Source organism: Myotis myotis, unplaced genomic scaffold (assembly GCF_014108235.1).
Source record: "Myotis myotis isolate mMyoMyo1 unplaced genomic scaffold, mMyoMyo1.p scaffold_m19_p_5, whole genome shotgun sequence".
Lineage (NCBI taxonomy): Eukaryota > Metazoa > Chordata > Mammalia > Chiroptera > Vespertilionidae > Myotis > Myotis myotis.
In genome coordinates this window covers 38159681-38231769 of record NW_023416357.1, presented here as the reverse complement: position 1 = coordinate 38231769, position 72089 = coordinate 38159681, and the positions used below count along the sequence as shown (strand labels likewise).

General features: G+C 43.8%; 1 protein-coding gene across 1 annotated transcript; it reads left to right on the top strand.

The window, feature by feature from the left end:
- The first annotated feature begins 12206 nt into the window (after positions 1-12206).
- On the top strand, positions 12207-71095 carry ZNF366 (zinc finger protein 366). Its single transcript, XM_036310699.1, has 5 exons — positions 12207-12325; positions 54194-55539; positions 58856-59047; positions 67429-67603; positions 70473-71095. The coding sequence occupies exons 2-5, from the start codon at positions 54208-54210 to the stop codon at positions 71093-71095; spliced, it is 2322 nt and encodes a 773-aa protein (XP_036166592.1). The 5' UTR covers positions 12207-12325; positions 54194-54207.
- The last annotated feature ends 994 nt before the right edge of the window (positions 71096-72089 follow it).

The window sequence follows — 72089 nt, the reverse complement described above, 5'->3', positions numbered from 1 at the left end:
GAATAGTACTTCACCTTCCTCCTCCAATGGAGCCTCTTCTCTTTGGTTTCATTCTTTCATTCGTTCACTCACTCATTCATTCATTCAACCATGTCTATTGAGCAACTTCCATGTGCTAAGTGACTTTCAGATACTGGAGATACAGCAATGAATCAGCTAAGTCTAGCTTCCTGTGCAACTTACGTTCTATTGTCTGTAGTAGTTTCTAAGTAGGATTATTTTTTTTGGTAAAAGGTTTCTGTTATTTTTTTTTCCCTTTTAACTAAAATCCAATATTTAGCTTTCAGAGGATTAACTGGTATTTATCACTCACAACACTAAGTGGAGATTTTATCACCGCATTAAGCAGTTTAGCTGCTGATCTTACAATCCTTGGCAATTTAAAATCTATCAAGTAAAGCTACCTAAAAAGAGAACTTGCCCCAGACAGCATCACCTTCACTCACTGACAAATATGGGAGAGAAATAAGAAATTGATGGTATAGGCGGTGAGCTGAACTCTGGTATATATGTGCCAGGGGTCACTAATGCATTTTCCTCACACACAGGTGTTCCAGGTAAGAGAGGCTAGGTTTGGGAATACTCTAAAGTTGACCCCCTTTGTTTGATGGTGGTGTGAAGGTGGGTATAGCAGTTAACAGCCTTGTTGAGTTTCAGGGTCAAACTGTGATGGCTACCAGCAAATATTCCCACCTGGGATTTTTCGTTTGAAAAATTAAGATCAAAAGTTGTGGATTAGCCTCCCCAGTGCTAATGTATTCATAATCTTTTGGGGCATAACAAACTACCCCCAAACCTAGTGGCTTAAAAAATTATTATCTCGGAGAAACTAAGATGGCGGCATAGATAAACACCGGGAAATTTCTGCTTCCCACAACAATCGATAAATGCATCAAAAACACAAGGTGGACATCATCCAGAGCTACAGGAGGGCTGGCTGAGTGTAAATTCTACAACTAGAAGGAGAGAAAAGCACACTGCGAGCGGGAGGAGCTGCGGAGGTGGCGTGCAGAGGTACGGGGGCTCGCGCGCGCGCGGAAAGGGTCTGGCACCTGAGGACGCGGCTGTCTTTTTGAATCCGGAGGGAGACACAAGCTCCCGACGGCTCTGAAATCCGGTTCCGGGAAGTCTCTGGGGACCCAGGGCTCATACGGGGAAATATTGGACTGTCTGGCAGCGGGTGAGCTTGAGAGCAGCTTTCCCTCAGAGGTGCTTGCAGCCGTTGCCGGGACACTGGGACTCGCGACTCCTTAGGGCAGGGCTGAGGCTCCGCCATAGCTGCTTTCTCAGCCCTTTGATTCCTTGAGACCCCGCCCCACCCAGGCTGCGGCAGAGGCTTTTGCATATGAATGCCCCGGCCATTTGCAACCTGTAATTACCTAACCGCAGCCGGGCCAGATAGACTCAGAGCTTCCAAGAGAAGGCCCAGGCCCCACAGCGGCTTGCATTGCTACACAGCTGAGCATCATCAGGGCAGCTGATTCTCGCTGCCAATTGCCCTGGAGGTCAATTCCTCCCAGTGATCCTACAACAACCAAGGCATAGCTACAACAAGACTGTGCACAAAACCCACGAGGGGGTGCACCAAGAGTGTCCACCTCAGGTAACTGGGGAGGCTGAGCTACTGGGCCCTACAGGACACCTAGCACACAAAGCCACTCTATCAACACAGGGAAGCAACCAAAATGCGGAGACAAAGAAACAGGTCACAAATGGCAGAAATGGAGGAAAGCAAACGATTGGATATAGAGTTTAAGGCCACGGTTATAAGGTTTTTCAAGAATTTTATGGAAACCGCCGATAAATTTAATGAATCCCTCAATAAGTATAGGGAGACCATGGAGGACATGAAAAAGGACCAACTAGAAATTAAGCATACACTGACTGAAATAAAGAATAATTTACAGAGATCCAGCAGCAGAAAAGAGGATCCCAAGAATCAAGTCAAAGATTTGAAATACAAAGAAACAAAAAATACCCAACCGAAAAAGAAAAAAGAAAAGAGATTCCAAAAATATGAAGATAGTGTAAGGAACCTCTGGGACAACTTCAAGCGTACCAACATCAGAATTATAGGGGTACCAGAAGGAGAGAGAGGGCAAGATATTGAAAACCTTTTTGAAGAAATAATGACAGAAAACTTCCCCTACCTGGTCAAAGAAATGGACTTACAAGTCCAGGAAGCGCAGAGAACCCCAAACAAAAGGAATCCAAGGAGGACCACACCAAGACACATCATAATTAAAATGCCAAGAGCAAAAGATAAAGAGAGAATCTTAAAAGCAGCAAGAGAAAGACAGTCAGTTATCTACAAGGGAGTACCCATACGACTGTCAGCTGATTTCTCAACAGAAACCATGCAGGCCAGAAGAGAGTGGCAAGAAATATTCAAAGTGATGAATAGCAAGAACCTGCAACCAAGATTACTTTATCCAGCAAAGCTATCATTCAGAATAGAAGGTCAGATAAAGAGCTTCATGGATAAGAAAAAGCTAAAGGAGTTCATCACCACCAAACCAGCATTATATGAAATGCTGAAAGGTATTCTTTAAGAAGAGGAAGAAGAAAAAGGAACTCTTACCATTTGCCACAGCATGGATGGAACTTGAGAGCGGATAAATACCACAGGATCTCACTCATTTGTGGAATATAATGAACAACATAAGCTGATGAACAAGGACTGATCCAGAGACGGAGAGGCATTGATTGGACTGTCGGGACTTGGAGGGAAGGTAGGGGAGGGTGGGGGTAAGGGGGAAAGATCAACCAAAGGTCTTATATGCAAGCATATAGGCCTAACCAATGGACATGGACAACGGGGGGGTGAGGGCATGAGCGGGGGTGGGGGGCGTGGGGGGTAGAGGGTAACGTGGGGACAAGGACACATATGTAATATCTTAATCAATAAAAATATATTAAAAAAAAAAATTATTATCTCACCGTTTCTATGGTTCAGAAGGTCAGGAACAGCTTACCTGGGTGGTTTGGCTCAGGGTCTCTCATGAGGTTACCTTCAGGATGTGGCAGGGGCTGCAGTCATCTGAAGGCTTGACTGGGCTGGATGATCCATTACCAGGATGCACTGACAGGGCTGTTACAGGAACGCTCAGTTTTCCACAGGTTGCTGAAGTGTTCTCATGACATGGCAGCTAATGTCCCCCAGAGCAAGCCATCTGAGAGAGTGAATGAGGAGGAACCCTATGACCTGGTCTCCTCAGTCACTCCCCATTACTCCTACCTTATTCTAGTTTTAGGAATAAATCACTAAGTCTAAGTCATTAGATCTCAAGGGATGGGGAATTGGGGAGGAATACCAAAGAATTTAAAATATGTACATGTATTTTTAAACCATCAAATTTAGATTCTCTTTGCATATAAAATTTATTTTTTTTCCTGTAGAACTGTAAAACAAATCACATTTCAGCTGGTAATACTCCCCTATGTATTTTTAGAGCAAAGCCATCACACCATTATCATGCCTCTTCAAATTAATAATTCCTTAATATCTTTTAAAAACAGTCTTTTTTAATTCTAAAATTTTAAAATCAAGAGATTTCATATAAAAATCAAGATTTCTGCCTTTTTAAAAAATAAGATAATCTGGTCACTCTCGACCTATGTTCTCACATGGTCACAAGCCACTTCAGATGAGACATGGACTCTGATTTGCCATGTTCCCCACCATACCCTCTTTATTAAACATGGGGAGCTGAGTTCTACTTCATTTAATATTTAATTTTACCACTGGTCGAGGTACAAAGAAACTGAAAGTTGTGGCAATGGGGTTGAAGAAGGGAAAACCTAACCCCCTGTGTGGGCTGGATCCTAAAACATTGGGAAATGAGACAAATTGTGGTTTTTTCATAGAGTAGCAGTAACCTTGAGTCTCACCAATATAAGGCTGTAGAGATGACAAGGATAAGGGTAGAGGTCTGGGCACTAGTCAACATGGTCTTAGAAGATTTGGTGGATGCTCCTAAGACAGAAGCTGGCACTGAGGGTGAGCCGTGAGCAGAACCAGCCACCTCTGAGGAGACCATGAATCAGCCAACCTTGGTCAATGCTCAGGGCTAATGTCTAGGACTGTGAAAAGAACCAGTGAGAGCCATGAAAAATAATAATATATACTAGTAACTGTTAGCTAACTTTACCAAGGAGCGAGAACTCTAATCATATAGAATTTAATGATATAAAATAGAATTTAATCATATAAAATAAAGTTATTTCCTGTCCTTTTTCTTTGCCACAGACACATGCGATCTTAGGATGCTTGGAGAGAACCTGTAAGAAAAAGCCACTCTGGAGGAAGAGTGGAAACGATGAGCTCTACTGAATTATGAAAGTGAATACCGGGGGAGAATGCTCGCTCACCTCTGACCTGGCAATAAACATACAGCTGCTTTTTTTTTTTTATATATATTTTTTATTGATTAAGATATTACATATGTGTCCTTGTCCCCACGTTACCCTCTACCCCCCACCCTCCCCACCCCCGCTCATGCCCTCACCCCCCCGTTGTCCATGTCCATTGGTTAGGCCTATATGCTTGCATATAAGTCCTTTGGTTGATCTTTCCCCCTTACCCCCACCCTCCCCTACCTTCCTTCCAAGTCCCGACAGTCCAATCAATGCCTCTCCGTCTCTGGATCAGTCCTTGTTCATCAGCTTATGTTGTTCATTATATTCCACAAATGAGTGAGATCCTGTGGTATTTATCCGCTCTCAAGTTCCATCCATGCTGTGGCAAATGGTAAGAGTTCCTTTTTCTTCTTCCTCTTCTTAAAGAATACCTTTCAGCATTTCATATAATGCTGGTTTGGTGGTGATGAACTCCTTTAGCTTTTTCTTATCCGTGAAGCTCTTTATCTGACCTTCTATTCTGAATGATAGCTTTGCTGGATAAAGTAATCTTGGTTGCAGGTTCTTGCTATTCATCACTTTGAATATTTCTTGCCAGTCTCTTCTGGCCTGCATGGTTTCTGTTGAGAAATCAGCTGACAGTCGTATGGGTACTCCCTTGTAGGTAACTGACCGTCTTTCTCTTGCTGCTTTTAAGATTCTCTCTTTATCTTTTGCTCTTGGCATTTTAATTATGATGTGTCTTGGTGTGGTCCTCCTTGGATTCCTTTTGTTTGGGGTTCTCTGCGCTTCCTGGACTTGTAAGTCCATTTCTTTGACCAGGTAGGGGAAGTTTTCTGTCATTATTTCTTCAAAAAGGTTTTCAATATCTTGCCCTCTCTCTCCTTCTGGTACCCCTATAATTCTGATGTTGGTACGCTTGAAGTTGTCCCAGAGGTTCCTTACACTATCTTCATATTTTTGGAATCTCTTTTCTTTTTTCTTTTTCGGTTGGGTATTTTTTGTTTCTTTGTATTTCAAATCTTTGACTTGATTCTTGGGATCCTCTTTTCTGCTGCTGGATCTCTGTAAATTATTCTTTATTTCAGTCAGTGTATGCTTAATTTCTAGTTGGTCCTTTTTCATGTCCTCCATGGTCTCCCTATACTTATTGAGGGATTCATTAAATTTATCGGCGGTTTCCATAAAATTCTTGAAAAACCTTATAACCGTGGCCTTAAACTCTATATCCAATCGTTTGCTTTCCTCCATTTCTGCCATTTGTGACCTGTTTCTTTGTCTCCGTATTTTGGCAGCTTCCCTGTGTTGATAGAGTAGCCCTGTGAGCCAGGTGACCTGTAGGGCCCAGTAGCTCAGCCTCCCCAGTTACCTGGGGTGGACACTCTTGGTGCACTCTTGGTGCCTTGGTTGTTGTAGAATCACTGGGAGGAATTGACCTCCAGGCCAATTGGCTGTGAGAATCAGCTGTGTCTAAAGTGGGAGAACTTCTGTGCTGAAGACACCCTTCTGGGGCAAGACTTGCTTCAGTGGGGCTTTGGTGCTCACTGAGTCTGCTCCCTGAGTGCGTCCCTTATGGATCTGAGGAGTTGCAGTCTGGATGGACCCCCTCTGACCACTGGGTACAGTGGCTCCTGGATCTAAGGAGGTGCTAATTCAGCCTCTGCCTGAGGCCACACAGCAGGAGCCACGAAGAGGCTCAGCTGTGAAGCAATGCAAGCTGCTGCGGGGCCTTGGGCCTTCTCTTGGAAGTTCCAGGTCTGCCTGGTTCGGCTGCAGTTAGGTACATTCACATGCAAAAGCCTCTGCGGCAGCCTGGGTGGGGCGGGGTCTCAGGGAGTCAGAGGGCGGAGAAAGCGGCCATGGCCGATTCTCCGCCCGGAGTCGCGCGTCTCAGTGTCCCGGTAACGGCTGCAAGCACCTCTGAGGGAAAGCCGCCCTCAAGTTCGCTCGCTGCCGGACAGACCAGCTTCTCCCCGTATGAGACCTGGGTCCCCAGAGACTTCCCGGAACCGGAGTTCAGAGCCGTCGGGAGTTTGTGATTCAAAAAGACAGCCGCGTCCTCAGGCGCCACCCCCTTTCCTCGCGCGCACGCGTGCGCACGTGCACGCCGCCATACCTCTGCACTTCACCTCCGCAGCTCCTCTGGCTCTCAGCGTGCTTTTCTTTCCTTCTAGTTGTGGAATTTACACTCAGCCAGCCTTCCTGTTGTTCTGGATGATGTTTGCTCAGTCCTTTGCGGTAATTTTCAATTGTTGTGTGAGGCGATAATTTCCCGGTGTTTACCTATGCCGCCATCTTCACACACACACAGCTGCTTTTTAATGCAACTACTGCCATTCCCCAACTTAAAAATACTCATTTGCTTCTATGAGATATTTGGAGCTTAGAAAGCATTTTCTTGTAGAAATTACACAATCCTTGGTGATTAAGTCCACAGGCCAGTCCTTAAGACCCATAATATGCTATAACTAAATTGTAACACTACCAGTTCACCACGGTTAAGAGACTTTCCTTAGAAAATCTCTGCCTGCCTGGCTTCTAACGTGGAATGCCGAGGGTACATTTCCTTCAAGCTCTACTCCATCCCGCAAATTCTTCACTCTTGGGCCAGCTTTGAGGATGCCATCAGCTTTTCGGTAATAGCACTGGGTATGGGATAGAGGGAAGCAAACTCTGTTGGGTGACTGTTAAGAAGTGTAGGCATGGGGATACATCTTAGGAGAGTAATAGCAGGGCAAGTAGACCAGGAGGTTGGGATGGGGTGAAGGGAGATAGGTACTCAGCTTTGGAGACTCTGGGACTTGGGGATGGGGTGGGGGCATGGTAGAGATGCTGCCATTCAAAAGTATGAACTTTCATAAGCTAGCTGTTTGTGTACCAGGCACTGCCTATATTCATTCTTCATCAGATTCTTGTCGTACAACATATCCGCGTAGCTCGCAAACTGTATCATTCCATGATCTCTCTAGGCAACTAACATGTCCACCTGCATCTCCCAAGAGTCCTTACTTGCATGATCAAACTTAGACTAGACTTTACAACTCTTCATCTGGTTCTACTCTTGCCTTCCACAATACATTTTTTACATAATGATCAAAATCAACTTTTTGAAATACATATCTGATCATATCCTATTCATGTGTAAAATATTGAATGATTTCTCATGCATCTTAAGATCAAGTTCAGAATCTGAACTTGGACTCACCAGGCTGCCCCTTGTGTAAACTGCTGCCTCCCCTTCGTTGCCGGGAGCATGCCTACTCATTCTTCAGGTTCCAGTTTGCATGTCCTTTACTTAGAAAGATATTTTCTGATCGTTTGTCCAGATCCTGTACCTGACTATAAGCTTTCTCAACTCCAAGATTTCCTCTTCAGAGCACTGGCCACATTGCTTAGATATCCAGGTGTGATTTGTTTAGTGTGTCTCTCCACTACCTGGCAATCAAATCCAGAAGCACGTTGACCACACCTAGATGTGTGCACTGAATGGTTGCAGAATGAGCCTCTGTGCCATACATTTTTCTCTTTTGTTTTATAGAGGATGTTGTTCTTCAATTTGAAGGACAATTTATTGAGTTTTTACTGTGTGACAGGCAGTGTTTGTTTAGAGCGCAGGGCAAATTAGCTTCACTGTTAAAAATTAGGGCTCCAAGCCAGAATACAGTGGGTTTGAAATTTTACTAAATTGTATGATATTGGGAAAGTATTATAGCTTCTCCATGCTCAGGTTCCTCATCTATAAAGAAGGGGAGGTAAAGGACAATAATCACAGCTGCTTCGTAGGGCCGTTGTGATGATTAAAGAAGGTATGACATGTAGAGTGTTTAGTACAGTGCCTGGCCCATGGTAAGTATGTGAAATGTTAGCTATTCTTCTTACTCTTTACTCCTAATACTGTATAGGTGTTATGTTATCCCCATTTGCCAAATGAGGAAATTAGATGCAGAAAACAGACTTTCTTCAACAACTTGTCTAAGTAAATTCTTCATATCATCTTTTCATGCTAAAAAAAAAAAAGCTACATAGGAAGAAAGAAATGAATGTTCTCACGTTTTGAGGGTTGGGACTTGGAAAATATTGGGGTTTGGCAAAGTGAAGAGAATAAATCAAAGAAACAAAGGAAATGTCAAAGCAGTTTCAGGCCTGAGACTTGGCCATCTTTTCTGCACATTAATGTAATGAAACTTAGCCTGTCCGTGAGAAGCCTAGAGGAGGGGGAGAAACCCCTCCCCCCAGAATTGGGAGGGAGCTGGAGAGTCGGTGGAGGGTGACTCGAAGCAGCATCTCCAGGTTGCAGCTGGAGGTGAGAGCAGTAGCTCCCAACTCCTTCCAAAGCTCCACAGGAACTCTGCCGACATCGCCATGTCCTCAAACCAAAGCCATTTGAATTAAAAAGAAAAAAATCCATGTATGCCACGCATCAATGTGAGAGGAAATATGTGCCAAAGGAAATCAAACAAAAGGTTTGAACCACTGGAGTGGGCATCTTCCTGGAGAGAGGTGAGCCCTGCATCAGACTTAAAAAAGACATCTGGCAGGAACAAGAATATTCCTGGCAGCCCATTAGAAACAGCCTTGAACTAGAAACAACCCAAATGCCCATCTTCAGTAGAGCAGATGCATAAACTGTGATATTGCCACAAAATGCAGTATTCTCCAGCCACAGGAGTGAATGCACTCCCACTATACTCAACAAGAGGGGTGACTCTCACAAATATAACACTGAGGCAGAGACCCGGAACACAAAGTACAGTCCGATGTCATTTGTATGTGAATTTAATACTAGGCAATCCACATCTAGGTCAGGTGTAGGAGTTAGGACTCCTGTGACCCCGAGGGGAGGTAGTGGCTAGAGGGCTGCAGGGGATATTCTGTTCTGTTTCTGTTACACAGACATGGCCATTTTGTGACAGGTCACTGACATGTACACTGTTCAGAACAGATGTTATATTTCAATCCACCCTCGCTCCACCACCTGCCATGGTCAGGGTCAACCTAGTCCTAGCTAGACAGGTAGGGTTCTGGTTAGTCAGAAGCTGGACCAGTACCAATTAGGATGCTTCGGAAGCGAGGAGCCATGTTGAGTAGAGCTTGTGTTTCTGTGGTTCTGAGTCCGGCCATTGCTTTGGTCACACCAAATTTTACAGCTGGGTGTTTCTCCTGTCCCCGATCCAGACCCATGGTCTTGCAGCTCCCTTTCTCCACTCAAATGATCTCTATACCCACCGCAATGTGTGGCTTCCCTGCTGGGTCAGAGGGGCAGCTGTATTCTGTTTCTACCCATGGTGTCCTCCGTTGTCTGCACCCATGCCCATGAGGAAGCTGCAGAGGAAGCGCCCAGCTGGAGTAGCCTGATGGAAACCTCTCCTGTGAAACCCAGGGAGGAGTTTTAGGTTCTGGACCCCCAGTGGGTGAGCTGACAAGTATGAGGGGCTGACTGTTCATGTGATGGCAGAACAGGAAGGAGGGAGAAACCGGTTGACAGGCTGTATGAAGGGAACAGCTTGGCACAGGCAGGGCCGAGGCTCCCTTTGGAAAAACTGTGGCTGAATGTCTGAGACCCGAGCTGCTTCCCAGCGGTATTTTGAAAACATGAGACGTCGCCTTCCAGTGTGTGCAGAGGTGATGTCCCCAGGCCCCAACCGGACGCTACTCCGTGACATCGAAGCTGCGCAGCCCAGATGGCACAGGCCCCGTGCAGGCTCCTTTGGGTCGTCAGCTGGCTGGGAGAAAACAACGCGCCTCAGCTTGACAGCCCCCACATTCTACAGATGTAAAAGGGAATCCTCTGGACTCTGTCTGGGCTCCTGGGGCTCAGCCTGGCCAGCCCTGGGGCTGCAGGAAGAATAAGAACATGGAAGGGGCTGCATGCTGCTGTCACCGATTCTTCAGGTGACCAGGGACTTTTCTGTCCTGCAAGGATTTTGTAGCCCGATCATCTTTGTTCCTCACATCCCCTCGTTGTCGCTGCCAGTGCTGCCACAGCACCCAGAGCAGCCTCTCCCTGCTTCTCCCTCCCTCTCCCTTACTCCACCTACTTCCACATTTTATGCTACATTTCAGCCTTTACCTGAATTTGCTTCTCTAACCTCACAATTACTCCATGGGTTGTCCCAGTATTGCTACTCTTTTAAAAAGGCTCCCTTGCTGTGCCTTCCCCAGTTCACTCCATTCTCTCATGCTTCTCTTGCTTTCTTGGGTTTTCATTTTCATTTTCCTTCCATGTCTACAGAGGCAGGATATAGAGAAAGGCCAGCAGAGGGCAAAGAGCGCTGAGCTGCACCCGGAGACAGAGGAGCATTTTGGTTTTTGTCCCTGTTGTGTGACCTTGGGCAAACCCTACAAACTCTTCTCAGAGCGTCAGCTTTCTCATCGGCAGATGGGGTTGGGTCAGCCACGTCAGAAACCCATGTGTTGTGCCAGTATAGGTGCCATGGGGAATGCAAAGAATAAGACTCTGTCCTGGCTCTTACTAACCTACTGAATCACAATATCTTTCTGTTCTCTCTGATACATAGACTAAATCAGCGCATAGATAGATAGATAGATAGATAGATAGATAGATAGATAGATGAATATAATTAATAGGGGGAGTAAACTGTTGTGATAAAAGAATAATCTTATAAGACCATGGGACCCAATAAAATCCCACAGAGAGACTGAATCAGAGTCCCTCTCTCCCTGCTATTACTTTAATTGCATTTTGTGATCAGGTGTAACTCTCCACTCCCTTTTTTCACAACTGAGTGAAATAGGGAACTACCTTAAAGCTGGTTTTTCTTTTGCTGCCACAGAGGTGCACATAACTGCTGGTTCCTGTTGGCGGTGAAAATGGTCTTGAGCAAATGAATGAAGCGCACAAGATACACAGCACAAGTCAGAGAATTTTAAGCCAAGCTCATTCCTACTCGCCTAACCCTGGTGGGAGCTCATGCCTGCCCCCTGAACTCCCAAGTGCCCCTAACTTGGTAAAGGATGTTCCCTCCATTTTCTCTCTCCTCCTGTCCGGCCTCCCCATCCCTGAGGCTGGCGGGGCTAAGGCCTATGCTGCTTCAGGGTATGTTGTGAATCCAAGAAGCATTAAGAATGTCAAGGCTAGGACAACATAAACAACACTTCTGAGAAAACTATGTCCAGCACCCGTGTGGTAAGTTGCTTTTTAAATGCTTTTTTTTTTTTTTTTTTTTTTTTTAACTATCAGCAGAGATGGAAGCCTGGCTTGTCCAGGGCATGAAGCTCAGTGAGGTGCAGACTGTGCTCTTCGGTCCCGGGGGGGGAATGCTGCGGGTCCGAGTCAGCTGTGGTTTGCAGCAGCGCTGGTGTTTGCAAGGGCCTGGGAAGGGCCGGCCGTCCAGTTGACGGGCCGCCCGGCTCTTCCAGGCTGCAGGTCTGCCTCAGTTAGCACAGAAGACACAGCTTTCCTTTGCTCCAAGTCGCCAGGGGATGATTTGTTCCTCTTTGGCCGTGTCAGTTCTGCAAACCAGATATCAGACCGGCAAGCTCAGGAGAGCCTCCTTCTGGAACCCCCTTTGTTTGGACAGGCCAGGCCTGTGAGGCTTTTCATCTCTTTCAACCTCCCAGGGCCCAGAGCATTTTTGAGGAATTCCTTTTTTCAAAGGTTTTTTTTTTTCTTCTTTTTTTGCCCCTTCCAACATTTTGTTTAAGAGAAAATGAGATGTCTATCTTCTGTTTCCTTATTTTTTTTCAGGAAAGCAAAGGGTTGTTGACTTCCTCCCTCTCCCCTCCCTTCCTTCCTTCTTCCCGAAGGTACTCATCTGAGAAAAAGAGAACGAAGTATTGTTCCTGTTCTCTTTCTTAAGTCATTCGAAACACTGTCCCTGCGAGTTCTTTAAGTTCCCTGCACTCTGCACACGAGAAAAGGAGGGAGTGAGAGGGAGAGGCACAGAGAGAGCAGGGGACCAGGTAAAGCCCGGGGGCTGCTGCAGCCACTCAGACTCAGGAGCCGGTAAGTTACCCATGCAACCGTTTCTGCTTCCATTTCAGTGTCCCTGGGATGGCACTGCCATGGGCGTCTCCCCAGAAAATACCTTACTGGGTGTGATCCGTAATCAAGGGGACGACTGATGGGTGGCCCAGGATTTAAACTTATATATGTATATATTTTTTTTAAAAAAAGAGAAAACTGATGCATTGCAGAGAGGAGGCTGGCAGAACTGGAAAGAGAAGTGCACTGGGGCTCAGCAGGACAGTGTGTTAAATCTGAATTTGGGTGTAGGTAACGTGGCTGGATTAAACAGGAGCCACTGGAACGTGCGAGGTGGCTCATTGGAGAATTCAGCTCCTCCTCAGTGCTCTGCGTCGGGAACATCACCATGCTGTCTGCTAAGAATTGTGGTTTGCTCTGGGGCTTCTGTGACCCGTTGTCTAGGTTGAGGTGCCCTCCTCTTGTTCTTTTCTTTCCACTCAGCACCCTCCAGAAGAGAAATGCTAATTTATGACTGTTATTCTGCATCACCGAGGTAGGAGGGAAAAAAGAAGGGGATGCCACTTGAATTGCACAGTGTGTGGGCGATGCTTTTGTATTCGGGCTCCACATGCGGGATGGGTGTAAATTGATTATCCACTGTCAGTGGAAGATGTCATCTGCCACACAAAAGGAGACAAAGATGTGGGGGCATATGGCTGTAGTTTTGGAAAACACCAGGTAACTGGGATGGGAGGACTGAGATTGATCGCTTGTGTCAGTAGCAGTGAAGAACTAAGCTATAGATGTAACTGAGACATATTCACCCAGAGCCTGGTTTTCCAAACTCCAAATAGGACAACATAGCAAGCCAGTCAAGCTTAAAAACATATACCTTGTTTTTTAAAGTCTAGATTGTTTTAATTAAGTTTGTCAGAGAGGATAATGTTACCAAGAACTCATCATGGTAAAAGCCAGGAGGGAAGCAAGATCACATTGTCAAAAATAGGCCAGCAAGGTCCCTCGGAAAGACTGTATAAATTTACTAATATTAATCATTTAATTCAGAGTTGTTGAATGGTTGAAAGACAAAAACCATGCAGAGTATATATATATATATATATATATATATATATATATATATATACTCATTTCCATGAAATTTACTGGTTGAAGTCACCTGGGATGTGAAGAGTGTAATAAAAATAGCCAGTCTCTCATTTATAAATTAATTTGGCCAGACTATACATTAACCACAATCAAGTAATTAATCTTTATTTTAAACTTTACTCAAGCCCTAACCGCTTTGGCTCAGTGGATAGAACATGGGCCTGCGGACTCAAGGGTCCCGGGTTCGATTCTGGTCAAGGGCATGTACCTTGGTTGCAGGCACATCCCCAGGGGGGAGTGTGCAGGAGGCAGCTGATCGATGTTTCTCTCTCATCGATGTTTCTAACTATCCCTCTCCCCTCCTCTCTGTAAAAAATCAATAAAATATATTTTTTTTAAAAAACTTTACTCAAAATCTTTATTCAAGAGCCATCCTCTTAATAAGAGTGAGAAAATATGATAGAACTGGATTGTTATGTGGGTCTTGTTCCACAAGCAGCCTTTTTTCTTCTTCTCCTTTCTTCAAGAGACTTTCCTTAGGAGCACTATAAAATGAGCAACGTCAAAGAGACGTGATGAGTGAGTGCCGGTTTGAGGACGCAGAATCATTCTCATCACAGTTGGAAGTGGTTTCCAGCTCCCCTACCACCTGCCCTAGGCTCCCATCTCATAGATCTGCTGGTCAGAACGTAGCAGGAACCGATTGGATTGGGCACTTTGCATCTTTTATCAGCAATTGTGACCCCAGTGGAAAACTCAGGGCTGCGATCTTGACTTGCTTCTTTCAGTTTCGCTTTTCCTTGATAATGTATTTAATTTTGTGCCCAATTAAAACCACATCACAGAATGCTCTCCAGTTTGGGTTACTGGATAGACACATAAAATGCAGCACACTATTTTTAAAAGGTGACAGCAGAGTTGCATTGACTAAAGACGAGGAAGGCAAAAGGTGATGTGCCACTGGCACCCACAACAGCCCCCCTTTAGATGGGTCTCCTCTGCGGCCTGAGGTTATGGAGCTCAGGAGATCTTCTTTTCTCTTAAAGAAAAAAATATTCAATATTTCCGTTTTGTTAAGTCATTTGCCATGAGAATATTTGATGGGGCAAACAAATGCAGCTACTGACAGAGAAAAAGCCACTGACTAGTTTAGTCTGGTTAGTGCCAATCTGTGTTCACTCCATTCCAAGGAGTGAGCTGGCCTTTGTGGAAACTTCCAGTGTGTGATTCTTCTCTGGGGTCATCAGAGGCTCTTTTGTGATATCATCAGGGGAACTCCAGCCTGGAATGGTCCAGAATTTGACACACAGAACATGTTATTAATTAATTGGCGCCAAAACTGTACACATACTCTAATTAAATTACAAATATGTCGCATAAATGTGATGTTAGGCTGTGTCCTGTAGGTCTGTGTGCTGGGATGTGGCTCAGAGCAACTAAGGTATGGGCTTTGTTGTTACACAAATTGGGGTGTGAATTCCAGTTTTGTGACTTACTGACTGTGGGCCTTATTCCAGGTGATTACTAACCCCTTTAAGCCTCAGTTTTCCCAAATGTAAAATTGCATCAACATAATAGACTTGTTGTGAAGATTAAGTAAGATTATTTGTGCAACGCATTTAACAATGTGTGGCAAGTAGTGGGAGTCAATGTCAGTTGTAACTTTTTAAGAGTCGTGTTATTACTTAAGGGCACTGTATTTTTTTAATGTAGGAATAGAATACACCTATTGTAATTTGTGTCATACTTCTTGATCAATACTATGCCAAGGGTCTACCAGAACAAAAATTATTCCTCATAGGTTTCAAGTTGGGCACACATTGAGTGAAGATTATTATCCTGAACCCCAAATTCTTGTAAAATAAAGGAAGGTAAAGGCAAATGTTTTGATGTTTCCTTTGGTAATGGCGGAAATGCCAGATTTAGCCTCATTAAAATGCCATCTGTGTTCAGCAGAGCTCTGTGCAGGGGAAAGTTTGTCTTGGAATAAAAGTTTTCAATTCAGATGAATGTTGGAAGAGACTGCAGTCATGTTGTAGACCTTTCATTCTCCCTTTCACCCACTTCCCAAGCTCTCAAGCTCTGTGCCATTGGTGACCTGGCCGGGGAGGGTTGCAAACACTTTTGTTGGAGACCATCGTGGCAGTTCCATGACAACCAGAGAGAAAAGGACTTGAAGTAACATGTTGCCCCACCCACCAAGGGTTCAGCGCCCTCAGAGATCCTGCCTCAAACATTTTAGCATTGAGCCACTTACCTTCACACCCATAAACAGAACACAGGTGTCACCATTGTGTGTGTGTGTGTTTGGGGGGTTATCCAGCTGCTATTTTTCTCTCACTCTAAACTTTAAAACAAACATGCTGGTTAGTTTGTCAAGTAATAATGGTTCTTTAACTTAGATCTTAGTTCAACTTCCCTCTCCACTTTCCAAAAGCAAAACATACAACTGCAATACCCACCCAAATCGACCACCAATAACCCAAACCCATGAGGTTCTTGAGTTCGAATTAGAGGCTCTGATACAATAGAGATTTGTGTGGACAACTTAACCTTCAGAGAGCAAATGGAAGCTGGGTTGTTCTAGCACAGCAGTTCTCAACCTGTGGGTCACGACCCCTTTGGGGGTCGAACGACCCTTTCACAGGGTCACCTAAGACCATCAGAAAACACATATAGCATATCAGATATTTACATTACCATATATAACAGTAGCAAAATTACAGTTATGAAGTAGCAATGAAAATAATTTTGGTTGGGGGCCACCACAACATGAGGAACTGTATTAAAGGGTCACGGCATTAGGAAGGTTGAGAGCCACTGTTCTAGCAGAAGGTGTCTTCCACCGCAGCTCAGTGCAGGAGACAAAGGCCAGACGGAGTCAGACGTTTCAGTTCTGTTCTGCCACCTCATGTGTGGGAGACTTGACAGGTTTCTTAACTTGCTTGGACTTCAGTTTTCTCACCTATGAAATGATGGGATTGGACCAAACCAGTGATTCCTAAGGTGGTATGTGTGTGTGTGTGTGTGTGTGTGTGTGTGTGAATGTACCAGAGCTCACCTTCGGGCTTGTTTACACCCTTCTCTCCTGCCCCCTGCACTAGAAGATTTATGAGATTCTGACGCTGACATCCTGCGATTCTCTCAAACGGATGGTCAGTGTCTTGTTGTCGTCTTCAGTGTTGCACTGACAATAAATAAAAGCATATGTTTTAAGACCCATGCTTTTAAGTGGAATTACTATTCTGTTTTGGATGTTCTCTCTAGAAATTAGTTTTAAATATATCAATAGTTATTCTAGAAATCGTATAAAGTAAGGAATGTGCTAGTCAGTCAAGCAATCTGATGAGACTGATCAATGCTCTTTAGCCAGACATATATAAATTGTAAAAAAGCAAGTACTGAGATCTATAAATATTGTGCTTCTGTATGCATGGCTTTTTTTGATTTATACATTTCTGTATTATTTATATCTTATAGTGAGGTTGCCTTCTTTCGGTGATCAAGGATAACACAGATACTACATTTTCCTATTCACTATTTGAAAAATATTGGTAGAGTCAATCTCATAAGTTTCTTTTGGTTTTACTTTGTCTCTACTTTGGAAGGGCAAATTGATTATAGTGTTTACTAAAACAACACTCAGAAATCATGTTGAGTCTGTTTTAATTATAAGAAAAATCTGTAACTTATAGAAAAAAAGTTGTTTTGATTTTCCTGATTTTATTTCTGCCTAAATCACTTGATATTTTTCCTCCTATGTTTATATGGCCAATAAAGTAAACCACCAACAGACACAGGTCTCCAGCTGACAGGAACAGAGAGGCAACACATATTTTGATGTACACTTTCAGAAACAGCTAGCCAAATGCCAGCTACATCTAGACGAAAGAACGACCTCTAGAGAAAAGAATAAGAACACATTTTCATCCAAAGTTATGTGTAATCTGTAAGCTCATGAGAAAGCAAGTATCATGAGGACAGGGACTTCATGTGTTCTCCTGAATGCCCAGAGCCTCGAACAACACATGGCATATAGATATAGTAGATGCACAACAAATATTTGTTGAATAGATGACTTAATAAGTAAGTGGGCTGTAGAGTACAATATACTGCCTTTATATACTGACAAATGCAGCAGTTAATAAGTGAAAAAGTTAGTCAGACTTTTTTTGGGGTCTGGACAATGCCACGCCAGCTTGCCATATTGACCCCTCCTCTACAATGACTGGAACTGTGGCTGGTTCCACCATTCTGTGCATGGGCTGCTCCATGCAGATACCGTGCCAGCTTGGGGAGGGTGCCACCCACTTGCTCGTGGAGATAAACATTTATCAGATACACATGAAACACTGTTGGTTGCATTTTATTTTTCATGTGTTTTCTGGGCAGATGATGGGCTAGCAGATTATTTCTGGCACGGGAGACAGAATGGTCATTTTTTTTTCCATGGCTATAAGAGCCGTGAGCCAGGATTCAGCCTTGTAGGAAATGCTCAGCGCTCCCCGTTTTTTTCGGCAGGGCTGTAAACCCAAGTTAAAGGGATGCCACTTGGGCTGAGTTTATACAAACACGAGGGGGTGAGTTCAGGGAGGGAAGTGTGACATCCTTGTGGAGCACAATGCCCTTTCCTTTATGTAATTAGGCCATGGAGACAGCCAAATGACCAGGTCCTGGGTGGAGGCAGTTCTGCACTTATTTGGCAAATTTAAAGTGATAAATATAAATACAATAATAACTTTGGGGGGGGTGTCTAAGGTTTCTGTTATTTGTGGTAGAAACAAAAGAAGCTGTCTCCCTGTTTACATCGATAAAGCCTGTCTCTTTAGTGCCAGGTACCAGGGCGCACACAGGCAATTCTGACCCATTCTCCTATTTTCCTTTGCTACGTTAAGGCCTCACTTAAACCTCATTCTCTGATGGCGACGGGTCATAAGTGGGAGAATGAGATAACCAGACGAGCATTTATGGAGGAGTCACTATCACGTTTGGAGCCTGCCGAGAGCTCTGCAGACATCCTTCCACTTAATCCTCCCATTCTAAGAAGTAGGTGCTTTCTTACCCCCATTGTAGAGATGAAGAAAGGCAACCACCTTGCTTAACAGAGAAACTACAAGTGAGTGATGTGTTCGAGGTCACCAGATTGATTTGCTTGCTTGCCGGTTGCTCGTTAAGGAGAAGGTGTCATCTGTAATTAATATATATTTTTAAATTAAGTATCCCTTAAGGCAGTGCTCCTCAAAAGTAGTCCAAGGACCAACAGCATGACGTCACCTGGGGGTTCGTTAGACTCTCAGGCTCCCTCCCAGACCTCCCACATCAGAATCAGCATGTTAGGGCGATCTCCATGTGATTCAGGTCTGAGCAGCACTACTTTAGGGCTGTGCCCTGATGTGTACACAGATTGATTTTGGAGTGTAGGTCCCTGTTCCAAAGAGTTACCAGGTTAACTTTGACCTTGTCTGAGACAACATCTCTCCCTCCCGGATAGCGGTGTTACTGGACAAGTCTTGGGTCTCTTCAGCTCTGGGCAGCATTAGGCATGATTTCTGTGATCTCACTCAGCAAGTTAACCCCATCCCGCGGGACCCTGATAATCTCAGAGAGGAAAGGTCTGGGATACTGCTTTTCAAGTGGGTTCTGAGCACCAAACTTCAGAATCACCTGCGGCGGATTCCTAGGCCTTTCCCCAGGTCTAATGAATCTGGGGAGGGGGCCAGGTCTCTGTCTAGTCCACAGAAATATTGGCCCAGGGTAAGAAAGTCTCAGCAGGGGCAGTGGCAAGTATTTTAGGGACATCACCCCAAAAAGATATTCAGCTTTTTCAGCAGTTTGAAAAAACATTTAGAAGCAAAGGTGCAAGGGAGAGTAGCTCAGAGTCATTCCAGGAAAGAGAGAGACTCTGCCAGCTTTCTCCTTTGCTGGAGAATGGGGACAAGAAGCCCTGCTACTGCCTTGTGTCCTCGGGGAGAAGGGGGGGCCGGCTCCCCAGCATCAACACCAAGGGGCAGATGCCAGAGCACACACCTCACTCTCCCCAGTTAGCAAACCCTGCGGAAAGAATCCTTGAGTTTCCTCTGCACTGGGGACTCACCGTTCTCTCTTGGAACAGAAATCAAGAGGGGGCTATTGTTGGAGGGGCGGGGAGAGGAAGCAGGGCCGGAAGACAGTGAGGGAGAGGACCGGAATCGCCTCTGGTTTGCTTCAGCCTGGACACAACGGGGCCTCTGCCTGGATGGAGATGGTGGCATCTCCCCCTTCGCGGAGCCCCTCTGGTCTTTGTCCACCGGAAGTGAAAGGAGAGGAAAAGCTGCAGGCCTCCAGTGCTGTTTGGTGGAACACCCACCATGACACGACGCCACTTTGTCTCTTGCTGTTTCTCTAGTTCACACAGTTTTCTTTCCCACAGCCTAGTGGCACTTCCTCTCCTCACCCCACCCCTACAGACTTTTTAAGTTTAAAAAAATGGACAAAGAGAGGTCTTCCAGCATTATCCTAAAATCTGTGTATACCGGACACTTTTAAGGTGCTAAGGAGCACTATACTTAATCCGTAAAGACAGGGTTTCTGAGCTGCCAGAACTTGGACTCTCAGAGTGAGGAATATGGTAATTCCTAGGTATATCGAGAATCCTGCCCCTACCAGATATTTTAAGAGATATGGGCAAGGAGGGACTATTCTGAGCATCATCTTGACCGTCAGGGGCCATCAAAGATTGCAGCCAGTAAGTTGGCGTCTCCTCCAACATTATCCACAGCTCTCCTGAACCCGAGTCACATCCTGGCACAGTCACCCACCTCTGGCTCTATGAAGTTCCCCAGGGATGGAGAGTTCTTACCTCCTGGCTGCAAAAAAGAAGGCTAAACTTTGATCCAGGGAATAGAGGTTTAAATGTGCTGGTTGACACATAAAAATATGGCATATCAGTGAACGCAAATGTATATGGAAAATTTAATATATGATAAAATATATCATTGCACTTCAAAGAGGAAAGTTATTATATATTTATTGATGTTGGGACCCCTATGTAGCTATTTGGGGGAAAATAAACTTATATCCCTATTTCTTAAATTAAAATAAATTCCGGATCAAAAATTTAAAATGTTAGAAACAAAAATACTAGAAAGAAATGGAAGATGTATTTTTTTTTTAATCTTGGGGTAGGGGAATTCTTTCTAGTTTAACCCAGGCTTAGCATTTATTATACATTTTATTACATTAAAATAAAATCTCCTATGGGGCCTAAACTCAATAAATAAGGTCAAAAGACAGACAAAAAAAATAGGGGAAGCATTTGTAATATGTATCATTAAGAACTTACTATGAACAGAATATGGGAGAGTGACATGAAGCACACATTTCACATAAAATGAAATATACTTGACTCTTAAATGTGTAAACAATAAAGACACTCATCCTACTTCATAAGAAAATGCAAATTAAAATGATGAGATGCCATTCTTTACCTACTCAATGAAACAAAATATGTAACATTTGTTAGCATACAGTTGGTGGGTGGGTAAACAAAGGGTGGTATGTCTATACAACAGAATACTCCTCAGCAATGAAAATAAACTCCTGTTATATGCAAGTTGTGTATAAATCTCAAAAACATCATGCTAAGCAGACACAGTACTACTTAAGGAGCCAGATATACAATACATATTGAATTATTTCATCCATATGTAATTTTGAAAAGCACAAAATTATGGAGAAAGATTAGTGGTTGCCTGGGGCTCATGTGGAACTGGGATTGACTGAAAATGAGCAAAATGGAACTCTTTGGAGGTGTTAAAATTATTTCAAAGTTGTATTTTGTTAATGACTTCACAAGTGTATAAATTTTCAAAAACTCATCACACTGACACTTAACAATGCGTGAATTTTATATTATATAAATTGACCTCAATAGAGCTGTTAAAAAAATTGAAAATAAAAAGAATGAGGCAGCTCTATATGTTCTGATAATGGAGCTATCTCTAACCTGCATAGATAAGTTTAAAAAAGCAAGATTCTGCCAGTGTATAGAACACTATAATTTTTGTGTAAAAATGAAGCCTATTTTTGACATGCATAGAATATTTGTCTTTGGGCAGGGCATGAGATGGCTGAGATGGGGAAAAGTGTGTAAGGGGAAAATTTTCACTGTATATCCTTTTGTACTTGATCAAAAATAATTAGAGAGAGAGAGAGAGAGAGAGAGAGAGAGAGAGAGTTAGAGAGTTAGTTTTGAATCCCACATCTGCTCTGTGATCATGGGCACCTGCCTGAGACTCTATTTCCTCTCTGTAAAATGAAGGAGACAGTTGATCCCTAAGGAAACTTCTGACTTTGTGTTTTATACTCTGAGAGTTTAGTTAAGGGCGATCATCTCACACCTGTCTGCATTCCTCTGGTCCTTTCCTCACCAGCATGCCATCGCTGCCACATATAAAGCCACAACCAATGGCTTTGTCTTTTCTCACTCAGAAACCTCTCACTTGATTGAGTCCCTGTCCTCTTAACAACATGTAAAATATGGGTGTCAACCAGGGTGAGAAGGCAGCCCAGAAAGTCAGGTATGTGCAAGACAGCCTGGAGGAGAGGTTACAACCCACATCTTAGGGGCAACTGCTTGACATCAAAGCCCCACGCCCTTATTTGCCATGGTGTGACCACAGGTAGTTGTAATTTCTCCATCTGCATGGCAGGTATAAAATCGCACCACCCTCTTAAGGTTTGTTGTAAGGATTAAGAGTGAGAATTCATGTCATTGCTTAGCACAGTGCCTAGCAATATTCAATAAATGTAACCCCTTTTAATTATTAATCTGAACTCCTCTGCTTATGGACCCTGGAGCTTTCCTGACAGCATCGAAGTTATCAAGCTGTGTACTCATTAACACCATGAACTGGGAGTGAGGAAATGGATTTTTTTTTCTTTTCAATCCACAACCAAAAGGACAGACTAGAGTAATTTCTGCTGCCCCCCAAGCCAATGTCATTGAGGGAAACTTCTTCCAAGATTTCATCCCTTGGAGGCAATTATATCCTGAAAATGTGATGAATGCAGGCTGTAAAATTGCAAGCTTGTGGCATTATACAGGGGGTTGAACCAGTTAAGCAGCAAGTTTTTATTTGCATAATAAACGTGCCTTAAATTACATTTGAATCAAAACAGCATTAAATATTAATATTAGTGCCATTGTATAACTCCCTCTCCATGGTAGCCATTTAATAAATATGAGTTGCAGCTTCAAACAGAACCAGAAATTTCTATCACCATGAGGTGCACATGCCTGCTTTCTCAACTCTAGCCTTAGTGCAGCAAAGCAAGGGACTATCTACACCAGCAACCTGTGGTTCCTGTCACTTCAAGCTTCTCAGCCATAGGCAGCAGCTCCCCTCCCCCCCAGAATATCTATCTATATCTATATCTATATCTATATCTATATCTATATCTATATCTATATCTATATCTATATCTATATCTATATCTATATCTATATCTATCTAGATCTCTATATATCTCTACATATAGTGTTATGTATATAGTGTTATATATAATGTTTATATATATAGTGTCCCCCCAAAAAATGTATAAACACACTTGGAATAATTATAAAGGCAGTATTTATTAAAATATTTCATTTTCAAAATTGAGCTATCAGCTATTAAAGTGTATATATATTTTCTCTTAGTGATAGCTCTTAAGTGAATTGAATTCCTCGTATATAAGGTACCCTTTTGCATGCACTCCTGCTTTATAGATGATCAGCTCACGTTCTAGAACTAGATCCCAAAGGCATGGTTTAGTTTAGCGGGTGGCCTTGCACACATAATTCTTTCATGTGTGTCTGTTCTCCCTAACTACACTGGAGCAATATTTGTCAGGGGCTGGGTTATTAACCATTTTCCTACTCTCCAGAATAAGAGCTGTCTAAATTCTTTCTGGTCCCACGCTAATTCTGAGATCCTCTGAAAAGCCTCTTGCTGTCCTCACTTTAGAAATAAGGAAACTGAGGCTCAGAGAAGATAAAGGATTTGGATCTCTGGGGAGTTGCGGGGGGGGGGGGGGCGGTGTCTGTGGAGTTATTGGAAGGAGTCGAGGAATAGGTGTTTAGATGTCAAGTGTCTAATGTTTGCAAACTGACTAAAACAGTATTTTGAAAGTGTGTGAACCTCTGTTTTTCCAATCGGGTTATAGTGTAGTAATTAATAAAATATAAATTAATTTAAAGATGATACTGAATTCAAGATAACTTTCGGTTATTTTGTACTTTTTCTAACTTACTGGGGATTTGCAAAATAACTTTATTTTTAAAATTTACAAAGGAAGTCCTCACGCTGAGAGGCCCGGGAACCACTGCAGTAGGCCAAAGCTGGGGTTCACTAATACATTGTAGGGAGGTACTTTGCATAACCGTGGTCTTCTGGTGGCAGCGAGCTTTTCCGTTCTTAAACTGCTCCCTAGAGTAGGTTGGTATGTTTGATAGAAGTCTAGAAAGCTTCTGGAAGTATACATCATTATTGCTTAATTTCTTCCCTCTAACAACTATCTATAAAAAAAACCTGACTCCTTCCTGTATTATCTGTGTGACTTTGGGCAATTTGCTTAACCTACATGTGTCCAGTTTCCTCAATGGCAAATGAGGAAAAAGACTACTCCCTACCTCAGGATTCTGTGACAGTCACATGAGTCGACGTTTTTAACACATTCTTGTTGCAGTGGAAACACGCAGCACATGTTGCTGGTATTGTTGTTGTGTTAGGCACCACTTTCCACTGTTTTCGATGCATAATCGGGACTTACTAGACATTCTTGGAGTTGGTTAGTGAATAAATGTAAACTAGGAATAAAGGGCAATTCTAGATATGTAATTCCTCATCTACATTCCCTTAGTCACAGGCAGGCAGTTGGGGCACCTGGTTTAGGCAAATGCTACACTTGGGAATATTGGCTTCAGTGAGTTTAAGCTAGAGAGATGCCAATGTTACTTCGGGTCCAGCAAACTTTCCACGTCTATCAAATTTATGTGTTAGATTCATCAAGACGTGTACTTAAGGGATCAGCAGAAAGTGTCTGGGTTTGGAACTGGTGCCAAGTACAGGCTTTATTCTTCAAGAGGAAACAAGGCCAGTAGACCATTAGGTGGAGAGAAGCAATGCTTTCTTGCCACAAACCAAAATGCTGAGGACCACAGTTATGAGGGTCAAAGGAAGTTAGGATGACCTTTCATAGCAGGCTCAATATTTACATAGCTTAAAATTTCACTTCCAGATCATCCCACTGACAGTTCTTGAGCTTTATTACATAACACTGGAGCCGGAAAGAAACTTTTTTTTTCTTCAGTATTTGCAAAATGTGGTATTGAAGGTAGAAGATAAGTGCATGTTGCTAGATTTTAAAAGATGGCCTGCCCTGAGTTTCACTGCTGGCTGACATGGTTATTTTAACAAGGTCTCAGACAGGTGGGTCAATAAAGAGATATCAGTTTCTCAGAATCAGCTTTTTTCCAAGACCAGCCAGTAAAACTCCTGGCAGTTACTGCTGCTTGGCTGTCCCATGTGATGAGGCTCTGTGCTGGTGCTATACACACGAAAGGGAATAAGATCCAGTTTAAGTCTTCCAGAAGTTTCCAGTAAATTAACGGTTATGGTGAATGGAGATGAATGCTTCCCTTGTCACCTCCATCCACTGGCCCTGTTTCTGCCTACCGGGATCACAGGAAACAAATCCAGTCCATTTAAGCCTCAGCTCTTTGAAGTATTTAAGCATACGCCATCAAGGCCCCAGGCCTCCAACCCACCTCCTTCATGACATGCCAGGTTTCATCAGCATCTCAGTAAGATATGGGTTCACATCTCCTCACCTCTATAAACTCTCTAGTTTGGCCCTCTCCAAATGTTTGACCCAGAATGGCCCCTCTCCCCATCCCAATGGTTCGGCCAGTGCACAGTAGAGCCAGGCTCTCTGAGGCCCATTTACAGGGTTACAGAAGCTGCTGGGATTCTCCCTCAAAAGATCCTGATGAAGAGGCTTGGAGTAAAAAGTAAGGAACTTGGACTGAGAATTATTGATTTGCCTTGTTATTTTTCTATATGCCCATCCCTAATCTTGTCTTAGGTCTTCCTCCTTCCTTTTTACAACCATGAAAATATCTTCTTACCAGTGTTGTTAGGAAGCCCAATATTAGTATTCTTACTATTTATTGAATGCCTTTTTTTTAAATACCAGAGGCTTCTAATTTTTACTTTATGAAATCTTGTAATAACCCTGTGAGATGGGTTATTATTTTTTATTGCTATGTTCCATGTGAGGAAATTGGGTCTTAGAGGTTAAAGCAACTTGTCACAGTTGAAGCAACTCCAAAGGCTGTACAGCTCTGTCTCATCTGTATTCCATTCCTTTTTCCTTCCCCTCTTCTCAAAATTTTCAACAATTTGGAGACCCACAGGTGTAATGAATGCCTTCTGAATGGATTAATTGGGATTTACCCTTTGAGCAAAGCTCAAAGACATGGCTTTCCAGAGTGATTTTAGGTAGGAACTTTTTCCCTCCTGAGTAAACTTAAACACCCAAAAAAGGTATTAGGTGGTGGCCTAAATGAGTAAGTTGCTAAGTGATTCATTCTAAGCATTTACTCAAAGCAGCAGCAGTGGCTGGGTGGGCTTCTCCTCTCATAAAGCCACAGCCTGCATCAGGTGGAGGAAGGAACAGGCCTCTTAAGGAGCCAGTGAGGAAACAGCTAAAAGCTGAGGTCTGACCATCTTCATCATTCTCACTGAAATGAAGGCTGGTACTAAGTAGAACAAAGACCCCACCTCCCTCCAGGACAGATAATCTGCTAAAGGAGAGTCAGAACTGGGTCCCCATGAGATCCCCGCGCCCTGATCCCAGCTCCATGATAGCAGCACAGTGCTGGGGTGTGTGTGTGTGGGGGGGGGGGGGCGGGGGGTGGAGTGTTCTCATGGTTGGAAAATTTCAGAGTCCATTGGTTTTACTTTCTGGCTCATTTCTTTCATAAGGCCATGAGCTCCTTTCTTTTTTGTAAATTCCAGAGAACCAGATTCTCTTCCTATCCTGGGAATTCCCAGCTGGGCTCTACACAGGGGCTCTCTCAGCTTTTCACCAGGGTATTAGGAACTACTTTAAGAACTCTTGAATTAAAGTTTATTTTCATTTTTCTTTTATTGAAAAAACTCTCTGAAGAGTAGCATAGCTCATGGCTGATAAGAAAGGGCTGGGAAGGATTACAACGCAGAGACATTGGTGAGGGAGGGAAGAACTAACATTTATTTAGCACTTGCTGTGTGCCATGCATATCACCTATTAGGTATCCCATTTTAATCTTTCTCCATATCCATGAACTAGTGTATTTGTCAGAATAGACTGTTTTATGCTTTAATAACAAACAGACTCCAAAAAAAGAAAGAAAGAAATCAAGGATGTATTTCCCATTTCATCACGTGTCCATTACATGACTCAGCGGTAGCTTTGACTTGGGTCATCCTTTTGGCTGATAGAACAGCTATTGTTGGAAATGCTTGAGGGAAATGTTGCTATGGCAGAGGGAACGAAAATTATGTGGAATCGTAGATTGCTTTTCAAAGATTCCACAAGGAAATGACACATGTCACTTGTGCTCACATTTTATTGGCCAAAGAAAGTCTCCTGGTCATGTCTACATATAAAGAGAATAGAAAAATGCAATCCAACCATGTGCCCACAATAGCTAGAAATATTTAATGAATAAGGTGTTACTATGGCTGAGAAAACAGACGCTTAAGAAAGTTAGTAGGTGGTGGAGCTGGGATTCAAAGCCAGGTTTTCTGACTTTGCCTCTTGAGCTCTCTGCTCTCCAACATGCATGTTACATACATGATGCTGTGCCTTCTCTCCAAATGCCATGTTAGGCTAAAGTGTCTTTGGGGCTTAAGGAGATACATATGCACGTGTACCTGGGTGTGGGCAGGTAAAGCCAAATCAGACTTACTGTGGCTCAGCCTTTGTTTTATTTTACCCATCCCATTTTCTTTAAAGATCAACACATTCAGTGTGAAATCATTATGTAATAGAAGTTTCAACTTTGAACACATGCCAGATTTTTCTTTTTTTATTATAAATTTTGTTGATTTTTTACAGAGAGGAAGGGAGAGGGATAGAGAGTTAGAAACATCGATGAGAGAGAAACATCGATCAACTGCCTCCTGCACACCTTCTATTGGGGATGTGCCCGCAACCAAGGTACATGCCCTTGACTGGAATCGAACCTGGGACCTTTCAGTCTGCAGGCCGATGCTCTATCCATCGAGCCAAACCGGTTAGGGCCAGATTTTTCTTTTTAATCATAATCTCAAGTGTAATAGTTTTCCTTACTTATTGCTTTTATTTGCAGAGTAATGAGATAAAGACCACTGGGCTCTTAGTTTGGTCAGATTGCTGCCTGGTGGATGTTCAAGGACCAGGGGAAGGGATGGCCCAGATTCCCTCCACTGCTAAGAGTCTCCAGGAAAAAAAAATTCTTGCTCACAGGAACAATAAAAAATGACACTGATTCCATAAGCCCTAGAAAAATCCGTCCCAATATCTCATCTCCCTGGAGCCCAGAGGAAAGACTGTTGTGTCAGTTCTTCTCAGACTTTTTAAATCTACTGCTAAGTACCCCTAATGGGAGAGAAAAATCTGGAAAAGAAATCCTGAGTGGTCTGCCACAGGTGGAATTTCAGACTTTAACCTGTCCTGATTTCTTGCATTCTGCTGCAGAACATATCTATATTTGTTCGCATTTGGAATGTTTTCTGTTACTCACCACCACATAAAATTGATAGGCCAGGAAGACACACCAACTTATTCTCTGCTTTTCACCATCCTTAGGAACTTGACCCCATCCATTAACAATATGCTTAGCACCTGAAAGTGGGTCCTAGAGGGGCAGGGATAGGGTTCCTGTCAAGTTGGGGGTATGGTGGGTTCCCCTCAGCAGGTAGAGTATCCCAGAAACTTGGAGAGGATAAAGACAAGGAAGAGGGGGAGGAGAAAGGGGAGGGGAGAAGGGAGATGAGGAATGGGAAATGGTATCCGGAGACAGTGGGGAGCCAGTACAGCCAAGGGAGTAAATCACAATATGACTTAAAAAGGCTTGAAGGAAGAACTCAGAACTAATTTACTGAAAAAAACAGTTGTTAAAGAAGTACTTTTTAAAAAATCAGTTATATTTTCCTATCCATTAAAATACACAAAGTACTTTGTCAGAAGCACAGCTAGCTATAGCCTTAGGCAAATCGTTTAACCTTGCTTTTTTCCCAGCCATCAGACATGAACTCAAGTCCTGCTCCGCCTAATGGAGTGTAAAATCTGCAAAACTCCTTGAAGGTAGAGAGTGCGATTTAAGTATTATGTATCATAAATAAAATGCCTGTTTAGGATGGGAACTCTCCATTAGCATTATATGTACCTGAACTAGCGGTCAACACCTGGTAGGGTTGGTTGTCAAAATGTTTTTGACAGAAAAGTGTGGGGCGCGGTTACGGTGTCTTGGCCAGGTTCAAGCCTCGGACTAATGAAAGGACAGGGTCCTCTCATTGCCACGTGCAAGTCCCAACTGGAGGGCAGGGCCCACCCAGCACAGTTATAGCCAACGGCTGTGGTTGTAAGCTTGAACCTATGGTCCAAACACGTCGCCCACGTGCCTGTGTGATAGAGTTCAAGTGCATGTAGTTGAGTAGGGTTGGAACTCACGAGAATGCTGTAAACAACGTGATCATGCCCCTACTTTGCCTCGTGGCATCTGCTATAAAATAAAGACACGGCTTGTGGGCGCTGGCGCTGTCTCCTCATCGGGGAGCAGCGTCCCACCGAGACCCAACTTTCATTCTCTTATCTGTCTTTCCTTAATCCTTACACACACACACACACACACACACACACACCCCGCCGCCCACTCAGTTTACCTTTGGCCGAAACAGAAGAGACCCAGGTGTTGACTTAAAATAGAAAATAAAAGAACAAAGAAACAAGCCTAGGCATAGGCAGTAAAAAATGGCATGCACCACTAAGGCACTGGCTTGGTTCCGAGAGAGATTCCGGAGCTAAAGAAGACCTCTTTACTGGAATGGAAAAATATAGGGCCAGGAAATTGTTCAGAGGTCTTCAGTCTTTTCCTGTGCCCATTCAGAAGCACTGTGTGTCGGCTACTGTTTTGGATCCGAATCTCAGTTTTAGAAATAGCCTGAGTTGTGTCCTTGGAAAGGGAGAGGGTTGTGTAGTATATGGTGTGTGGTGGGGATGGAAGAGGGAGTAGAGGGAGGATGTTGGAAGGAGCATTTAGATGCTCTCTGGAACCAAACTGCTTCCTGGGGCCTCACAGACAGTTGCAGAAATGAGCTGAGAGGTTAAGCAGTTGGTCAGGGCTCAGGGAGCCTCCAAGTCTCCTGAACTGGCTCCAAAGTGGTGCCAAGTCTGTCCCCCTATGAACACAGGCCAACTCTGCATGTTCACGCTTGATGGCTGGGTTCAAGCACACCTATTTTTCAGGTGCGTAAGCTGAGCCTCAATATTTCTATAGTTATCGAGCAACCACTTCCTGGCAGGCACTGTGTTAGGCACTGGGAATATATCAGGGAACAAAAGACAATGTAGGAAGGCGAGAGAGATTAGGGAGTGCTGGGTGGGGGGAAGCAGGGTTAGGGTAGCCCCGCTGAAAAGGTGATATTGAGCAAAAACTTGAAGGAAGCAAAGAAGAGAGCCATGTAGGTATCTTGGGGAAGAGCTATGCAAGCAGAAAGAACAGCGGGTGTAAAGGACCTGAGGAGCCCAATGCCTGGTGTGTGTATGAAACCACGAAAGGCCAGAGGGGTTGGAGTAGAGTAAGCAAGGGAGATTGTGGTCGGGTATGAGGTCAGAGAGGTAACTATCTCACGGAAAGCCTTGTAGGCTAGTGGGTGGACTTTGGTTTTACTCAAAAATAGAAAATTGTTGGAGGGTTTTAGGCAGGGGAGTGACAAGATGCGACTTACATTTTAATGAAATCAATTTGACTATTCTGTTGAGTAGGCTAAGAGGAGCCAAGGGTGGAAGTAAGGAGAAGAATTAGGAGGCTATTAGGAAGTGATTTTCTACCTATTTCAGAGGAAAAGCCAAAATTCCTGGAAGAAGGTTGTGGCTTGGACCAAGGTAGGGGCAATGAGGTGGTAAGAAATGGAAACAGAACCCATTGCCAATGGATATACTGGAGTACTCAGGTGCTCTGTTGAGTGTGTAAGTGAGCTGTGACAGAATGGTGATGAGGGGTGTTCCCTCTCCATTCAAGAGTAGTAAAGGAAGAAGAGCCAGGATTCTTGATACTTCATCCCTTGTCCTTTCTGTTCATTGAGGGCCTACTATGTGCCAGGCACTGTGCTGGGAGACAATAGTGAATGTGAACTAACAGGCTTGCTCCCCTCATGGAGCAAACAGTGTACAAAGGGAGCCAGGCATTCAGTAAATAATCACACAAATAAATGTAAAGTGAACGCTCTGACACACACTGAGTTCAAAATTGGTATATTTTGGTCAGGCGGTGCTGAGGAAGGGACACTTGAGCTCAGGGATCTGAATAAATAGGTGTCAACCAGGCAAAGAAGGCAGAGGGAGAGGAGTAGTGTTCTAGGGGATGGGAATGGCATGTCTGGAGGTTCTTAAGGGAGGGGGAGCATACGCTGGATGAGGAACTGAAAGAAGGCCATATGAGTAAAATGCAGAAAGCTTGGGGAACATGGGCAAGATGCAGCTGGAGAAATGGATGAGAGTCAGACTGTGCCGGGCTTGTGGGCCATGTTTAAATTTTGAACTTCACCCCGACACCATTGAGAAAATATTGAAGGCCTTCAGGCAGGGGAATGACATGGTCACATGTGCTGTTGAGAAGCTCACTACGCTGCTTTGAAGAGAAAAGATTGCAGCAGTGCAGTAAGAGTGTGATGAGGAAGACCACTGATGAGACAAATTCAGCAGCACAGGTGAGACCATGGTTGCTTGGACCGTAGAGTTGGTGAGGATGAATGTAGAGATTCTGAGACGGACTTTATAAGTTGGTTTGGGATTGGCCATGAGGGTTAATGAGCTCAAGAATAATTGCTTGTGTTTTGTTTATACTATTTATATGCAATCAAGCCACAGAAGTTAGACAATTTATTTTTCAACAAATCTTTAAAATAAGATTTACTCTTGGATTATTTTGTTGGAGTCCACCCTTACTGAAAACAGGAGGTGGGATAGATGACCCCCCCAGTCCTCTCCAGTCTCATGGCCTGGTTGGATAATAAATTGATGGAATCCTTCATCAAAAACAATCTCTACACCAGCGTTGTTCAATAGAAACATAATATAATGCATGCCATAAATGTAATTTTATGTTTTCCAGTAGTTATGTTACAAAAGTAAAAAGTAAAAAGAAACTGGTGAACTTAATTTGAATAATCCATTTTATGTAACTCAAAAAATAAAAAGATTGTTTAAACGTGTAATCAATACAATAATTGTTAATGAGGTATTTTACTTTTTAAATAACTTTTTAAAATCCAGTGTGCCTTTTACATGCACAGCATGTTTCAATTCAGATCAGCCATATCTGATGTGCTAAAAGCTACATGTGGCTAGTGAGTACTAAATTGGACAGCACACCTCTAAACCATCAAAGTAGCCATGTACAAAGCACTGGAAATATAGGTCCTTCTATATTTAAAAGATAAGTATACTTTAAATAGAACCTCTTAAATCAGAATGTTTGACCTCTCACCAAGAATTAGAGAGTAGGTACTCATTCTCACTCCCAAAGGAAGATCATTGTTAGTATCCAGATAAAATAGTGTCTACAAAGAGAGAGAACAGGGCTCAGTCTGAGAATGTGTTCCTTTTGCATTTTCATCAGCCTAAGGAGTACTGGGTTTGCGGTACCAACATATGGCACAAATTTAATTTTAAGGAAAATTTGGCACACTCAACACGTTAAACCATGCTTCTTTCCATACATGTTACTTGGCTATAGTAGTGGCAATACAGTGCCAGGTTTTCTTTAATGTCAGGCATTTTAAGAAATGATTTCTCTGAATTTAAAATTATACACACAAAAAATAAATGGAAATGCTACTGAGGTGTTTCTGAATAAAATAAATTTGACCCCTGGGGGGAAATGAAGCAATAGCTTACCAGAGGCCATGGTAGACTGTTGGTTGATGTTCAAAAATCAACAGAATGCTATTTTAATTTCTAGGCAACATATCGTAATTCCATAGTGCATTAACCAGATTATCTGCAAATAATATTCAATTTTCCTTGAGGACTCTTCCTGTTTGTTGATAGAACTCACCTATGCTACCTAAGTCACATGAACAGGTGAGAATTATCTAGCAAAAACAATCCCCCCCTGTGTCTCAGCATACTACAGCCTTCCACCATCCTCATGATCAAAATACACCAGTAGTAAAATATGTTAAGGTATTTTACTTTTTAAATAACTTTTTAAAATCCAGTGTGCCTTTTACATGCACAGCACGTCTCAATTATGAGTGTGTAAGTGAGCTGTGACAGAATGGTGTGCCATATCTGGTGTGCTCAAAGCTACCTGTGCTCTGGACTTGTGCCTTGGAGCTCTGGACTTGTTCTTACTAAGTTTCCTTTGACCACTTCAGTTTATCAAGTTCACCCCAAGTTTGAACTTGACTTTCAACTTCATTGGCTCATTGTTGTCCACATGCTCTTGGGTTTCTTTTCTGGGTCATCATACACATCATAAAGTGCTTGTTTCAAGATTGCTCTGTCTCTGTTTATGAGTCTGAGTTCATATTTCTAGTTATTGCAAATTCTCATGACAGGGAGAGATTGAATGGTGTACTTTCCAATGGGTTGATAAAACAGTGCAGGGGGAGGAGGAAATTGGGAATGACACATACAGGGACCAGTACAGAGTCAAGGTCACCAGTGGGAAGGTAATATATGAAGTGAGATTCCAGACACTTAGGCTCTAGAACTTTAAAACTCTCATATTCTCTGATTGAAACATTAATAAAATCTGAACAAGGTGATGTCTGAAATCCTCTCCCATGCTCCAAACAGTCTACAATTAATTCTCTTCATCTCATGAGGTTTGTGTGGGGACTAAATGTAATAATGGGTATGAATGTTTTTGAAAACGTTGAAAATTATCTCAGTGTAAGTTACCACAAATAGCATAAAATAATCTCTCAATAAATCTGGGATTGTTTTTTATCCCTATTACAAAAATGTTGGCTCAACTCTAGGAGCTTTTTCTAATTTCAGGTGGAAAAAGTAGGTCAAAATACACTTAAAGAAACGAGTAGTTTACGTCTAAATTAAGGTGACCTTTCTGGAAATAAATTTAGCAATATGTATTAAGACCTGAAATTTTATATCCTTTGATTTAGTAATTCTATTTCTAGAGAATCTAACCTAAGGAAATACTCAACCAAGTTTTATGTATAAAGTTGTTTACTGCAGTATTATTTGTGTATTGCATAGAGATGTATGGTAAATAGTATTATGAAAGAAGACATATTCATAAATGTAAAAGACTTGAAAGAAACAAACCAAAATATTAACAGTTTCTCTTGGGGGTTTTATTGAGTATTTTCATTTTCTTTTTAAAACATTTTAATATTAAGTTTTTCAAGGGTAATGTGTTTATATTATCTAAAGGTCATTAAAAATAAATTGTGTAGAGTAGGGCCCCTTAATCTACTCCTGGGGCCAACTAATTTTGTCTTTTTAATTACTTCTTGATCAATAACAGTCAGCTTTTCTCAACTGCTTTCATGATTTTCTTTTTGTTCTTCTGTTAACCATGACACCGTGTGAGCTTTATATTGCATCTGTCATTTGCCTGCAGCCTAGATAGCACCCAAAGAGCTGATTCACCTGTCAGTTTTAGGGTGTCTACATATGCTGCTCATTCCTTCCTTAGTTATCCCACACATTCTTTCTTCACATGAAGTTCACATGAATTGGTCCAGGAATTGATACTTCTAGAACAAGATATATCAAGCAATATTCTTAAAGTGTGACTTGCTTGATTCTCCCTAAGAAGTTCTTGGGCAGGAACATTCTCTACTCACATTAAATTTTCCATTTACCCATAGAGAATAACTTTTTACTCTGACAACCTAAAACTTTTAGAAATTATAAGCAATTCCCTAAACTCTAGATTGAATTATCTCTTTTTTTTTTTTACTACCAAGTGGATCTGAGTTACCTCTTACCAGGTGATACCCTCAGTAGAAAGGTGTTTTGTTATTTATTCACTCCATTTTTCACTCATTTGAATTAGAGCCATTTTAAATTAGCCTCACCATTTCTTCACTCAGCACAAATTAACATGAAAACTTGAAGAGGCCATTTCCCAAATACCCCATTAAATAATATTATTAAATGTATCCTTTTATAAGAAACTCAGAGAAAGTTAATAATGTAACACAATCAGCCTGTTGCTGGTTGGAGGAGAGGAGAAGTAGGAGGAGGAGGAGGAGGAGGAGAAGGAGGGGAGGGGGAGAAGGAAAAGGAGAAGGAGAAAGGAATAGAAAATAGGCTATTGAAAAGCATTTTTTTCTAACCCTTCCAAGGAAATATTCTTTACTCAGAATCCTCTAGATATAATATTGTAGCATTCAGACTCTCAGAAACAGGCCCATGGATATCTTAATTGGCTTTTCCTCATCACCTCATCAATTTGTCACACAACACTAATTCAGTTTCGATCCTGCTGTTTCTGCACACTTTTACATTGATTTGGAAAATGTCCCTCACACGTTGGTTTTGGTCTCTATTCCTGAAATGTCATTTGCTTAGGATGATTTAGTTTCACGAATGGATTTATCCCCAGTGTGATTTGCCTTCGCTGAGCCTCAGATCTTGTATACTTCACTCCAGACATTGTTGCAAAAGAAGAGTTTGTGAGGCTGCTTCCATCTTTCCCCCTAAATATATATACAGCTGACTTTTGAACGATGTGGGGTTAAGGGTGCTAGCACCCTGGCCCTGTGCAGTTGAAAACCCTCATATAACTTTTGACTCCCCCAAAAACTTGACTACTAAGAGCCTACTGTGGACTGGAAGCCTTATCGGTGACATAAACAATCAACACATATTTTGTATGTTATATGTATTATATACTGTATTCTTACAATAAAAGAAAATTAAAGGAGAGAAAATGTTATGGAAAAAATCTTAAGGAAAAGAAATACCTTTACTATATTTATTGAAAAAAATCCACCTGTAAGTGGACCACTACAGTTCAAGTCTGCTGTTAGAGGGTTAACTGAAAACATTTCTTTCTCCCTTTGTCCAAATTCTCAGAGTTGAACTCTTGGTTCTATTTGTATATGCTGTTTTCATACACTTTAAATCTGAAATTCAGTCCAATCCTTTTCTCCATTATCATTCTCTCCAGTCATCTGAAATGTCTTAAGCAGGTGTAGGTTTATAGAGAGAGATTACACACACCACCACACATATGCACATCTTAAATATGTCAGATATAATTCTGCATGTTTTGTCAAAACATTTCCATTACTGGTAATGACATGAGAATTGGGTGTCAGGTGTTACTTGAAACTATCCAAAAGGATTTTTAAAAATTTGTCTTTAGAATTGTTCTTGTGCCTTGCCTTCTGATGGCTTTTGCTCTGTTTTTCCACTTTAAGTAGTTACTTTTGTGATTGATTTGTAGAAGCTCATAGATATCAAATAATACTATCTCTTTGCTGTATGTTGCAAACATTTCTCCAGTTTGCCATTTCATTTCTAATTTTATGTAGTTTTTAAACACAGGAATTTTTTTCCTTATATAATCAAGCTATTCAACTTTGATACGTTCTCATTTTTAGCCAAGCATTTTGAAAGGTCGCATATTTAAGGCAAAGACACATGAAAGCCCTCACAGCCAGTGAGCTGGAGCTGTGGGCTTTGAATGAAGCTGATACCATGTTCCACACCACACTGTTGAAACTACTGGGCTGGGGTTAGGTCAGGGAGAAAGGACTTACACTCATCCCAACAAGAAAAAGCCCATCTGAAACTAGAAGAATAGAAGCAGGAGGAGAGTCTCTTGGGAGGAAGGTGGTGTGCAAAGGGATGGCGATGACACTTATGTGTGTGTTTATAAGAGTCATTTATGTGACTAGAAATTGGATGACTATTCTGTAACCTTTTCCAAGTTCCTGAGCTTTGGGCTGATTTCAGGGGATTTCTGGGGGTCAATTCCTTCCCAGACTTGGTCAGTCTGAATGATTCAGTGACTGGGGTCCCCTGGTGCAGGGGAACCCTTTTAGGTGCCAGCAGTGTGGCAAGGAGATGCCACAGCTATGACCAGTTCCCTGACAGATGCCACCATCATACGTGCCTGGTAGTATAAGGATCTTTCACATGCTCCATCTTGCTTTTTTTTTATAGCAACTATGTGAAGCAAATCGGATATGCCAAGATTTCTTATTCTCCTTTTTACAGGGTAGAATTAAATAGAATTTCAAATTTAACTGACTTTCCAAGCTCACTTCGTAGTGAGTTATGAAGCGAGGTGAGGTGTGCAGTCCACTAGAAGGGGGCAGTGTGGCTAATGGAAGGTGTACAGGCTGAGAAATTGGGCACATCTGGGGTGAAATGCCACCTCAGCCACTCATTTGCTCTTTGACCTCAAGCAAGTAACTTCCCCTCTGAGCTTCTCTTTCTCATCTCTAAAATGGAACAATGGCACCTTTCTTGCAAGATTGATGTAAGGATTAAAGATAATGCTCCATTTTCTTAACTTCTTTGATTTTGTTGGTGTGTTTTTGAGCGCCTCCTTGAAACGTGCATGGAAGGAGTGGCAAAGAAGAAATAGGAGAGCATGGAGAGTCCTGCACAGGACCTGGCACAGAACAGATACTGCAAAAAAAAATGTAACTCCTCCTCCACCTTGCCAACCTACAAACTCTTGAGGGCTGAGCTGCACCTGTAAGCTTTCCTCGGAAGGATCCTTGGGTGGTTTATAATCCCACTCATTCAAAAGCCCTTTCCCATCACAACATACGGAGTCCATCACAACATACGGAGTGTTGCTAGCACTGAGGGATATGGTTATTTTAAAACCTCAATTATTTGCTCAGTAGGCTATTGTATTCGCAGGCTCAATGAGTGTTTGCAATAGCTCATATGTAAATATAAAAGATCTTGAAAGAAGGTTATTGAAATAAAAGAGTCCAGCAACAGGCCTCAAAAGAGAGCTTAGTGTCATGGCTAAGAGTTAGCAAACTATAGGCACAAGGCCAAATCCAGTCCATAGCCTGTTTTTGTAAGTAAAGTTTTATTGAAACACAGACACTCCCATTGTTTACATGGCTACTATGACTGCTTTCATTTCAATAGCAGGGTTGAGTAGTTGCAGCAGGGACTGTAGGCCTCACAAAGCCAAAAAATACTTACTCTCTGACCCTTTACAGTTAAAGATTGCTAAACCCTGGCTAAGAGCTGACACTTCCAGGCTATGTGACTTTAGACAAATCATGTATACCCATTGTTCCTCAAATTCCTTATCTGTAAAATAGGGATGATAGCAGTGGAAAGAGAGAATCCATGTAAAAGCCGTGCATATGGTGAATCCTCAGTTAATGATAGCTGTCACAATTACTACTAATACCATTGATTTTTAGCAAAGCCCTTTGGGCAAAACACTCACCCTGAACCAGGAACAAAAACCTGATTGTTCAACCCCAGTTTCAAAGGTTCCTCCCTGTGGATAGCAATAGTAGCTAGATCCTTTTCTGCCACAATCATGCTTTCTTAGGGTCAGCCACTTCAATGCCCATTGGTTCAGAGTCCAGGATTTTATAAGTATACTCTACCTTTCTCCCACACTTAATGCAGACATTTGGATTAGTGTCATCAAATATTTTCCAATAGTTTGTGTACCCTATCTGGGAGAGTGGAAAATTGAATGCGGCGTTGTGTTGGAATTAAATGTGAAAAGAACCAGCTGCTTCTTTCTAAAAGTATGAGCTAGATATTCCAAAAGATGTGAACCTTCAATCAAAGTATAAGGGAAGATTTTACATTTAGTTGTTTATTTTGGGAAAAAAGAAACTTTTTAAAGAAAACCAACCTTGATAGATGGCATTGAAAGCTATTAAGGAAGCTGAAATTACAGCAGCTCCACTTTGCCTCCTAAATATAGTGGGGAATGCTTTCTCAATGTAAAGAAGAAGTCTTGTACGACAATGCAATCAGCATATGGAGGTGATTTCCAAGAGAGAAGTGAAAAGAAAAAAAAATCCCACAGCTCAACCTTTCAGAAGTATCATAGTCATGCAGGAAGAAAACCATCTTGACCCTCTTCCTCATTGCTAAGCATTGTAGACAGGGCCTTGAGGGGGCGGGGGGGGGGGGGCGGTGTGGAGGCTTGGGAGGAGGAAAAGCGGGGGGAAGGGTCTCCAGTCTAAGACTCATATGCACACAAATGATGCACCACTTGGTACCCCCACCACTCCCAGAGTACAGCATGACCTGTCCAGGAACCTTCCCTTTGTGGATTGCCTGGACCCCAAAATAGCCATTTCCATGGGCTGTGCTTCATCAACTCAGCCTTGGCATGGAGGAGAATCTTCTCACCCCCACACGCCTCACTAGTAGCCTGGTGGGAAAGGCATGGGTGAGTGCAAGTCACAGGGTTTTTTTTCCATCAGAATCCCTTCTCTTCCGTCTCATGCCCATTCATGCTCCCCTTAGTGTATAGGTCCTGTCATTTACATTCAACAGAGCTTTACTGCGCACCTTTCTAAAGTAGTTCTTAACCTTGGGTGGCCATGATAATCACCTACAGAGCTTTTAAAATTCACCAATTCCTAGGCCTCCATCCCCAGAGATCCTGATGAAATTTACATCTGGGGAGGCACCTAGGCATCACAGCGTGTGTGTATGTGTGTGTGTGTGTGTGTGTGTGTGTGTGTGTGTGTGTGTGTGGCGAGGGTGGGGCAGTGTGGTATGTTGAAAACTTCTCCAGTGATTCTAATGTACTGACCTACTATATTTGGGTCATTCTTCTAGGTGGGTACAACAGTGAATAGCAAAGGCAAGGTACTTGGTCACATAGAGTTCATGGTCTAGCAGAGCAAGACAGAGAATAAATAAATGAATGGCCAAGATATGTTGTGATAGTGCTACCAGGAAAATAAAACTTGGGGCTGTAAAAGAAAGAGCTGGAAGATGGGGAGATTAGTAACTTTAGATTGCATAACTTCAGACAGAGTGGCCAGGCCATCGTTGTTGTGGGGTCATACTTTCCTTCTTTGCTCAGATCTAGCAACCGGCTGTGATCAGATGCCTGCTCTTTGTTCACTGTTCCCTAAACCAAGTTTCTACAGGCTGATGAAACATGGCAGACCCTCCCTGATTGGATAGCCCAGATTACCACTGTAACCAGAAGCCACCTCACATGGCGTGCCTTACCCTCAGTGCTCTAATTCAAGAATGCCCCATCCTCTTTCCCTTTGACCTCAGTGGCCACTTCACTCTAAGGTGATATCCTATTGTCAGCATCGTTTATTGAACACAATTTGCTGACTTGTCATAATGATAATAGTAAAAGCAGATTGAACTATACTTAATATGTACAGGCACTCTTCAAGATACATTGTCTCATTTAATCCACTGCAAAGGGGGAATTATCAGCCTCATCAATTGGAAACCAAGCCTCTGAAGGTTAAGAGAGTTATGACATGGCTTACCTTTTTAGACCTTCTAGGTTCTCTCCAACTCAGAGAATCTGTTATTTTGTGGTCTCTAGCTCATTTCCTCAACTAGGTGGCAAGCTCCCTGAGGAAAGGTATTGTATCTTATACATCTTTGCAGGAGTCTCTTCTCTCCTCACCCCCATAAGCTTTGTTTGTGTTGGGTAATAAGTCAATCAGAGAGCCACCTGTGGAGGCAGCCTGGCTGTCACTCCTGAGTACCTTCAAGGCCCGCAGGCCTCAGTGTTGTTGCTCATAGGCTTGGACACTCTTTCCTTCACGTTCAAGGCTGCCCAGTGGGGTCTTCACCACTAAGGGGCCCCAAAGTAACTCACAGACATTTTTAAATGGTTCCTGTGGGCATTTGCCCCAAGTCCTGTCCCACTGAAAATCCAAAAGGAACAATTATTTTACACGTTCCTTCTTTTTGTTAGTTTGTTTTGCTAATTAAATTTTTTAAAAAACTGAGATTAAAACAGCAAATAAAGAAATCATTGCAATTCCTAGATTAAGGATCATTATCCCATAAGGCAGAGTTGTGCTACTTATGATATTAGGAGGGGCTATATCTTTGAAGATAATTCCCTTTTCTTCAGGGTTATTGAGGTATAATTAACAAATAAAATTGTAAGATATTTAAAGTGTACAACATGATGTTTTGATACACATATGCATTATGAAAATATGCCCCTATCTAGTTAACACATCCATCACCTCACATATTCCCCCTTCATGTTTTTGGTGAGAACATTTAAATTTTTCTCTCTTAGCAAATTTTAATTATACAATGTAGTGTTATCAACTATAGTCACCATGTTATACATTAGGTCCTCAGACCTTATTCATATTAAACTGAGTTTGTACCCTTTTATCGACCTATTCCTATCCCCCTCCCCCCTCCCTGGTAACCACTTCTCTTCTCTCTGTTTCTATGAGTTTAACTTTTGAAAAAATTCCACATATAAGTGATATATGCAGTATTTGTCTTTCTCTGTTTGGCTTGTTTCACTTAGTAAAATGCCCTCAAGGTCCATCCATCTTGTTGCAAGTAACAGGATTTCCTTCTTTTTTAAGGCTGAATAATATTCCATTATATTATACACACACACACACACACACACACACACACACACACACACACCATCACATTTTCTTTATCTAGTCACCCATTGATGGACACTTAGGCTGTTTCTATACCTTGGCTATGGTGGAATAATGCTGCAATGAGCATGAGAGCACAGATATCTCTTTGAGATAATGATTTTATTTCCTTTGGATGCATACCCAGAAATGGGATTACCAGATCATATGGTAGTTCTACTTTCAATTTCTTGAGAAACCTCTATACTGTTTTCCAGAGTGTCTGTAATTCTATTTTGTTACTATAACACACACACACAAAGAATATAGCAACACTTGTGAGTGTGTGTGTGCATGTATGTGTGTTTATGTTTGAGACAGAGAGGAAGAAAGCAAGGATATGAATGTAGTTATACCTCCCTGAAGGAAGTTAATGTAGAAATTGAGACGTTACATAACCTTCATTTATGAATTTGGATATCCCTTCCCTGCCTGATGTCCTTGTTGATTTTCAGTTAAGTGCCTATGGAAGAACATAAAACTGTCTAAACAAAAGTCCTGTGATTACTTCCATTTTAGTTAAAACCTCAGGGGTTTAATCCTCACTGGCATTTTCTCCTCTTCCTTCTCCTTTCTTCCTTTGCCTTCCAAGGAGAAACCTGCCCTCCAAAGAGGCTTTTGGGCTGATCTGCCTCTGCAGCTGTCCTGCCCGGCTCAGTGCAGGAGCTTGACAGCAGATGTGTAGCCCTTTGCCAAAGCCGAGCCTTTTCACTGGCCTTTGCTCCCTTCTGAGACAGGGAACAATGGACACCAAGGAGTCTTAATCTCATAACCTCTTAATGCTGAAAACCCAGATCTCATGGGTTGGAGGTTGATCTCCAATCCCAGGAAATGCTCTATTAACATATGAATCCAACATAATGCTCATAGCGATAAAGAAACCACAGTGATCCTGTTTGCTACTGCAAGTTTCTCCCCGTGGAAAATTAATTCATACTAATTCTGAACTGCCAACCAATGATTATATTAACTTACCAGATGGAAATGCAGCCTAAATTCACATGTGCTCTTAAAGCCACAGACAAATCTGTTTTTAAAAGCAAATATAGCAGTGCATACCAACCGAATCCCAACCAGGCAACAGCTCTGTACTGAGTATCTTGATGGTGATCAGTATCTTGCAAGATGCAATGAGAGATAGAAGAGTGTGGATCTCACGATGGAGGGAGCTTATGTGCCGGTTGGAAAAACAACCTAACCATGAAATAACCAGAGTGGCATAAGGGGAAAACACTGTGTTTAACCAGGATTCTGTGAGATGCTGCAATAGGATTCGAGAGAAAGGAGAGATAATTGGGCATAAGACTAGGGAGGGAAGGCTTTCAGGAAGAAGCTGAATTTGAGTTCATCTTGAAAGAATGGGATGGATCAATGGAAAGAATATTCCTAAAAGTAGGCCAATCTAGACAGAAGCAAAGAGGCATGAACTGAATAATGAAAGCTTGGGGTTAAGAAGACTTTAGAGAGAAGGGGACTTTGAAGGTCAGGGCGAGGAGTTTACACTTGATTTGCTTTGTGTTTCAGGTGGATTTTGTTTTTAGCTACAAGCCCCAGAACTCTGAATACATTTTCTTAACCAAATTCTTAAGTAAAGGATTCATTTTCTTAAATAAGGAAGCCAGTACCAAGTGGGTACAGTAGCTCCATGTTGACACGTTCCCTCTTCCCTTCTACCATACCTTGTGGGAGGCATTGTCAGTAACTGTGCTGCTTCCCAGCCCCAATATGATGGTGCCACCCCCAGCCTCATATCCACATTCCAAGCAGAAAGAAGAAAGACAGGAAAGGATAAGCAGGTGGTTTCTGCATTAGGAATGCAAAAGCTTTCTCAGAAAGCCCTAACAGTCTTCTGCTTGCATCTCACTGGCCAGAACTGTGGCAAAGTGCAACCTCTAACTGAAAGGATGTCTGGGAAAGCTAGTGTTTTTGCTGGGACATTCTCACCACAAATAAATCAGGGTTCTGTTTCTTAAGGGAGAAGGGGGAACAAATATTGAAACAGCAATTAGTAATATTAACACTATGTACAGCAGCAGTCTCTACACACTATTATTGCAGGTTCCTGAATAGAATTGTCTTAGAAAGCGTGGTGAATTTTTAGAAAATGGATTTGGCATTGGTATTTGAGGGATTTGGAAGGAAGGAGAAGAAAGATCTGGAAGAGTGGTGAAAATAATCTAGGGGTGAAATAGTAGCCACTTGAATGAGCGATCTGGATATGGGAATGGGAAGGAGAGAAGCTAATAGTCATTTCCAAGAAACAATGAACAAGATTTTGTAAAAACCATCCAAGAATGAATGGTCAAGGTGGAAGGTGTTGGCAAAGTGACTCTTTGGTCCTTTTTTGTTTTTCTATGCATAACGTTAACATTTGGAGTGAATGGAAGAGAACATACTAGAAAAAGAAATTGATAAAGGACAATCTAAGAATCAGAGACATATTGAAGCAATAATGAATCCTAGAGTACAATTATATTTTAACATAATATGCATCTGAGGTACAAAAAAGGGATGAGTTAGGTGCAAAGTTAGGGGTACTAATATGAATATGCTCCTTCTTGGGAATGTGAGCATTGCTTTCCAGGGCCATTCTCTAAACACAACACATAGGATAGCCTGTAGACTACATCTATGTTTAAAAGCAAGATGAACCAGATCTGAAAACAAATTATGTTCCTTTTGATGACTAATCCTAAACAAACAAAAATGCATTCTCCCTATTTGTTAGAAGGAAAGCAGAAAGGGAGGAGTTTTATCGGCTAGTTATTGTTAAAGAACAGAAAATCATTTTAACACTAAAAAATTACTATAATTTGAAAACTCTTCTTAAAAATGGAAGTGTCAGTCATTGTACATGGCATTAAAGACACAGAAAAGTTTAGGTTTTGTGCTTTGACATTTTATGACTCTGCAGTGTCACAAATAGGTTTGGACTTTTATTTTAGAAAGAAACCTTTAAACAACCCAACTACCTTAGGACCCTAGGGGAAGACCTGACATGGTCTCAAATCCAACAGTCTCATTCTTAGCATCCCAGAGTTTCTCATCAGCACTGGGGAAGTAGTCAAGGAAAAGTTCAGGGATGGGTAGAACAGAGAAACTGAATTAGTTGTATTTGCCATGTGTGTTCTCTAATGTGTAATTATTGTGAATCTTCAGATCAGATTCATGATTGTCTGAATTTTCAAGGTTGAAAGTCATTTATTTTTTACTTACACACACGTGGCTTTCCTAATTCAGTTTACTCAGTTGTCAAGTCACCGAAGTCTCCTTCTGTTCTACAGAACACACTGGTAGGGGGAAGGGGACGTTTCCCTTGCTTGTCTCACTTTCACAGCTATTGCTTCATCTGTTTTATGTTGTTCTAATCTAGGTTTTAATGACAAAATGGGGGAAAATAGTATCTTGAAAAAAAATATTTTATGTGAAAGAAATGTCATTCTTCTTGTTCTCTCATATTCAGCAAATCAACATACCTATTCAAGATTCCTCTAGTACAGCTCTTAGGACTTTTTCTGCACACCTGCTTGTCACTTCTTCTTCCAGTTGGTGAGTTCCTGAGGCCAATGTATGGCTTATTAGACACTGTCTTCCTGATGCCCAGCACAGTGCAGGCACAGAGGAGGCAGCTGAAGTGGAGGCAGGTGAATGCCTTTGTAGAGGCTCCTGCTAGTCAGAGTCTTTTCAGGTACTTATACTTTTTTCCCTGATGATATAAGCATGGGTCATAAGGCTGCATGCCCAATGTACACACTAGAGTGAACTCTGCCAGGGGCACCAAAGACCTTTGGCAAAGAAATGCTTCACGAGAATTCTTTAAAAAAAGAGAACCTAAAACTAATTTTGTCTAAATGTTTGCTGTTTGAAAGCCAATATAGATTTTTTTTAAACACAAGTATTTGAATAGTTAAGTCAGCCAGTGTACAAAAGTCTAAGTTGAAAGGGTATAAAATTACAAGTCTCCATCCAGGCAACTGGACACCCTCCTATAGAGTATGAAGTTGGTAACTTGGCTACTGGGCTCCCAGACTTCCTCTCTCAGCCATACAGTGTTCCAGCCCAGAGACAACCAATATTACCAGATTCTTGTGTGTGTTTGTTTTTCCAGAGATAGGCTATGTGCCCATGTACATGAGGAGCTCAGTACATATATTTTATAAGTATATGTATTTTCCAAGAATGATTTTAGTGAACAGAATCAATAGAAAAAAAATCAACATAAAGTAGGTCAATCAAGATCTTAAGCTATAAAGTGCAAGGGAGAAAAAGTATCCAAGATGAAGAGCGATTACTCATGAGAAGGCAGAAATAGAGCAAGAATTCTATCTACATTAAAAAAAAAAAAAAAAAGGTGAGATCATAGATCCATCTGATCATTAGGGTGGGCATTTCCATGAAGCCAATGGACATTGCCTGGAGGGTCATTGGAGAACTTGCAGTTGTTGAGTGAGAGAAATAGTGGTGTTTGCTATAATGTGGGCATGTTCTACCCTATGGTGACACACTTCCTCAGCGAATTAGTGGCATCTGATCCCCAGAACCCTCCCATATATATTCAGTGTAATAAGACATTCTACCTCTCAGGTCAAAGGAATATGGCACACACTAGGCAAGGATCCTGAGACAGGATGAAGCAAAGGGGTGGGAGTGGGGGCATGCTTTCTAAAGAGCACTACCCTACTCATTGCTATGCCTTAATTTAGCTAAACTGTCTTCCTCACTGGAGATGCTCTTGGCAGTTTATTGACGTAAAGTTCTCTTGAAGTAGATTGGAAACGTCCAAGTCAACCAGTTATTGTTTTTCCCCCTGTAATACCAAAATTCTGCTTGGGACCAGGGAGCAAGAGGAAGCCAGAAAATGATTATTTGTCAAATAAATTCCCAAGTAATGATTGGATTCCAAGAACATAGAAGGTACCAGGCAAGTTTCTGATGTTCTAACCAGATCCTGTTAGAAATATATGATACGAACTCACAAGGAAAGATGATGAACAGCATGGGATCCTATCAATGAGTGGAACATCAAACAAATGTGATAGACTTCAGAGAAGTAAGAAATTTTCTTCCAGCTCTGGTGGAAAGGAAAGTTTCACCTCTAGGTCTCCGTAAAGCCTCCAGTAGGTGAGGTTCTCTCCACTCCCTGCCCTGTAGACTCCTGGGACAGTCTGGTTGATATACCTAATGAAAAGTATCAAAGAAGAAGGCAGTTGGCTGCTCAGGTAGACTTCATGGGAAGGCAGTGCCTGGTATGGTTGCCATAACTCAGAATTTGGCTTGTGGGTTTGGAGATTCATGAGTTCCATTTTTGTAAGAGCACTCAATTAATTGGGCTTAGGGAAAATGATTCCAAGAGTGATCTGTGAACCTGAATGTCAATGCCAATCTATTGATTTACAATGGGTAGGAGTATATATTCTAATGACCAGAATGATCTTGTTTGCTACTTTACACATTAAATAATGTTGGACCAATTATAGAAGACTGTTTACTGAATGCAATCAGGACCAAAGATTAGAAGACCTTGAAAGATAACTTAATGCACCATCCCTATCTCACGATATTCTTGCTGAATAGAATATATACAAGAAAAACAAAACAAATCAAAACAAAGTTATTTTCTGCCATTTAAAGTTTCTTCTTTTGTTACCAATTCATATAACCCAGGTCCTCTCTTTATAGGCCATATGCATATTATTGGATGTATTCCATAGATATGAACTGATTAGAGGGTGGAGTCTGGTCGCCTTAACTGTTGTTGTATGTTTCCCAAATATCCTCTATTACTCTTTTTATAATAATGTGCAAAGTAGCATTTTTGTGTGTTTCCTTTATATTTTCAACTTATTTTTAATACACATATAATAAAATTCACCCTTTGAATTTTAGGAGCTTTGACAAATAGAGAGTTGTGTAACTACCACCATAATCAAGATATAAAACAGTTCTTCACTCCCCGCCTCCCCACAAAAAAATATTGCCTTGAGTTACATTTTCAAAATAGATTCCTTCCACAGATGGCTAACCTCTATTATGTGTTCTAACATTTTTGTTTGCAGAGGATCAGTTTTCTGGCATTATCTACCAGTTATGAAGCCCATCAGACAAATATGCTGTCATTCCCAGAGATGGATAAAATGAGGTTTTCTAATATGTGTATGAATATCTGCTTAGCTAGCAGTGGGTATATCAAGTTTACTTGATCTGTGAACTTACAAAAAAACACACAAAAAAATTGACATATATTCTAAGGACATTTCCCCCAAAGAAAGTAGAAGAAAAACTCTAACATTCCAGTTGGAACTCTATCCACAAGAACTATATTAGCTCTGAGGGTTGGGAAAGAGAACTGCTAAGTCATATCACCAATTCATTTCCTTCCTTTAAATGAGTCACGAGGACAGAGGTAACCCCAATACACTAGCAGTTGCTCCAGTGCTCAAGTAATGATATCTACTCCTGCTTTCCAGAAACTAGGTCTAGGCATTAAGAACTTTCCTAAGTAAAACACGCATCCATTTAACGTATGCAAGTTAGTAACTGAATTTATTGCTGTTGTTTTAATAAAGGCTCTTTAAAAGTATGCATATACTAGAGTCCTAGTGCACGAAATTTGTGCACTGGTAGTGTCCCTTGTGGCTGCCGGCTGGGTACTCCCTCCCTTCCCCTGGCTGGCCCACCCCCTGGTCGAACTCCCAGAAGAACTCCGGTAGAGGGAACAATTTGCATACTATGCTTTTATTATATAGGATAAATGGTATATATGCATACTCATTATGGACAGTTTAAAGAATGGAAATCTAAACTTGATTTCAACTATATTATATCTTGATGGTATTTAGGAACTTAAAAAAATAAATTATGTGAGTTCAATTAATTATTTCACATATGAACAGGTCTTGTTAATATTTCTGACCACCTAGGGGACTCAGTCCATGCCATAGGCTGACAAATTACTTTTATAATAGAATAGGAGGAATTTTGGCTTATAAATTAAATGGTAGCCACAGGGGTATCCTGAGATCTGGTCACCTCTCCTTGGCTCTACCACTAACCCAGGGAGTGACAAGGCAGACCTTTCTTTTCTTTGAGAATGTATTGCTCTATCGTCCAGATACTCAGAGACCCTGTATTCCTGCCAGTGCAGGAATATAAGACCAAATGATTATTTGCCAAATACCTGCAGCTGAAGAACTCAGCAGCACAGTTAGATATATATTAAGACAATTATGTTGAACCATTAGAAAATTTAATTCTAAGGCTAAAAGTCTCCTGTTATCACAAATTCAGAAATAACCAGGTGGTCTAATAAAATCCCACATCAGAGGAGTCTTATAACAGGATCCCTTTGTCTGAGCAGAGAGGTTGGCAGTCATCCACGTATTTCCCATCTGTCTTCCTCTTATCCTCCCACAACTCCCCACCCTTTGCTTCTCTTAGCACTGCTTCTCATTCTTAAACTTTTCCTCCACTTTTGCCTCCTCCTGCTTCCATTTTTCTTGAGAGTAGACCACATGATTAAAGTGCCATTCTCTCTCATGGTAAAGTTTTCCAATGAAACACTGGAAATGGTCAAGGAATAAGGAATGTGAGAGAATATTGTTCCATGAATTTCAGGATGAACGGAAAGGAAAGAAATAGGTCTGCCCCTGCCATGCTGACTCACGTGACTCTTCTAGCATTTACTGGAATGACCTTCAATTCAAATGAGAACCACAAAATACCAGTAATTTTATCTGGGGAATATTTATATTTTGGTGCAGTAGGTGAATTCCCAATTAAAGGGCATTATTAGAAGCATTTTTCCCCCAAATGTAGTTTCATATTGTTAGGCCTTGCATTTTTAATTGGTTGTTTTGGTTCAGAGAAGATTTTGTTTTTGTTTTTAAAATCCATTCATTCCCCATTTCCTCATAACTAACTCTCATGGATAATACCTGGTAAAGAAGACATCCTGAGCCCTAGATGTCTCTAACACAGACCAACCCAATGTTTTCCTCCTCCAACAATTTGTTCCTGATGTAGAGCCTACTGGGTTTGGTGACTGAGTATACATGGAAGAAAGTCAGGAATTTAGAACATTCTCTGACAATGGCAATAAAAATGTCTGATTATTCTAAGGCCTCTCCCTCCCCACCCCCACATTAGTGCAAAGGGTAAACTGCTACTAATGTCACAAAGGGTGGAAGGGTGCAGGGTGACTACCCACTCTTGGTTTATGTTTCACATTCTCAGTCCAGGGGTCTTTCTACCTCTTACTGCCCATTGGACTTTCTGGGCATCTGTTTTATGACTGGGTTGCAGAACCTTGTGGCACTTTAACGATGGCTCCCTAGCATTAGTGAAACCAGAAACTGGGGCTTACCCCAAATCTGAGGGTCTGTTCAAAGAATGATGCCCTTAGAAACTGAGGAAGGTAAGCAGCAGCACACACAAAGTGTGTATATTGAGGTCTTCCCATAATAACTACCTGAGAATTTGAGTGTGCTCATGATCTAATTAGGGATATCCCCAAAAGTCATCTGCAGTCTAAAAAATGTAAGATAAAATTATACATTTTAAAGCTCCATATGGAATTTTGCTCTTCCCACAAGCAGTTTACTGAGCATCTATCCTATGTGCCAGGCACCATGCTGAGGACTGGAACACTGCAGTGAATAAAACAGACCCTGTCCCCATGGTCTAGCAGGAATTGCAAAAGCTAGTGTTGACCCAGCACTGTCCCAGTGTCTGCGACTTTGGGTTTGACAAATAGGGCCTCCTGTCCCTAGAAGGTGACCTGTAATATTACAGTAGGGGCAATTCTTCCACTTCCCATAAAATAGCACACAAGACCCCTCCCCCCCATCCCTTTTGTCCTCACTCACCAAAGCCATCTGTTATTAACGAAGGCCAGAAATATCTCCATAATAAGAAAGAAAGCCATAGAGAAGGAATGAGAGGTATTCTTTAACTTACACACTGGCCTCTTTGAGTGTGGTCACATTCACTGCTGTGATAGTACCAACTCCGGGTAAATGAGCAAAGCCTTGGTTTTGAACTTGCAAAACAAAGGCCCAGATGTCAGTTGATGGTGAAAAGAGCTACAGCTTGGGAAACAGATGTCAATCAGCGTCAATCCAGTGATCATCAGCGCAACCCTCTCCTGTCCACTCTTTCTTACCCCTCAAGGACACCATATCGTCTAGTGTTAAATACACTTTCACACACACACTCTATTTTAAAGTCTCCAACAACCCATTGGGGGATATTTCAACCTCATTTCATAGATGAGAAAATCAAACCTTCCAGAAAACATGTTCAGTTCCCCACAGCTGTAATGCAAAGCCAATGCTCAGACCCAGATCCTCAGGCTCCAAACCAACGTGCTTTCCACTATCCTGTAGCTGTCTACTCTAGTCATTTTAGGTCTTCTTTCTTTTTGCACATGTTTCAGCATGTCCTGATGGGCAACTATCCTACAACCTGCCAGTTTTCTGGGAGCAGCCAGATCACTCCCCTGTTCCCTGTCCTGTCTTGTCCAAGCAGATTAGTGCTGCACCCAAACCTCTTTTGCTTCCCATAGGAATCCCATATCTATCATGGATGTCTGTGGACCTGCTTTTAGAAATAGTGGGGAGCACATGGGTGGCACACAATGAGGTTTTCTAGGAATCTATTAATAGTTTTGCAGAGGCTGCTCAGAATTTTAAATTGACTGATTTCAAGATAAATTACCTCCTGAGAAAGGCATTTTTCCCCTGCTCTTCCCTTCAACACTTCTCGTCCTTAATATGGATTTGATTTTTGGGTGCTTTTCTTTTACCCCCTATGGCTTGGCCTTACACCCTGTGCTCAGAAGATAGGGATATTAAGAGGTAGAAGCATTATCTACCAAGAAGGCTGAGGGACTGGCGTGGCTCAGTGGTTGAGCGTTGACCTATAAACCAGGAGGTCACGGTTCAGTTCTGGTTGGGGCACATGCCCGGGTTGCAGGCTCGATCCATGAGCGGGGAGCAGCCAATCAATGATTCTTTCAGATCATTGATGTTTCTGTCTCTCTTTCTCCCTTCCTCTCTGAAACTAATAAAAAATATTTTAAAAAAAGAAGGCTTAGGGAAACAGATCTAGCCCTCCTTGGCCTCTGTAGGAATTGGCAGTGCTCCTTAAGACCTTTATGCAGAAAGGAACTGCTGTTTTCAAAGTCCTGGAAAAATGTCCATGGATGGATCCCAGTGCCTTTTTAAACCTCCTGAGTTAATAACTACTATTTTGGGGGCGAGGTATATATGCATAAGTCAGAAACTGGGGAAATTTTTTTATTATACTGAAATTAAAATGTACCTATGTAAAGTCTCAGGGTTTGGGGAACATAATTCTGCCTTTTATGTTAAAAAACACATACTTCTGTTCAACAATGTTTATTTGCTTTAACTAGGTCAGTGGTGATAAAATAAAAATGAAGATACTGAAAATCAGTATGCTTTTGAAAAGAACATTATATTATAAATGTCACTCCTAATATATTAAGATGAGTCAATTAGTAGACTATGTCATAACTAGAAACAAAAATATTAAACAAAGGTAACAATAATGTGTATAAACTAAAATATCTTCAGTTTCAAAATTAGCAATAATATTACTTTCCAATTAAGAAGCTTTCCTGTATAAGATATAAAATATAATATAAAGATACTAGACATCATTAGCCATGCATTTTCAAATACCTTTGTAACAATAAAATACACCAAAAAAAAAATTCAATAAGTTCTGGCCCGTGTTCTGACATTTATATCGGAGAGCTTAGTTTTCCAGTCAAGCTCTGGATTATAAATTAAGAATCAACTGACTCTTTTAACCAGGTCAGAATAAAACAGAGCCATTGTGCGTGTGGATGGGCTCTGCTGTGGTTTGCCATAGTCACTTGTAACGTGGAAGAGTTCTCTCCGGTCTGATCAGCCCATTTGCAAATAAGACCTCATTTCCAAAGAAGGTATAAAACAGCGGCCAAAATGAAATTCCAGCGAAAGGAGCTGCCATTTTCCCTCCATTCCAATAGGACACATAAGCCTAGTTTAAAAGCCAATTATTTCTATTGATGCAACAAATTCTTGGGTCAGGCCACCACCTCTATAATTCTATGTGAGTTTAGGGCTCAGGACTTACTGAATTGCAAGCCAAGAAGCAACCTCGTCAACATGAAAAACCACCGGAGAGCCGCTGCCCTCTGCATCCTGCCCTGGTGCTTTTGACAGTGACAGCACCACTCCCCTCATTTTGCCGCCCTTCCCACACCCCGCCCAGCCCTATAAAGCTCTCCATCTCATCCTCTGCTAGGCTGACCACTTCCTATAAGTGCCTGGTGCTGGAGGCAGCAGTGGTAGAAGACCTAGCATTTAGCTAATAACTTTAGAAAAAAGCAGGAGGGTGGGACACAGGAGTGGGCCTCTTTTCGCTGGACATGCCAGTTCTCCCTCTTAATTACTAAGCCCGGAGCCCATGGAAAGAAGACAATACAGGGCTATCTTCCCACTCACACAAACACAGAGACTAATGGATGTTACTTTAGTTCACTGACACTTTCACAACACAAACTTAAATAATGCCCAGACGTTCATTTAATAGGGCACATAATTTTTCCTTCAGTCGGACTGTCTGTACATGGAATGGGAATACAATATAACAAGGTCTATTTTTAAAAAACCGTGCTACAGTTCTCAAACCTCTCATAAGCACACATGCGACATGGGGATACCTAGGTATTGTAAAAACTGTATTTGTCTTACCAAGGGCTACAGAAAACCACTTGAAGTTGTTGGCCTTCTCACCCCTGGGACCCTCAACTTGTACTGTTCAGCAGGCAGCCATTCCCAAGGGCCAGGGCCCTGAGTTAGTCCAGGACCCTATCCCAGCCCTGTCTCCAGTGACCCGAGGCCACTTAGATCATCCCACGAGTGTCCATGAGGAAGATGGTAAAATGGCAAGGAGACATGTGAAACAGAGCACGGCCCCTGGTTAGCATGGACTGTCCTCAACATGCATGATGCAGTCAACCAGGCCGCAGTAACTGGCTCAGCAGAGGAAGGTCAGGTACTGCAGGAGTCACCAAAGGGCATTTTTCACTCTGACACCTGTGTGAAGGGGGAGATGCCAGTGCAGTTTTAGAGACTCTCAATCCTGGAATTGTCCACCTGACATTGTTTCAGGTGTTGGATTAGAATGCACACGTGCTAAGATGACTTTGTAACATTGGGTTATATGCTTTTCTTAATCATACTGACCTCATTCACTCCATACACCCCAGCAGCTCACCTGGCTCAGGGTGGATACTCAGAAAATCTGAGATCTGAGTTAATCGTTCAAGTCCCCTCTCCCACATGGCCTTGAATATCCCCATCCTTAACAGTAAAGGTCCCCAGACAGAGAGAGGCAGTGGTTCCCTTAGAGAAAAAACAACCCTAAACTTAAACACATTTAAGTCACCATTAGCGAACGTAATTCCATCGCAGGCTGAAAAGTCCCAGCTCTGACTGCTCCGCGGAGGAGCTGTGGGACTTGAGCATGCCACTGCATCTCGGTGGGCCTCGTACCCTCAGCTTAAGTGGGGCCAATAGTCCAGTGAGTTGTCAGGTTTCTTCTTTCCCATGAAGTCCACTCCCATAGCCCCACCCCACCTGCAGCCCCCTCCCAGCTATAGCTCTGTGGCTGAGGGGGTCCTGGAGCCCTAGGGTTCCCCTCCAGCAGGCCCGTGCTCTCCACATTTGTGACCAGGTTTGCGAGGGGTTTGGGGGGCGGGACCCAGGGACAGGGGGCAGTGATCTTTTGAACAGTCCTAGCATAAATGAGGGTCAGTATTAAGCAAGCATTACTCTTCATAAACTAGTACTGACATCTAGCCAAAAGCCTTAATGGAAAAAAGATTCTTCTTTAAACAATAACTTTCTTTATCTTTAAGGAACATTGCCAAGGATGCAGAAGGAAATGAAGATGATCAAAGATGAGGATGCGCATTTCAACCTGGGTGTGAAGAGGCCCCCCTCTTTCCCCCACTGCCTGCAGCCAGTGGTTTCCCGGGGCAAAGCTCCCCAAAGACACCCCTTCCCAGAAGCTCTCAGGGGGCCTTTCTCCCAGTTCCGGTACGAACCTCCTCTCGGAGACCTGGATGGCTTCCCGGGGGTCTTTGAAGGAGGAGGGTCCCGGAAACGCAAGAGCGTGCCCACCAAGATGCCCTACACCCACCCCTCTGAGGAAGCCGCCCTGGGCCTCCACTCCGAGGAGAGCAAACTCCATGGCCACCCGAACTTCCCTCTGCTGTTCCCGCAGCCCCCGCGCCCCAAATACGACTCGCAGATGATCGACCTGTGCAACGTGGGCTTCCAGTTCTACCGCAGCCTGGAGCCCCTGGGCGGCAAGCGCGTCAAGCAGGAGCCGGTGAAGCCCAGCGCCGTGTGGCCCCAGCCTGCGCCCGCGCCCTTCCTGCCCACGCCCTACCCCTACTACCCCAAGGTGCCCCCGGGCCTCCTGTTCCCCTTCTTCGTGCCCACAGCCTCCCCGTTCCCCTTCAGCCGGCACGCCTTCCTGCCCAAGCAGCCCCCCGACCCGCTGCTGCCCCGCAAGGCGGAGCCCCCGGAGGGCGAGGAGGCCAAGCAGAAGGTGGAGCGGATGGACGTGAACGTGCAGATCGACGACAGCTACTACGTGGACGTGGGCGGGGCGCAGAAGCGCTGGCAGTGCCCCACCTGCGAGAAGTCCTACACGTCCAAGTACAACCTGGTCACGCACATCCTGGGCCACAGCGGGATCAAGCCGCACGCGTGCACCCGCTGCGGGAAGCTCTTCAAGCAGCTCAGCCACCTGCACACGCACATGCTCACGCACCAGGGCACGCGGCCCCACAAGTGCCAGGTGTGCCACAAGGCCTTCACCCAGACCAGCCACCTGAAGCGCCACATGATGCAGCACAGCGAGGTGAAGCCGCACAACTGCCGCGTGTGCGGCCGGGGCTTCGCCTACCCCAGCGAGCTCAAGGCCCACGAGGCCAAGCACGCCAACGGGCGCGAGAACATCTGCGTGGAGTGCGGCCTCGACTTCCCCACCCTGGCGCAGCTGAAGCGGCACCTCACCACGCACCGCGGGCCCATCCAGTACAACTGCTCCGAGTGCGACAAGACCTTCCAGTACCCGAGCCAGCTGCAGAACCACATGATGAAGCACAAGGACATCCGGCCCTACATCTGCTCCGAGTGCGGCATGGAGTTCGTGCAGCCCCACCACCTGAAGCAACACTCGCTCACCCACAAGGTACGCGGGACCCCAGCCTGGGGCGGGCCACCTGGCTGCGCCTGGGGTCAGGGGCCAGGAGACCGCGCTGCTCCCCACCTCCGCCAGGAGGAGCTGTGCAGCCCTGCGCGGCGGCTCCCCTCCCCTGAGCCCTGTTGTCCTCCCTCACCTGCCAATGGGGAGAATGAGGAGACTAGCAGTCAAGTCCTTTCCTCTAGGGTCTGAGATGGGCCTAGAAATAAATAATGTGGACTGTTCGGAGAAGAGGGTGGGAAGGAGGAAGGAAGCAGCAGGTCTGTGTGCTCTGGCTTCTTCGTTTCCTAGAATTTGTAAAATTCTGTTTCTGGAAACGTCATTCAGGGTGCCAGCATGAGTGTGTCATCAGGCTTTATCTACCGGAGACCGGTCCTGTGCCTGAGTACATTCATCAGCGCCTTTTTCTAGAGAACTCTCTTGGTTCCTTGCTGCTGAAGCAGTGGTTTCCTTTCCCCCGTCTTCTCCCTCAACTGTGAGACCTGCTTCATGTGCAGGTGGCTCTGGGGGAACAGAGGCTGCGTCCAGCGGGGTCTGTGCTTCCCTGGTGGAGCCCCTGCGCAGTTGACTGTGGTGCCCCGTGGTTTGTATGGAGGAGGCATGAGAGAGCATCCTTCTCTGGTTAGATTTTATCTTCCCTGAGCAGGGTCTTCAAGGAGAAATACAGGCCCACAGGTCTCAGTTCAGCCGAGTTTGTAACCAGAGCCCTGGAGTCATCCAGGGTGAACTAAAACAAGGCGCCAGTGGTGTCCCAAAATCTTACCCAGATGAGCTGACTTGGGGCTGCTTTGAGCTTCTGAGAGGGAAGGCTTGCTCCACTGACCTTTACCTCACACCTTTGACCTCAAGTGGTTTTCTTGGCAAGAGAGACTTCCAGAAAGACAGAGTTCCTAAAACATTCTTCAGTTCTGAAAGGTCCATGGAGGACTCTTCCCAGTCAAGATGCCCTTTCTATTCTGCCATGATGGGTTTTATCTGATAGGTTAGGACATAGCACAGGGCATTTCTAGCTCCGCTGCAGCGATCAGATGTGTGGCTGCCTTATGAACACTGTGCAGACAGCTCCTGCCCCACACAAGCACCGGTAGATAGCATCCGGAGAAGAGGGGCCTGCCGAGTGCAGGGATCATCAACAAAGAAACTACACTTCAGCAGCCAAAGAGATAATTTTATGGGGCTCCTACGTGTGTGGATAAGGAATCAAAGGTGCATTTTGAAACATAAAAATTCTGTAAGTCAAATGGGAAAACAGCCTGGTATCTGAAATAAGTCTCCTTTAAATTAAGAAACAGAATGCATTTTAATAAAGGGTGTCAGCAAACAGCAAGGGGTAGTATTAATTGAATGCTTCTGTGTGGCAGCTGCTTTACTTTGCATGTAATCCCCTTCAGCAATGCTAAGAGCTACTTGTCAGTATCATTACTCTAAAATTGCAATTGAGACGCTGAGGCATGGGGCAGCCACCCAGAATCTCTGACTCCAGTACCTGAGCTCTTGAACCCTATTGCCAAGACTTCCCTTCCCCTAACAACTCCACAAACTCCCCCTCTGTGATTCTACTGATCCTTTTAGAGACACAGTAGCTTCCTGTGTCCCACAAAGTTGTGTCCAGGCTCCCATTCACTTGTGTTCGAGGCCACCCCACATGTGAATTTTACTTTTAACACAGATTTCTCTTTAGAAAATTCCAAAACAGTGATAAGTAGATACTTCTTGGTCCCAGCACGACTGGATCATAGCCAGTATAGAGACAATCTTGAGGAGAAAGATCCTAAGTAAATTTTATAAGCCATCAAGAAAATAGTTTTCATTAATTTCATAATTTTAAACTCACTATTTGAATATGCAACACATATTTTAAATTGAGATATCTTCATTAGCATCAGTCCGTACTCCTCTGCAATAATTAGACTAGAGAGCATTCCAGGTTCTCATGGCTTATCTCTTCATCTTGAGATGAGGAAACCTTCACCAGGAAAGGCCACAAGACTTGCTTTAGGCCTGTGGTCGGCAAACTGTGGCTCGCGAGCCACATGCGGCTCTTTGGACCCTTGAGTGTGGCTCTTCCTAAGCCTTAAGATGACCCTAATTGAGTTAATAACAATGAACCTACCTATACAGTTTAAGTTTAAAAAATTTGGCTCTCAAAAGAAATTTCAATTGTTGTACTGTTGATATTTGGCTCTGTTGACTAATGAGTTTGCCGACCACTGCCTTAGGCTATGCAGCCAGTAAGTGGCTGGGCAGAGATCTGAACTCACCCTTTAGTGTCACGGGCTCATCAAAACGAAGGAATGGTACTTTCTTACCGTGTCCCAAATTAAAGAACTGAAAATACAGGCAGGGAGAGGCAGAGCTAAGCATGGAACCCCTCCCTCCATAAGTCACTATAAATACCAGCCAAGATGGGATTTATAAAGTACAGTTGTTAGCTAGGCAACTTGATCTAAGCCTGTATTAACCTTAATTTTAATGCTAGAGTTCTCTAAACTTTCCTTCCAAAAAGTCATTCTGGACCAAGATTCCTTGCAAAGGCTTTTACAGGGAAGCACTGGTTAGTCAGGATCAGTTAATATTCTATTCCTGCTATGAGTCCCTAGAAATGCTTTCAACTAAGGGCATTGATGCTTAAGTTTTTCAAACACTTCTCCACAAACAGCAAGGAAACTAGAAAATCTCCTTTTCTAATTCAGAAAGCTATCATCTGTCACATTTCTCTATAGGACAGAAGCTGACTTAGAGGAGGTTCTACACCCAAATCAAACAGAGGTCACTGTGGCCTATAGGAACTCAGGGGACCATCTCAAGAGGTGATTATCAAGTTGTACTTTATGGAAGTGTGGATATAAGTTGTTCTTCTGGGATTTTCAAGTCCATTAATAAGAACTCAAGATATGGGAAATGATATTATCAGTTTGGGAGGTATTTTTCTCATTATCATGAAAGCAGGATTATAGATTCATTTCGAATATCATTCCACAGTGCTCCTACCAAAATCCCGTTAATCCCCAAGAACTGTTACTATAGAATTAACCCCAGCAGCAGCAGGAACAACAAAAGTATTAGCTTTCCTTTTCTCTAACTTTATGTAGTTTATGGTTTTTGGAGAAGAAAAAGATTATGTAATTAACATTTTTCAGGAAAATAGCAATTTAACAAGGCTATAGCCACACCATTTGGAACTAAATATCTACCAACAAGTTCATCATGGATTTATGCAGCAGAAAGAAAAACAAAGACTACAACCCAGATGAAAGCAGGATACCTGCTAACCACAGTTGTTTTGAATCTTGCCTCCCTGCAGGGTGTGAAGGAGCACAAGTGTGGGATTTGCGGGCGGGAGTTCACTCTGTTGGCCAACATGAAGAGACACGTGCTGATCCACACCAACATCCGCGCCTACCAGTGTCACCTCTGTTACAAGAGTTTTGTGCAGAAACAGACCCTCAAGGCACACATGATCGTCCACTCTGACGTGAAGCCTTTCAAATGCAAGGTGGGCAGGGGGCCCTGGGAGAGTGCGGAAAGGGGGGACTCTGAGGGTTGTGCAAACGCCCAATGGGGAAGAGTCTCCAGGGAACCCTCTATTCCATTTCATCAGGACCACAGAAACTCAGAGTAAGTCCATGGCCAACCCCAGGCTCATCTGCTGCTCTTTCTCTCTTTCCACCACACCTATGCTCACACCAATCCTCAGCTTGGCCCTGCTTGTCTCACTGCGGAATCAGTTCCTGGGAGTAAAGGCACCAGTAGAGGAAGGTCTGAGGGTGGAAGGACCACTTGGGGAATGAGGTGGTTCAAGGATGAAGGGATGTGGAGCGCTCCTGTTCTAGAAAGGAGCAATCCAGTGTGGCCCTCTTCCCTGTACAAGCCAATGAGTAGAATACAGAAAGGAGTCAGAGAAGCTTCTAGCACTTCCCCCACTCCCATCTCACCCCTCCCCTCCTGCCCTCCTGATACTTGGGCTAAGTGGCATAACTTGAAGGCAGGTCTTCCAGAGAGGATGGCAGATATTCTGAGGCTAGCCCTCAGATGACCTCAGAAATGCTTGCTTGGGCCGAGGAATGAGTGTGAGCACAGTCATCTGAAGCATTTCTCACTTATTCCTAAGGACCTGGAGCACCTTTGTTAAAGTCTCCGTGTCACATTAACTTGCTTGGATTTTTATTTCATCAGCTGAGATAATGTGTGAGCTGAAGATTTGTAAAACCCAAGGCACTGGTGGTGTCACTCAGAAATGCTTGGGCTTCCCAGGCTGTCCCCTCCCAACATTGTTGCTCTTCACTTCTAAGAGGAAAAGGAGTCTTGCTCAGGATTGGGTAGTTTCATCCAAGGAATGTACCAGCATGTGTCATTGAATGCACGTCTTGAGGAGGGAGCTGAGGGGAAGAAGAGGGAAATCACCATGTTCAGCTAACGCTAAGCTTTTCTGTTGGAAATGGAAGTTTCTCTTCTCTCTGTTACTGCATGTCTGATGCGGTCCAAATGATATTCTCAGTCGATTCCTATTTCTGAAGTAGGGTGTTCTGCTTCCAGGGGCTGTTCGTGCGTTCATGCCCCTGCAGCATGTCTCCCCACTTGAAGGAACCCCCTGTGAAGCCAAGTTCTTTCCTGTGTTGGCCACTCCTGGACAGGGTGAGAGGGGTCAGGAACCAGAGCTTCCCTAGACCTGTGTGGGCATTCTCCGGAGGTGGGGGAGGGAGATTTCTCCCTCCAGCCCTTTTCCTGCCACCCACTTGTGTTTCCCCTCCTTTTCTTCAAGTTCTAGAAGTTTGAAAGTCAATTTATGTCCATCTTGAGTCATCTGAGCTGGACAGGGAGGAAGCTGCATGTAGGACCTGGTACAAAAGGAACATGTGAGGCCCTTTGTTCAAATGTTAGGAAGAATTTAAGATAGTAAAAACAGAGCATTATGCAGAACTCAGGGCCCTTCTGAGTTTGGGGTCCTGTGTGACGGCCTAGGCTGCACGCCTTCCTGTGTGAGCCAGTGGACACCATAGACCAACTCCTCTCTCTCTCTAGGCACTTCTTTGATTTCCTACCCACTTCACTAAGCCCTTTGACCCCTGCACTTTTAATAGAGCTGTTTCTGCCTGCCAGGGTTTCCTGTCTTCTACAATGGAGGTGCAAACAGGAGCTCTTTTCCACGCTTCATTCCTGTGTTGAATTTACTCTTGGACTTCAAGCACTTTCTATATTTTTTATCTTATCAACTGGTGGTAGAGAGCACATAAAGTTGTTAAAATATGAAGGGAGCCATTGCATAATTAGCCATTGCATAGTTCCCTAAAATTTTATACCTGTCCAGTCCAACCAACTCCCACCTCCACCTCATCAATTCAGGTCCAGAAGTAGTGGTTAAACCAGGAAGAAAATGTCTCTGAAACAGAGGGATATGTCAGGGGGCAGAGCCAATACAGGAGAAGGGCTTGCAGGCTATGTGTGACTTAGGGCCACAGAGACAGTCCTATTTCTTTATATCAGGGGCCTCAGAGGGGCCTGGAAGATTTCATGGCCCTGGTGGTATCTAAGGATTTAGAGGGTTCTCTCTGGTACCAGTTCATAGAAGACTGTACAATGCAAGTATAAGAAGGGCCCAGTGATGCATTGAGCCAGCCTGGCTTGATGTTTCAGGCCTCCCTTCATAAACAACTGCTCCCTCTTCCCCAGTGATAGGGCACCACACATGGGTGTCTGATGGCTAACTTTATGGCTCAGAAACTCAACTCGACTTCTCTTTGAGTGTGCATTAGGCTCTGGATATCTGGTCACACCATGAGAGGGGGACTTGTAGCCTAAAATGCCAGCTCTGAAACACAGTTTATACTCTCCAAGGGGAGATGGGCCTGGAGCAGCAACTGGGATGGTATCTTCAGGGTCACTTCTTCCTGGGACCTAGGTCTCTCAGCAGCTGTAGGTCAGGAGGCCTAGAAGAGTGCATATACTAGTATCATTAGAACAAAAAGAATTGGATATTAAAGGGGAATTTTTTAAAAAATCAAACGCAGGTGGCCCTTCTCCATTCTTAGACTTTTCTAAAACAAGAACAGGTGTCAGTCACCTTGAATAAGAGCTCTCTGTCTCCTGGAAAGTGCCAGAAACATACCACAGGTTCTTCCTCTATTTGTTCCCATCTCCCTGCAAGGTGCCACCCTGCTCAGTGTCCCCTTCCTACTATCACCCTCCTCACTTCAAAGGCATTTCAGAGCCTGTCTGAGTTCACAGGCTATGTAATGGGCCTCTGTGTGTTGGAAAACTAGCTCCAGATGCCACGGTGAAATGGATCACCTTGAGAGGGTGTCCTGCGGACTTTGATTCCCATCCAATGTTGTGCCGGATTCTTGGCAGTCTGGCCCTGGGTGGAGCTTGTTGGGGATTTGAGAGTTGGGAAAGGAATGGAGGGCCATTTGCTCATTGCTGTGTAATCCAGAGCCTTCGGAGAGAAGTGGCTGGCAGGCTACATAGTGATGGTGGAGAACAGGGCCAGGCAACTAAACCAAGGCTTGATCATGGTGACAGGGCAGGCATTTCCCTCACAGGGTTGGCATGGCTGGGGGAGGGGGGGGAGTAGCGGAGAAGGGCAGGCCTTGCTCCTGCCATACTCTGAGCGGGAGCTCTGTCTCCTTTACCCCCACCATGAAAAAAAAGAAAAAAGGAGAGTCTTTAAGTAACAGATTCTAATTTCTTAGGAACTCTCCCCACTAAAAATCCTTCCTAAAATAAACCCCTCCCCCTGTTGCAATATGAACTGGTTCTCTTCAGTCTGTGCTCAGTGGAAACAGCTGTCCTCAGCAAGCAGCAAAGTTCACTCACGGTGGGATTAAGCAGTAACAATAGAATGGAAAATTAGAGGAGAAGAAAGGTTTCCATTCTGTTTCTTTTTCTTTCCTTATAAAAAGAAATTACTGCCCTTCTGGGCTCTTTTGCTATTGGCTCGGCTCCTGGACTCCTAGCTCTTGGAGCCAGCTGGAGCTGGTCCAGAGACCTGCGCCTGTGCACTTAAGCTTGTTTCAGAAAGATGCTTCCCAGATTCTGCGTAAGCACGCGGGGGTCGACTTGGATGCTATCCTTGTAGCGGCCACACTCCATAAAAGCAAAGAACCAGCTGCCGTCTTTGGGAAACCTGTCCAGGAAAAGCAGCCATCCAGAATTTCCGGGACACATTCTCCTTTGAGATGGGTGAAGCCGGGAGCTGCCTAAGTTATGAATCACCAGGTCATCTGCAGCCTGGTCTGATGCAGATGCCTGAAGGCCAAGGGCAGAGCCGCTAGAAGAGGATGAGGTCTCCTTGAAAAGGGTCCCCACCGCCTCTGCCAAACAGGCCCCATCTTCCCTTCCGGCTCTTGGATGCCTCATGGGGGAGAAACCATGTGGGGACTTTTAGGGGCTCAGTACTTGGAACCAAGGCTCTCAGGCTGGCATTGAGGGGGTTAAGGCAGTGACCAGATAGCAGCCTTTTGGCAGCAAAGCCCTCCTCGGCAGAAGGAAGGATATAGCTGTATGAACTGCCTGCTTAACAATGCCTCACATGTCCCCAGGGGCCGGCCTGCAAATAGATTTCATCTTGCTTTCTCTTGTACTTTTCAAAGCTTCCTGTTTTCTCACGGCCCTTTTGGACAGTTTACAGTCTCTCTCTCCCTCCCTCCCTCTCTCTCCCTTTGAGGAAAGGAACACCCTTCTTATTAAAAGAGAGAGAGAGAAAAGAATGTAAGGGAAGGGCAGCTTAGCGGAGGCCATTCTCCTGGGCTGCAGGCTGCAGCTCTTTGACCTTTTCTCCCAGAATAGGAAAACACAGGCTTCCTGGCGCATCCCAGTCCTCAGGCTCACACAGGCTGGTTGGCACAAAGCAGTGTGGCTCTTCTTGGCTTCGTGGGACTCTGGCCCCCGCCCAGCCCCTGCCCCGCTGCACACAGCCGCCTGGGCTGTCAGCATCATCACTGGGACTCATGGGAAGTTGCCTGAGGCATCTCCAGGCCCTGGGTCAGGGAGGGAAGAGGCACCGGGGAGCTGGAATTCGAAACTCCTATGAAGATGAGGAACAGGGCTCCTGTCAGCTGTTTAGCGGGCTGAGGATCAGGGAGCCAGATACTGGGTTCCCCCAAAACCTGCAGTCTAAAGGAATCTTCTCTTTCCATCCACATTTCCCAGTGCTGGGTCAGGCACAACTGCCTCCATCTCTGTTATGCTTCAGGTAACCTGGCAGGTATTTACACAAAGGATCCCTCACTTCCTTCAGTATTCCCTGCAAATAATTTGCTTTAAAAAGACAGCACCCCCATCTTCAAAGATCTTCCTATTTCTGGAATGTAAGAGCATAGTACACAATAATGATAGTAATAAAAACTCATATTTATTGAGCTCTATTTGCCAAACCCTTTACATGAATTGTCTCATTTGATCTTTATAAAAAACTATTTCTATCATCGACATTTTAGGGAAGAGAAAATGGAGAGCTCATTCTCTATCCCTCTGAGGTCTCACCATCACCTCTCTGCTCTGCCCTCTCAAAGCCTAATGACCCATGCAACCCACTATTAAAGGACAGTTCAAAACATTTGTTCCAATTTTCTATTAAATGTTGAGATCCACCTACTTCTTGACAAGTAGGTATAAATGTGGGCATCGATGGGAAAGCTGAGACTTCATATCAGGCTCACTAATATCCCTCATTAGAGAACTGGGAGTTTAAGAAGGGTGGGTGGTTGAGATGACCACCTGCAAGAGGAACGCTGTCCTCTCCACTCCAGCAGCGTCCCCCTCCAATACCTGCCCGTATCTGAATCTTCGCAGACCTGGGCGGGAGATGATGCAGCAAGTATTGCCTTGAGCAAACTCGTAGCCTCACCTGTTGTGATGAAAGGGGGCATTGACATTGATGGCTGCTTTTCTCAGAAGAAGAAACTAGGGTTATGGTGCTCCCTCTTACCCCGAATTCTTCCTTCTAGTCTAACTTCCTTCCTCTGCCACAGGGACTATGCTTGGAGCTCATATCTCAAACCACAGCACCATCTTTAATGGACCCAGTCTTCTTTCTCTGGTCCCCCTTTGCTGGACACTGAGGTTAGCCACAAAGACAAGGAAGGTAGCCCTAGCACTTCTGAAGGTGCTTTCGGCATCTTTCAGAGTTCACATACCTCCAACTCAGCCTGGGAGAGCTCTCCATTGGCGGCCCAGTAAGCTACGTAAACCATGAAGGATAACACTGGTAAATAAAAATTAATTTTTACCAATAGCACAGCAAGCAGTCTCCTTTACCAATCACACATCAGAAAATATAGCTTCCCGGTCATGTCCCACAGTGGACCTTCCCTGAGGCCATAGGCTTTGACTTCAGAGGACAATATCAATGTCCCAATGTCCCCACGTAGCATTGAAATGTCCCAGGAAGTTTAGTCGTGAATGTATTGAGTCAGAAAAGAAACATTAGAATAGAAAAACACACACTGGGCTTTGATAAAGGATCATAAAATGTTGCTTGTCTAAGGCCGAGGAAGATTCTAGGAAATGCCCCGTGGTAGCCATTGTGATGTATGCACACCTCTGTGTGTCGGGGGAGAAGGGTGAGGGGAAGAGAGGTGGGACCTTGGGGCAGGTGAAGTGCAGGGTCTTCTCTGACCCCAACGTTATAGCAGTTGTGGCAGCAACAGTGATTGATCATTATCACAGCAGTGACAGTGACCTTGCCTGTGCCTAAGATTGAGGGCGATATCTAAACATGTTTAATGAAAAGACTATTCTTGTGGCAAAACAAACCCCCCAAAAGGGTACTCTACACATTCTTCAAGGTTAGGCTAAAATCCCATCTCTTCTATAAGACCCTTTCAGAAGTCCAGCTTCTAATATCTCGGCAACCATAGATAATAACTAACAGTGGAATTTTGCCCTTCATGGGATCCAAGTGCAGAAGGCACCCATCTTGTCCTTTCAGTTTTCTCGGTTGGCCTGCAGGACCATGAAGCCCATTTAGGCTTGGACTAGCACAGTAGCCCAACTGATCCTCCAGCCTCCAGCTCCTCTCTCCCTGCATGTCTTCTCGTTGGGCAGCGGGGAGGGGGAAGGAGGTAGAGCTAATTTTGCTGTTTATGAGTCTTCTGCTGCAGCATCATGCCAAATAATTAGGAACCAAATGAAATATACTTTTTCTAAAACGACCATGACTTGAATATCTAATGCAGAATCTTTAGATTCAAAGCTTTTGTTTTTCTGTAGCCAGGACGGAGAACTGCATAAACTAAGCTAATAAATAGATCACAAAAGGTTTCCAGAACTTGCACACATGTGCAAAACTTAGGTTGATAATATCTTAATACATTGTCTCTATTGAAAATAAAAGTAAGCAAATATCCGTCCCACATGTAGGGCTCCTGAAGATGTTGAAAATTAGACCAACTCTCTCAATCTTTCCCTTCTTGGGTCAGCATTTCCAAATGAATGTGGTGTGCACATACTCTGAGTACTGAGTGTGGGAATTCATCTTTGCTAGTAAGGAAGTAAAAAGGGAAAAAGTACTTAAAACTCCCAAATATGAATCATTTAAAAATACAGAACCAGCCATTCATTATCCATGTGTGGATTATCTGTGACGAATTTATAACCCCAGGCTGGCTTCCTCCTACCATCCAGCATTCTTTTGAGCTAATCTCTCAAGGTCACCATTTGTTAGGTCTGCCCATTCTGCCAAGGCTAGCTCCACTCTCACCTCCATAGCCACACGAGGAAAACGTTGCCTTCCTTAACAAGAAGTCAATCCAGAATCCCCGACAATGGCCCTGAAAATCCCTCTCAGGAAGAGAGGAGAACATGTCAGCTTTAGAGGACGCTGCACTCCCAGTCCTCTCTCCGTGGTATCTCTCACTCCGAACTGGCTTCTGAGGTTGGGGTGGGACGGGGATGTTCCTCCCTTGACACTGTGTCCAAGCACACCCAAGGAGGGCCGGAGTCTCCAAACCCTGCCTTGCTCAGGCTTGGGGACAACAAGAGCGAGCAAAGCACATGCTCCCCACCTGCACACAGCGCCTTGGAAGAGACAGTGTCTCTTCTGAAAGAAGCTGGAGAACCACGGTCGTGGTCCATCATGCATTTGCACTTTAATGGAAATAAAGAGAAATGACAAAGAAAAAAAATGAATAAAACATGTTTACTTCTTTAAAACCTGAGATAATGTTTTCAGTACTTCAAACCTCTACCCAGAGAAAAGACAATCCTTCCTTTACATGTCTCCATCTTCCTTTTGACTTTGAAATTCATTCCAATAATTAGCACATTTAAAAATTAGAAAAGTATGGTGTGGTGGCTGACCACGTGGCCTCTGGTGTCCAATGGCCTGAGTTCATTATCCCAACTCCAGCACCCACTAGCTGTGTGCCTTGGCCAATCTTAATCCCTCAGTTTGTCCATCTGTAAAATGGGGGTGACAATAGTACACACCTCATAGGACTGATGTGAAAATTAAGTGTGACATTCCATGGCAGACTGGCGATAGTGCCTTCCATATTGCAAATGCTCCATAAATATTAAGCAAGTAACTGTATCGTTATTATTCAAGTGAAGCACACTTTGAGCAATTGCTTTTCAGATCAGCTTTTCTCCTTTTCAAAAGGTGCAAAAGAAGCTTTAATAGCTTTGTGATTTTTACCTTGAGTTTTAAATCCTTTACCACAGGAACAAAATCTCAAGAGACCACCCCTACCTGCTGCGCTTCTGCGCCTGGGCACAATCCACCCCCTCCTTGATTTCCACGGGGACATTTTCTTTGCAAGCCACTTGAAATGCCCAGATTCAAGCAAAGGGCCTCACAGGGGTCTGGCTGTGGGTTCACCGGGGCGGGGTCCCCTGCCTGCAAGTAACCTGTGTTCTCCTTGTCACTGTCTCCGACAGCTGTGTGGGAAGGAGTTCAACCGGATGCACAACCTGATGGGCCACATGCACCTGCATTCTGACAGCAAACCCTTCAAGTGCCTCTACTGCCCCAGCAAATTCACCCTGAAGGGGAACCTGACGCGCCACATGAAAGTCAAGCACGGTGTCATGGAGCGGGGCCTCCATTCTCAAGGTATTAATCTTCCATGAAGCCCCCATGCCTGTGAGGCCAGTGGGTAACAAATGGGCAGTGACCTTGTTTACAGGGGGCTTCGCTTTATTCTTATGGTTGAAAAAGGGAGTGTAACTTTCAAGACTACAGCAGGGTAGCAGGAGCAAGCTGCCAATGTTATGATAACAAATAAAATGCTAATATCTGAAGGCAGCAAGTACAAATGAAGTCTAGAAAGACAACTGGAACATTGTAATGATGCCAGCTTCAGGCTGGAGGGACTTCCGTTGTCCCCGTTTTACAGATGGGGGAACTGAGGCTTCCCAACATTAATTTGCCAGAAGTTGGTCAACTGAAAACTGGCAGAGCCAGGATTTGAACACCGACCTTTCTGACTCTAAAGCCTGTCTTGTGTACACTTTGCCACACGGCTGTTAAAGGGCATGCGGTTTTTCTCCCCTTTTGGGAAAACAGGTCTGCAAGCTCTGTTGTCAGCAGAGGTCTGTCTGTAGCAGGCAGGAGCCTCCTCTTACCTGTTCAGGACCAGACAGGTTCAAGGGCAGTTCTCCTGCTCAGTGGGAGCTATGTCTCCCTCCCTAAGTCCTGACTGAATGGATGGAAAGTTCTCGCCTTGTTTGTCAGTCCCAGGGCCCCCAGAGTTCATGTTCCAGATCTGCCGAACTTGGCAGGTTGCTCCTTGGTCACCTAACCAGGCAGTCTTTCAATAGGCAGTAAGTGCAGTCCATCCTAGGCATGTGCTCTGAGCCCTGGCAGCAGTGAGGGACGGAGACCAGCTTTGTCCTCTGGGAGGTCTGCGTGTAGGGAGAGAAAACATACATAGAGGTAACTTACATGGTGTTAGCTGGCCGCTCTTTTCTGGTCACTAGTATGATCAAAGCACAGAGCTCATTCCCACAATTCCACAAAGTAGACTGCGTTGTTCTCATGTTATACAAGAGGAGGCCAAGGCCGGGAGGTGTGATATGAACTGCTCAAGGTTAAACAGCAAGTCTGAAGGCAGAACTGGGGTTCCAATTCAAGAATTTCTGAGTCAAGCCAGTGCTCACCACACCAGGTGAAAACACAGGTGACTCATTTGTGTTTGCTCTTCCTCCCACCCTTTTCCAAAAGAGATGGTCAGATAGGCACACATATTCATAAACAAGGAGCACACAACAGAATGATTGTGATTTTCAGATTTTTACAATGTCGCCCTGACTCCTGGGCGACAGGGAACTGTGGTCATAAAGCAAGGCCTAGAGTTGGTGCAAAAGCCCTGAAAAATTCTGGTTAAAAAGCAAAAGCAATTTTTCCACCCTAACCATGTTTTTCACCTGAATTATTCTTCACGTCTCTGGTTGCCTGAGCGGCTTCCCAAGTTAGGCCTGGATTTTTCCAGAACAGGTGAAGTGTATTCAGTTGCCAGGGCTGGAGACATAGAAGGCCATGATGAGACAGGCCTGCACCTGAACACCTAACCTGCTCACCACAGCTTGTCCCTATGGACACTCAGAAGCCTACCAGGCACCTGACAACTCTATCATTCTGGAAAAATAAAGAACATCACTATGTATCACAGAGCTGCTTTGAAAACTTTTAACAGACTTGCAACTATTTTAATGTTTTCATCTACAAAAGGGGTCAGTAATTTTTCATTCCAGTTTTTGAAATGGCTCAAAATCCAAGGCCCAGATCAAAAAGACCCTCCCTGTGCCCCCAACAAGATTAAAGCTATAGACAGCTTCCTTGCCTGACGGCATCTTGAGGCTGGCAGCGCTGGACATCAGCTTCCTTTGTGTCTCCCCACCCAGAAGCCTGGTCCTCCTGCGGTGCTGCAGGTTCTGGCTGCAGCCCAGGCCCATCCCTCCCAGTTCGCCTCTCCAGCCGCCCCCACCTGTTTCTCAGGACCTTACTACGGCCAAGATCAAATCAGGTGGAGCTCTGCCATGGGCCTGTTGGCTCCTGGAAAGTGTGTGAGTCCTCAAACTAAACTAACAGTGAGGCCCTCTCACATCACTGTACCTGATAGCAGGGACACTTGTAGTTGGACACAGGGCCTCTGGGGTCCCCAGGGGACCTCTTTATGGGATATCTTTTTTTTCCCAGGGTGGAAATATCTTTATTATTGTTTTATCTTTTTTCTTTTTTCTTTTTTATTCCTTAAAGTATTACAAAGGGTATTACATATGTGTCCTTTTTTCCCCCCGCCCTTGACAATCCCCTGGCCTCCCCTACCCCCCAGTGTCTTATGTCCATTGGTTATGCTTATATGCATGCATACAAGTCCTTCGGTTGATAAAAGAAATGCTTGCTGAAAATAAAAAAAAAAAATTAGAAATAAAAAGAAAAAATGTCAAAAATCACCTCATTTTTTAGATTGTTGACATCCTTTTTTTAAGAGACAGGAAGAGGGAATGAGTGAACTGGGTCTACACTATAAATATACATAATAAGTATATATGTGTTATACTTAAAATATATAGAGAATACCTCTTTATGTTATTAGGTCTCTACATCTCCCACACACAGTTCATTGTGTGGATGCACTATTATTTATTTAAACAAACCTCCACCATTAAGTAGATACATTGTCGTCACAGTTTCATTATTAAAAATGTGGTGATGAGCACACTCACACACAGACTTGTTCACCTGCAAATTTGCATAGTTTAAATTCTCAGTAATTGCTAAGTGTGAGCAAGGCTTGTTTTTAGCTTTTGGCGCCTGTTGCCAAATTCACCTTAGAGGGGTCACCCCCATGTAGATTCTTTCTGGGTGTTTATCTATTCTTAAACTGTAAAATCAAGCTACACTGAACGGCCCTGGGTACCACCAGCCACCCCTTTTCAAAGGCTTTTCCAGGGCCTGAAGGCTGCCTCTGCTCTCACAGGTTTTGGAAGGGGGAGACTCGCCCTGGCGCAGGCGGGGGTCCTGAGGAGTCTGGAGCAGGAGGAGCCCTTCGACCTGTCCCAGAAGCGCCGGGCCTTCCAGTCTGACGGGGAGAGCGCCAGGGGCAGCTCCTGCCACGAAGAGGAGGATGAGGACCACTGCTGCGAGGTGGAGCGGGACAGCCCAGGCCCGGCCCCGCGGAGCAGGCAGCGCTGCGTGCCCCGGGATCTCTCCACCAAGCCCGAGCCGGCCCCCCGGGCGCCCCAGGAAGCCTGCGAGGAAGAAGAGAAGGAGGAGGGGGAGGAGGAGGAGGAGGAGGAGGAGGAGGAGGAGGAGGAGGAGGAGGAGGAGGAGGAGGAGGAGGAAGAGGAGGAGGAGGAGGAGGAGGAGGAGGCCGTGCAGAAGGAAGGACGCCAGGAGAAGAGCAAGGACAGCCATGGGGCAGAGGGCGGCCAGGAGAGAGATGGCGCCCGCAGAGAGGAGCATCCCAGCCTCAGGGCGCTGCAGAGCGCGCGGCGGGGGGCCTCCTTTTCTGATTACTTGTACTTCAAGCACAGAGATGAGAGTTTAAAAGAATTACTGGAGAGGAAAATGGAAAAACAAGCAGTGCTTTTAGGTATCTAAGTGGAGAGTTTTAGAATTACACTTGGAAAATGAGAAGCAGGCAGTTCAAATATAGCTTTCTGCATGAGCTGTCATTCGCTGGCGGCTGGCGACTGGCGACTGGCTCGCATCTTCACAGATGGCTCAGACTCCGTGAGGAGGGGCGTCCTCAGCCAGGGAAATGCTTCTCGGGTCATTCCGGGCCCTTGATTTTTAACGTCTCTCCGGTGTTATTTCTGCCTCTCCAATGCGAGACGCTGTGCACATTCTTCTAGGCATCTGATTGCAGGCCGATGCTGAGGTGCTTATAGAAATCCTACTTTTCTTTGACTACTATACAATACAAGGTAAATTTCTTTCAAGTGGCAAAACTATGGTGCTTGACATGATTCCTAATTAATGACTGTTTAGTTGAATGTGTGAAAGTTACAATATTTTTTCAGATAGATGAAAATATGAGTAGTTGTATATATAAAAGTTGCCTTTATTAAAAAACAAACAAACGAACAAAAAAACAAAAATACCAGAAATGACACAGGAGTTATTGAAAAGGAGTGTTCTCATATAGTCATTGCAGAAATAAGACAAAGTTTCAAGAGAAAATGAATAATTTTGACTAAGGAAAGCCCAGCCATGCTTAGGTTCCTGCCTGGGTCCGCCTTGCTGGGCTGCAGCCCCCTTCATTGGTGCGGCCTTAGGAGCGGATTTGCAGATGACGCTCAGTGCTCGTGCAGGCGTCCGGATTGGAGCGCCCTCCTGGAGCCCTTGCTAACGCAGCTGCAAGAGGAGTTGTCACTCTGTTAGCAGCTGGCTTCTCCTTGGGGCTAGAGCGGGGGCAGAAGGGGAAGGCTTCTCCATGAAACCCAAGGTCTGACTTGTTTGGAGAATTAGAATAACCAGCAGCTAATCACCAGTAGGGGAGAGGCTGGGCTGTGTTCTCAATGTGCCTGCACATTAGAATCAGCTTGGGGAGCCCTTTTAACAATACCTCATGTGGGTCCTCAGCCTCTGAGAC

What these genes read in the sequence shown, in the direction of transcription:
- ZNF366 (XM_036310699.1), top strand. Translation starts at nt 54,208, where the DNA reads ATGCAGAAGGAAATGAAGATGATCAAAGATGAGGATGCGCATTTCAAC. An exon ending in AACACTCGCTCACCCACAAG is followed by an intron (nt 55,540 to 58,855) that starts GTACGCGGGACC and finishes GCCTCCCTGCAG; the next exon opens with GGTGTGAAGGAGCACAAGTG. An exon ending in TGAAGCCTTTCAAATGCAAG is followed by an intron (nt 59,048 to 67,428) that starts GTGGGCAGGGGG and finishes TGTCTCCGACAG; the next exon opens with CTGTGTGGGAAGGAGTTCAA.